The 71,806-nt window shown below is 38.0% G+C and overlaps 4 protein-coding genes and 1 non-coding gene across 6 annotated transcripts; 1 reads left to right on the forward strand and 4 right to left on the reverse strand.

The window, feature by feature from the left end:
* Window positions 1-324: 324 nt before the first annotated feature.
* LOC116111876 lies at window positions 325-430 on the reverse strand. The gene has a single exon (XR_004125136.1). It is a non-coding gene; the product is annotated as a small nucleolar RNA R71 (small nucleolar RNA).
* A 22,388-nt stretch (window positions 431-22,818) lies between these two features.
* LOC116111869 (protein HYPER-SENSITIVITY-RELATED 4-like) lies at window positions 22,819-23,748 on the reverse strand. Its single transcript, XM_031398030.1, has 2 exons — window positions 23,268-23,748; window positions 22,819-22,934 (listed from the first exon to the last, which is right to left on the reverse strand). The coding sequence occupies exons 1-2, from the start codon at window positions 23,746-23,748 to the stop codon at window positions 22,819-22,821; spliced, it is 597 nt and encodes a 198-aa protein (XP_031253890.1).
* A 3,905-nt stretch (window positions 23,749-27,653) lies between these two features.
* On the forward strand, window positions 27,654-31,165 carry LOC116111865 (abscisic acid 8'-hydroxylase 3-like). Of its 2 annotated transcripts, none has more exons than XM_031398026.1 (9): window positions 27,654-27,920; window positions 28,844-29,168; window positions 29,322-29,471; window positions 29,548-29,799; window positions 30,032-30,121; window positions 30,261-30,339; window positions 30,465-30,571; window positions 30,647-30,765; window positions 30,846-31,165. In XM_031398026.1, the coding sequence occupies exons 1-9, from the start codon at window positions 27,673-27,675 to the stop codon at window positions 30,943-30,945; spliced, it is 1,470 nt and encodes a 489-aa protein (XP_031253886.1). In that variant the 5' UTR covers window positions 27,654-27,672; the 3' UTR covers window positions 30,946-31,165. The 2 variants fall into 2 exon arrangements, with proteins under 2 accessions (XP_031253886.1, XP_031253887.1); XM_031398027.1 differs by having other exon boundaries at window positions 30,656-30,765.
* Window positions 31,166-31,236: 71 nt separating this feature from the next.
* On the reverse strand, window positions 31,237-36,784 carry LOC116111864 (UPF0261 protein y4oU). The gene is made up of 9 exons (XM_031398025.1): window positions 36,567-36,784; window positions 35,843-36,499; window positions 34,710-34,916; window positions 34,300-34,515; window positions 33,946-34,168; window positions 33,330-33,577; window positions 32,703-32,881; window positions 32,351-32,604; window positions 31,237-31,877 (listed from the first exon to the last, which is right to left on the reverse strand). The coding sequence occupies exons 1-9, from the start codon at window positions 36,690-36,692 to the stop codon at window positions 31,726-31,728; spliced, it is 2,262 nt and encodes a 753-aa protein (XP_031253885.1). The 5' UTR covers window positions 36,693-36,784; the 3' UTR covers window positions 31,237-31,725.
* Window positions 36,785-41,565: 4,781 nt separating this feature from the next.
* Window positions 41,566-42,178, reverse strand: LOC116111866 (heavy metal-associated isoprenylated plant protein 43-like). The gene is made up of 2 exons (XM_031398028.1): window positions 42,045-42,178; window positions 41,566-41,867 (listed from the first exon to the last, which is right to left on the reverse strand). Exons 1-2 carry the CDS (start codon window positions 42,127-42,129, stop codon window positions 41,584-41,586), a joined length of 369 nt encoding a protein of 122 aa, XP_031253888.1. The 5' UTR covers window positions 42,130-42,178; the 3' UTR covers window positions 41,566-41,583.
* Between the last annotated feature and the right edge of the window lie 29,628 nt (window positions 42,179-71,806).

The raw sequence follows: 71,806 nt of genomic DNA on the forward strand, positions 1-71,806 counted from the left end.
TATTCTAGCATTAGGAGACCACCAATTCAAGTGAATAATTTTGAGATCAAGCCATCAATTATTCAAATGATTCAGCAGTCGGTCCAATTCGCTGGGTTACCTAATGATGATCCCAACCTGTATATCGCCAACTTTCTGGAGTTATGCGACACATTCAGGCATAATGGAGTATCCGATGACGCGATTAGGCTAAGGCTTTTCCCATTTTCTCTTCGGGATAAAGCTAAGGCTTGGTTGATTTCTCTGCCACCTGGGAGTATCACAACATGGAGTGAGTTAGCTCAAACATTCCTCACTAAATATTTTCCACCTGCCAAGTCTGCCAAGCTGAGGAGTGAGATTACCAACTTTTACCAACAAGATTTGGAGTCACTGTATGAAGCATGGGAAATGTATAAGGATCTTTTACGGAGTGCCCTCACCATGGTTTACCAGTCTGGTCACAAGTGCAAACATTCTACCAAGGGCTGCTGCCAACTATTCAAGCCATGATTGATGCTGCGAGTGGAGGAGCCTTGAACAATAAAACACAGAGGAAGCATACAATCTAATTAAGGTGATGGCGAACAATAACTATATGAGGACTTCAGAGAGAACTTCAATAAGGAAATCAGTGGGAGTGCACAAAGTTGACAGTTACACTGCATTGGCTACTCAACTTTCAAACATCCAGAAGCAATTAGGTAATGTGTTAAAAATAAATGCAATTGAATCCTCTTCTCTAACATGTGACCTTTGTGCAGGAAATTGTCAAGAAGGGAACCTGTTTGCTCAGCCTGAACAAGTTGTAACGCCCCACTTGAGGTACGTAGTTATTGTTTCTTCTTTTGCTCTTATTTGGGTTGGTTTCTTGGTAATATTGTTTAATTGACCTTTGATTGAGTGTTGTGTTGAATACTTGCCCTGAAATTGGTTAAAAATAAAAGAAGTTCAGTGTGCCAAGCTTCGTCGGGATGAAGAAGAATCTTCGCCGCGGTGAAGAGGTGTTGAAGCCGCGGGGAAACATTTTGGATAGTTTCGCCGCGGCGACAGAAGCTTCCTCGCCGCGGCGACAGGCCGACCAAAATGTTTGTTAAGTTTTAGATATTTTCTTCCCTAAGGGCAATTTGACCATTCTACCCCTAATTAGCAGAAAAAGTGGGGAGTAAAATGTAAGGATTTTTCATGGAGAATATGTTGATATGGGGGTGTGTTTATGATGAATCAAAGGATATAGATAGAATTCCCAAAGAAGAGTAAAGGCAAAATGGGAATGCTTGTGTATAAATTTCATTAAAAGGAATTAGGACATTGCAAACCCCTCATTCTTCTTCTCCAACGCCACTTTCCTCTCTTGCTTCCTCTCAATTTCTCTTTCTTTTGATCAAGGAGTTTTAAAGGGCTTTTGGAGTGATTTGGGGTCAAAAATCAACCTAAGGCATCCTAAGGTAAGGATTCTTGCTTTGGTTGTGAAGTCTTGTGAGTTTTTGTGTATATATTGAATATTGAGGGTTTTTGTTCTTTTGTTTAAGAGTAGAGAAAAAGTCAAGCAAACCAAGTGAAAGGAAGAGTTAGTGAAGTCTCTTCATAACAAGGTAAGTAAACCCCAACCCAAGTTGAGATTTGGGAATTTTCTTGATTAGGGTTTTGATGGCACTTATGTATGTGTGTTATATACATGTTATATGCCATGTTATTGAGGCTTAAATAGAGATTTCTAGTGCTTTGTGATTGTTTATGCCTTTCAAATATAAGAAGTGAGTTGTGGGTTGGAAAGGTAGTTTGAGATGGAATTTAAAGGGTATTGTGGAACCCTTTTTGGAAGTGTCTTTCTTTGGCAGGTTATGTGGCTATGTGAGGGGGTTTCTCCCCATTTTGGATGGTTAGAGAAAGATTTAGAATCATTGTTATAGTAGAGTTTTATAATGCACTTGAGTTGTTTGATGAAATGCCTAATAGAGGTTTGAGTATGAGTAGTGAACCTTAATTCTTGCAACATTGCATGTTGGCATTTCATAAGTGCATTGGTGGAGATGAACCATCCATAGGCACTAATTGTGCATTGAAAAGTGACCTAAGAAAGTGTAGGAAACTTGTGTATGCAATTACCCTATGAGTAGAGAGCTTGGTGGATGCAACTACTCTAAGGGTAGAGAGAATGAAAAATGCTAGAATAGAGTGAATTAGAAGAGTAGTATAGATGGGTTGATGCTTTGTGATCATCACCCGACAGTTATGGGAATCGGGTTGATGCTTTGTGATCACCACCCGAATAGCCCTTAGAGATGGGTCGATGCTTTGTGATCGTCACCCGATGAGTAGTAGAAATGGGTAGATGCTTTGTGACCACTACCCGGTTAGTTGTTAGATAAGTGGGTTGATGCTTTGTGATCATCATCCGACATTTAGTAGAAGTGGGTTGATGCTTTGTGATCATCACCCGACAGTGACTAGAGACGGGTTAATGCTTGGTGATCGTTACCCAAAAGTCATGAGAAACGGGTAGGTGCTAGGTGGTCTCCACCCGATAGTTACGAAAACCGGGTAGGTGCTTCGTGATCCCCACTCGGTAGTCACTAAGAACGGGTTGGTACTGTGTGAATTCCACCCGATAGTCATGGAGAGTGAGATGGTGCTGTGTGAACGCCATCCGGCCGTACCTCCGGTAAGATGAGGCCATGACGTTTAGTAGAAACAGAAATAGAAACAGAAATAGTGTAAGGAAAGAATTAAGAGTAATACATACGGGGACAGACAGATAGAGGGTTTTACTTACTGAGCATTATTTTGTGCTCACCCCGTTATTTTTCCTTTATGGATGCAGGATCTAGGTGATGATGCAGTCGGAGGGCATCGGCAAGCGAGGAGCAATAGTTACACTGTTTCCCCTGTTTTGTCTTTTAAAATGACTTTTTGTAAACAATACTCTTTGTGTATAAAAGACATATGACTTATAATGAAAAGAAAGTTTTTGGGCCCAATTTTCTATTGTTATTATGCATGCATTGTATTAGCTTACAGCAGTCGTTACACAAGCTAATTACGTCAATAATTTTCTAAGGGGGCAAAGGAATCCATATTCCAACACATACAATCCAGCATTGAGGAAACCCCCAAACTTTTCATGGAGCAACAACAATGCGCAAAAACAACCTCTTGTTTTTCAAACTCAAGAGCCAAAATCTAACTTAGAGAACCAATTTCATTGAAAAGACAAGCAAGAGGTTTAAGAAGGCTGACATCCTTGTCCAAAATCAATCAGCCTCTATTAGGAACCTTGAGACTCAAATTGGGCAAATTCATAACATATTAGCGGGAAGAATTCAAGGAGTTTTGCCGAGCGATACAAAGAAGAATCCGAAGGAACAAGCGCATGCAATCACCTTGAGGAGTGGACGAATGTTGGAGAATTCAGAGGGTGGAAAGCAAAAGCAAGAATGAGAGAAAGATTTGAAGGAAGAGTAGAAGAACGATCATCGTGGGGATGACATTTATCGCCGCAACGATCGTGAAAATTTGGATAAGCTTGTCAACAAGAAGGACGATCACCGCGGCGATGATACTGGTGGCCGCGATGAGCATGAATTTGCTCCCAATTTGTCAGAGTTTTCAACGCATCACCACGATGATGAATTTGGTAGCTGCGGCGAGCGTGCATGTAACAACTACTGTAAACTAGTACAATGCATGCATAATAACAATAGAAAATTGGGCCCGAAAACTTTCTTTTCATTATAAGTCATATGTCTTTTATACACAATGAATACTGTTTACAAAAAGTCATTTTTAAAAGACAAAATAGGGGAAACAGTGTAGCTATTGCTCCTCGCTTGCCGACGCCCCTCCGACTGCATCAACACCTAGATCCTGCATCCACAAAGGAAAATAACGGGGTGAGCACAAAATAATGCTCAGTAAGTAAAACCCTCTATCTGTCTGTCCCCGCATGTATAACTCTTAATTCTTTCCTTATACTATTTCTGATTCTATTTCTGTTTCTACTAAATGTCTTGGCCTCATCTTACTGGAGGCACGGCCGGATGGCGTTCACATGGCACCATCTCACTCTCCATGACTATCGGGTGGAATTCACACAGTACCAACCCGTCATTAGTGACTACCGAGTGGGGATCACAAAGCAGCTACTCGGTTTTCATAACTTCGGGTGGAGACCACCTAGCACCTACCCATTTCTCATGACTTTTGGGTAATGATCACCAAGCATTAACCCGTCTCTATTTACTGTCGGGTGATGATCACAAAGCATCCACCCTTTCTCTAATGACTAACCGGGTGGGGATCACAAAGCATCCACCCGTTTCTACTACTTATCGGGTGACGATCACAAAGCATCGACCCTTCTCTAAGGGCTATTCGGGTGGCGATCACAAAGCATCAACCCGATTCCCATAACTGTTGGGTGATGATCACAAAGCATCAACCCATCTATACTACTTTTCTAATTTACTCTATTCTAGCATTTTTCATCCTCTCTATCCTTAGAGTAGTTGCATCCACCAAGCTCTCTACTCATAGGGTAATTGCATACACAAGTTTCCTACACTTTCTTAGGTCACTTTTCAATGCACAATTAGTGCCTATGGATGGTTCATCTCCACCAATGCACTTATGAAATGCCAACATGCAATGTTGCAAGAATTAAGGTTCAATACTCATACTTAAACCTCTATTAGGCATTTCATCAAACAACTCAAGTGCATCATAAAACTCTACTATAGCAATGATTCTAAATCTTTCTCTAACCATCCAAAATGGGGAGAAACCCCCTCACATAGCCACAAAACCTGCCAAAGAAAGACACTTCCAAAAAGGATTCCTCAATATCCTTCAATTCCATCTCAAACTACCTTTCCAACCCACATCTCATTTCTTATATTTGAAAGGTATAAACAATCACAAAGCACTAGAAATCTCTATTTAAGCCTCAATAACATGGCATATAACATGTATATAACATACATACATAAGTGCTATCAAAACCCTAATCAAGAAAATTCCCAAATCTCAACTTGGGTTGGGGTTTACTTACCTTGTTATGGAGAGATTTCACTAACTCTTCCTTTCACTTGGTTTGCTTGACTTTTTCTCTACTCTTAAACAAAAGAACAAAAACCCTCAATATTCAATATATACAAAAACTCACAAAGCTTCACAACCAAAGCAAGAATCCTTACCTTAGGATGCCTTAGGTTGATTTTCTACCCCAAATCACTCCAAAAGCCCTTTAAAACTCCTTGATCAAAAGAAAGAGAAATTGAGAGGAAGCAAGAGAGGAGAGTGGCGTTGGAGAAGAAGAATGAGGGGTTTGCAATGTCTTAATTCCTTTTAATGAAATTTATACACAAGCATTCCCATTTTGCCCTTACTCTTCTTTGGGAATTCTATCTATATCCTTTGATTCATTACAAACACACCCCCATAGCAACATATTCTCCATGAAAAATCCTTACATTTTACTCCCCACTTTTCCTGCTAATTAGGGGTAAAATGGTCAAATTGCCCTTAGGGAAGAAAATATCTAAAACTTAACAAACATTTTGGTCAGCCTGTCGCCGCGGCGAAGAAGCTTCTGTCGCCGCGGTGAAACTGTCCAGAGAGTTTCCCGTGGTTTCAACACATCTTCACCGCGGCGAAGATTCTTCTTCGCCCCGGCGAAGCTTGGCACACTGAACTTCTTCTATTTTCAACCAATTTCAGGGCAAGCATTTAACACACACTTAATCAAACAATACTACCAAGAAACCAACTCAAATAAGAGCAAAAGAAGAAACAACAACTACGTACCTCAAGTGGGGCGTTACAGTGCATCTGAGTAGAAACTTTCTTCGAGCCAAGCAAACCTTCCAGACCCACAACAGTTGAAGAATCAGAAGCTTGATAAGCAATTCGGTAAGTTTATTGACATGTTTCGAAGTTTACATATTAATATCCTTTTTGTTGATATGTTAGAACAGATGTTGAAGTATGCGAAGTTTTTTAAGGAGATCCTCACGCATAAGAGAAAATTCGAGGAACACAAGAAAGTTATGTTAACGGAGGAATGCAGCGTGCTGATTCAAAAGAAACTACCACCTAAACTACGAGATCCAAGGAGTTTTACTACCCCTTGTACTATTGGTAGTTGTTATTTTAATAAAGTTTTATGTGATTTAGGGGCAAGTATAAATTTAATGTCGTTTTCCATTTATAGGAAACTTGGATTAGGAGAAGTGAGGCCAACCACCGTGTCTCTCCAATTAGCTGATCGATCAATAACATATCCTAGGGGGGTGGTAGAAGACGTCTTGATTAAGGTAGACAAACTGATTTTCCTAGTAGATTTCATAGTGTTAGACATGGAGGAAGATAAGGACATACCTTTAATTTTAGGACGACATTTTCTAGCCATGGGTAGAACATTGATAGATGTCCACCAAGGGAAATTAATCTTAAGGGTAGAAGATGAGTAAGTAGAATTTGATGTTTTTGAATCTATGAAGCGTCCATTTGAATTAGACACATGTTTTAAGATTAATGTTCTCGACACCATAGTGGAGCAGAATTTTGAAGAAAGTTACCCCATTTCCCCCTTAGAGAATTGTTTGATGAATTTGAGACATCATGAGGATGAAATTCATAGTGAAGATATAAGAGAGTGTTTAAGGTACTTAAATGCTCTACAAGCCTTGGTTCATCCTGAAGCTAAATCGATCAGAGAAATTGGAGCCGTGGTGTCTCAGTCCACTTCACCAATCACGAAGCCACCTACACTTGAGCTCAAGCAACTACCATCTCATTTAAGGTATGCATTTTTAAAAGAGAGTAAATTTTTCCAGTCATTATTAATGCTTCTTTGAATGTTGTAGAGGAAGAAAAGCTGTTGTGCATATTGAGGAAATACAAGAAGGCTATTAGATGGACAATTGCGGATATAAAAGGTATCAGTCCTTCAATTTGCGCACACAAGATCCTAATGGAGGAGAGCTATAAGCCTATTATCTAACCACATAGAAGATTGAATCCATCAATGCAAGAAGTGGTCAAGAAGGAGGTATTGAAGCTCTTAGATGCAGGAATTATATATCCAATTTCGGATAGTGCATGGGTAAGTCCAGTCCAAGTGGTGCCAAAGAAGGGAGGAATGACAGCGGCCCGTAACGATAACAACGAGCTGATTCCAACACGAACAGTCACTAGGTGGAGAGTATGTATTGACTATCGTAAACTAAATTCTGTGACTCGTAAGGACCATTTTCCATTGCCATTCATCGATCAAATGTTAGAGAGGTTAGCTGGCCATGAGTTCTATTGTTTCCTAGACTGATATTCAGGCTGTAATCAAATTGCTATAGCGCCAGAAGATCAAGAGAAAACGACTTTCACATGCCCATATGGAACATTCGCATATCGAAGAATGCCTTTTGGCTTGTGCAACGCTCCTACAACTTTTCAATGTTGCATGATCTCAATATTCTCTGACATGGTTGAGAAGTCCATTGAAGTTTTCATGGACGATTTTTTTGTTTTTGGTAATTCTTTTGATGATTGTTTAACTAACCTATCTAATGTTTTACAGAGAGGTGTTGACACTAACCTGGTGTTAAATTGGGAAAAATGTCATTTCATGGTATTAGGTGATCAGATATCTGCAAATGGAATTGAGGTGGATCGAGCAAAATTGAAGTCATTGAGAAACTACCACCTCCCAATTCAGTGAAGGTTATCAGAAGTTTCCTTGGGCATGCAGGTTTTTATCGGAGATTCATATAGGATTTCTCTAAAATCTCTAAACCTCTCTGTGATTTATTAGCTAAGGATGTTCCCTTTAACTTTAGTCAAGAGTGTTTAAATGCATTTAAGTGTTTAAAAGAAAAATTAATCTCTACTCCTATTATTGTTGCACCCAATTGGGAACTACCTTTTGAACTCATGTGTGATGCAAGTGATTACGCTTTAGGGGCTGTTTTAGGACAACGAAAAGGTAAGGTTTTGCATGTGATTTATTATGCCAGCAAGACTTTAACGGGACCACAGTTAAATTATGCCACTACTGAAAAAGAATTTTTAGCAGTGGTATTCTCTATTGATAAATTTCATTCTTATTTGCTAGGTACCAAGGTTATTGTGTACACTGACCATGCTGCATTGAAGTACCTCCTAGCAAAACGGGATTCCAAGCCAAGATTATTGCGATTGGTATTGCTCCTATAGGAATTTAACTTGGAAATTAAGGACAAGAAAGGAACGAAAAATCAAGTTGCTGATCATTTATCCCGATTAGAGTCCAATGAAGAAGTTCGAGAGGAAGAAAAGCCAATCAATGAATATTTCTGAGATGAGCAATTGTTTGCTATTCAAGAAGGGTCATGGTTTGCAGATATTGTGAACTATTTGGCGCGGAAGGTTATGCCCCCTGGAATGAACTCCCAAAGACGAAAGAAATTTTTTGCAGATTTAAAGTACTACTTTTAGGAGGATCCATTTTTGTACAAGCATTGCGCCGATCCAATGATAAGAAGATGTGTGCCAAAGGAAGAGATGATGAATATTCTTTGTCATTGTCATTCAATGGAAGTTGGTGGTTATTTTGGTTCGACAAAGATCGCCGCTAAAGTTCTTCAATCAGGATTTTTCTGGTCATCTATTTTTAAAGATACTTTTCGTTTTGTTATAAGTTGTGATGAGTGTCAACAGGTTAGGAACATATCTAGGAGAAATGCCATGCCTTTAACTAATATCCTAGAAGTAGAATTGTTTGACGTGTGGGGAATCGATTTTAAGGGACCTTTTCCTTCCTCATTTTCTAACCGTTTTATTTTGGTTGCTGTAGATAGAGGTGGAAAAAATGGGCCAGGTTAGGCGGGTCAACCCTAACCCAGCTCGCATTAAAGAGGGTTCAACCTGGATTGCCTAACAGGCGAACTGGGTTGAACCCAACCCGTATGCAACCCCCCGGGCGGGCCGGGTTGATATATGGCAACCCGATGGGTTGTTGTTTTATTTTTTTTGAAAGAACCCGCCAACTCAACCCGGCGGGTTGGCCGTTGCAAACCAACGGCCAACCCTCAACCTGTTGCAAACCAACGGCCAACCCGCAGGTCGAAAAAAAAAAACAAAAAAAAATTAATTTTTTTTTTCAAATGTCCCTTTTACCCTTGAAATATAGCCGTTTTATAGCAGATGGAGGGGTCTTTTTCTTCATTTTCTTTTCCCTTTTTTTTTCTATAAATTGGCCCCTAAACTCTGATATTTTCTCACATCCCAAGTTCTCTCATTCTCTTATTTTCTCTAATCTCTAATCTCTATTAAAATCTCTCAATTATTCTCTTTGTTGTCAATTTGCTCTCATTTTAATTTTAATTTTTATTAGTTTTTGCAATTTTCAATTCATATTTCCATATTTCAATTCTCCTTCTTTAATTTTTTATTTCTTCTATATCAATTTTTTTTTTAACTACAATGGATAGATATTTCTCTCCCATCAATTTCGATGATGAAGGAAACTACTATCCTAGTCTTGCTGAATTTACTAACATTAATGCAGCAGATTCAAATAGTCCCGCTTTCCTAGTCTCAGAATCCAATACACCTCAAAATATGCCCTCGATTCCTCCCCATGCTGCTACAGCTCTCGGTGGTTCTAAAAGTCGTCCTCAATCGTCGTCCTCGTCCAACTTCATCTCAAGCAGAAGCGGGTTCATCAACTGCTGTCGAAACCAACGACAAACACACATCAGACGTTTGGGTGCATTTTGATAAGTTTTACGAGACAAAAAATGGAGTTCAAGTGAAGAAAGAAGATGCAAGTATTGTGGAAATATTTATAAAACTAATTCAAGTAATGGTACTAGTACTTTAAAAAGGCATGCTAATAAACTTATTGCTCAACATGGAAATAGAGAAACCAATCAAACTCAAATAACTAATATGGGTACTACTTGGCATTATAATTCTGATGTATATAGGGAACAATTAGCTTTATAGATTGCTGCAACTGATCAACCTATTAATAGGCTGAAGATAAATATTTTGAAAGATTTATTAAAAAATCATTTTTTCCAGGATTTAAAAGTTATTCTAAAACTGTAACTAGAAATGATTTAATAAAATTGTTTAGGAAAATGAAATTAGAATTAAAAAATAAAATATATAGTTGTCATGTTAGTGTGGCTATAACTGTCAATATTTGAAGTGGTAGAGCTAAACAAGATTATATTTGCGTGACTAGTCATTATTTTGATAACGAATGTAAATTAAATAAATCTTTATTAGGATTTAGATTAATGGATGTGGATCATAGTGGTCAACAAATTTATAATAAAATTGTTGAAGTTTTAGAAGATTATGATGTTATTAATAAAGTGATAAGTTTAACTTTAGATAATGCAAGTGCTAATAATACAACTATAGATTTTTTTAAAATTAATTATTCTTTTTATAACAATTTGAAGTTTTTTCACCAACGTTGTGCATGTCACATTATTAATTTAATTGTGAAAAGTGGTATGAAAACAATTAGAGATAATATTGATAGAATTAAGGATTCTTAGCTTGGATTACTAGCAGTAATGAAAGAAATGTTGAATTTCAAGATGCTTGTATAAAATCAAATATGTCTCCTAGAACTTTTGCATTAGACATGCCTGTTAGATGGAATAGTACTTATTTAATGCTTGATTCATGTTTACCTTATGCAAATTTAATTAGTTATTTTGTAGCAAATAATAGAGGTCCTCATTATTTGGTAGAAAATGATTAGCATATAGTTAAAATATTTCATTCTTTTCTTAAAATTTTTTACCAATCCACTTTACAATTTTCTGGTGTGTATTATCCTACTAGTCCATTGGTAATACATACAATTATAAAAATTTCAGAGTTATTTAGAAAAAACAAAAATAATGAAATTTTAAGGGAACCAATAAAGGCAATGGAAATTTTTTTTTTTAAAATATTGGAAACCCATTCATTTTCTTTATTGTTTAAGTGCTATATTTGATCATAGAATTAAAGTAGCAGGTTTAGAAAATGGTTTAGACACATTAACTGAAAATTTACAAAACGAAGCATAAGCCAATCAACTAGGAGAGGTAAGAGACTGTTTTGCAGAGGTATATTTCCAATATGAAAACAAGTATGCGAACCCGCAAAGATGCGAAATACCCAGGGAAGTTGCATTAGAAGAAACAAATGAAGATTTCTACTCCTAGAGTGCATTTAATAGGCCGAAGAGGACCCAAACCCGAAGCACAGCCTCCTCTTCAGAGGCACCAACAACGAATATACTGTCCTCCATGCAGTCACAGAGTAACGAGCTTTAACAATAGTTGGGAACCCCCGAAATGCTACCAGCAGATCCACAACAAAGAGCCAACTTTGATGTCTTATAATATTGGAAAACCAGAAAATGTATTTTTCCGATATTATCAAGACTTGCCTTGGATGTTTTCGATGTTCTTGTCTCAACCATCTCATCCGAACAAACATTTAGTGCAAGTGGAAGAATTTTAAATAAAAGGAGGACTAAACTTTCACAAAAAATGATTGAAGTCCTCACATGTCTTCGAGATTGGGAACGGTCGCGCCATCAAGAGCAATAAGAGGTTGTCGACAATACTTTAATAGAATCATTTCAATTTTGTAATATAGATGATACGGATGAGGGAGGTCCTAGTCAACCCCCAAATTAGTTGTTTTGTAAATTGTAACTTGTAAATTAATTGTCAATTATTGCACTCTTTTTTCTTTACCAAGTTTTTGTCCCATTGGGTTTTTCTTGGTAAGGTTTTTAACGAGGCAATAATTGTTGTAATTTCTTTTTTTTTTTTTTTTTTTTTGATAAATGAATAAATCTATTTTTTCTTATATTACAATTTTATGTATTAAAATGAATTAATATTTGAAATGTTAACAAAAAAATAATTTAATTGAATTATTGATATTTGAAAAGTTAACTAAAAACAATTACACAAAACAAAACAAAAAAAAAACAAAACAAAACAAAAGAAAAAATTAAATAAAAAAGGGGGGTTGGGGGGGGGGGGGGGGGGGGGGCGCTAACCCGGCCCGGCCCGCAGCATAACCCGTCACGCAGCATAACCCGTCAAGTTAGGGTTGGCGGGTCGGGTTAGGCCCGACCCACCAAAAACACTAACCCACCGTAGGTCGGGCGGGTTACTTTTCCAATTCTAACATTAGATGTAGATTATGTTTCGAAGTGGGTGGAAGTTGTAGCATTGCCAGCAAACGATGCTCGCGTAGTTGTCAAGTTCGTGAAGAATAATATCTTTTCAAGGTTTGGCATGCCAAGGGCCATTATCAGTGATGGTGGTTCTCACTTTTGCAATCGCCAATTCGCAACATTGCTAAGCAAGTATGGGGTTACACATCGTGTTGCTACCCCATATCACCCTCAAACCAGTGGCCGAGTAGAAGTGTCCAATAGGGAGCTAAAACAAATCTTGGAAAAGACAGTAAGCACCTCTCGAAAGGATTGGGCAACCAAGCTTGATGATGAATTTTGGGCATATAGGACGGCATTCAAAACACTAATAGGAATGTCACCCTATAGGATGGTTTATGGAAAAGCTTGTCACTTGCCAGTAGAGTTAGAACACAGGTCATATTGGGCAATGAAGTTTCTAAACTTTGATCTACAAGCCGCAAGAGCAAAATGATTACTGCAACTCAATGAGATGGAAGAGTTCCACAATATGCATATGAGAATGCCGGAATCTACAAAGAAAAGACTAAGCAGTGGCACGACAAACATATCGTGAACAAGGAATTCAAGGAGGGCAACAAAGTGATGTTGTTTAACTCAAGAATACGACTTTTCCCTGGAAAATTGCGCTCAAGATGGTCTGGCCCGTTCATAATTCATCGTGTGTTTTCGCATGGGGCGATAGAGGCTCACCACCCGACAAAGGGAACATTCAAAGTCAACGGCCAAAGATTGAAACCTTATATTGAGAATGGGAATGAAGACGAGAGGGTTTCAATTTTTTTTCAAAATCCTAATTGATGACAGAAAGGAGTCGAGCTTAAGACTTTAAACAAGCGCTCTTTGGGAGGCAACCCAAGATTTTGATTACGTTTTAGTTTTTATTTTTATTTGTATTTGTATTTGTATTTCTTTCTTCTTTTTAGTATTGTTTTTTTATGTTTTTGTGTTATTCTTAGTTCATTAATTCAGATGTTTTGATTATTTTTTTTCAGGTCTTTGGCAAAACACATTCAGGGAACAATCAGCCACTTCACCATCACGCTCGCTACGGCGATACATAACCATCGCTGCAGCGAGCGTCATTTTTGTGCACGAACAGAAGAATAATCACGCTCGTTGTAGCAACACACATCATCGCTGTAGCAAGCGTTACTCTCACGCACAGCCACAATGAAATGCACAATCGCTACAGCGACAGATTCCATCGCCGCAATGATCGCACATGTCCAACGTGATATCGCGTTTATATCAAATCTTTTCCCTTCCACCCACATTCATCACATTCCTCTTTATCTTTCTATAGTTTTTTCCTTACCATTTTCTCTTCCTCTCTATACAAAACTCTAACCATCATTTCCTTCAACCCATTTTCATTTTTTTTCCCCCTCAATTGCTCACTAACACACTCAATTTCACATCACATTTCGCAGATTAAGGAGGCAGGTTGGGATTCGCAAAAAAAATCAACGTTAGGGTTCAAAAAAGAAATTTGGGGGTTTTCAAAAATTGAGCTAATCCATACCAATTCAAGGCACATTTGCATAGAATCAGGTTCAGGTAAGTGTTTCTCACCCATTTTACATAGTAATTTTGGTTGTTGAAGATTGGGAGCATTTGCTTGAATTTCGTGGGAGTTGTGGTGATTTTCGTTGGTTGTTGAAGTTTGGGTTTTTTGCTATGATTTGGTTGCTTTAATTGAATAAAAGGAGCTGTAATTGAAGTAGGGAGTTTGTAGTGATTTTCGTTGGTGTTGAAATTAGGTTTAATTTCTTGTATTGGTTGAGTGGGAAAGAGTTATAATGGCACCCAAAAGAAAGCCAGAAAGTGATAGGAGACAAAAAGGAAAAGGGCAGACCTCCAAGGATGTCTGGTTTGTTAGTTAGGCTGCCCAGGAGAGATATGAAAATTTTGCAAAGAAACCGGGTGGATTTATTGAAGAAAGAGGGCTGGTGTTTACAGAAAATTTTGGGGGAATCACTAATGTAATTCAAGCTCTAGGTTGGCAGATATTTTGCAAAGAACCCCCAGCTCCTGTTGTTGCCTCTATAGTAAAAGAGTTTTATGCCAACGTTCTTGATAGCGTTGACGGAAGGACAATGGTAAAAGGCAAGGAAGTGGTATTTACTGCAGCCGCTATTAATCAGTTTTATGGGCTACCGCAAGTTGAGATAGATGAGGATGCCTATGCCGCATACAAATGAGAAGTGGATTATGATGCAGTGATTAATTTTCTTACTGAAGGGAAAGCTACATGGTTTATTGCTGCTGGGGAACACATTCTTTTTGAAAGTAAGTTCTTGGACTCAATTTCGCGCATGTGATTATATTTTGTTTGCTCTAGATTGATGCCCTCAAAGCACATGAGCACTGTTAGCAAAGCTAAGGCGATTTTGATGTTTGATATCCACCACAAGATGAGGATGAATGTGGGTGAGATTATTTTTCATGAGATTATCCATTCGGCAAAGCATAACAAGACTGGTTTTTACTTCCCTCAACTGATTACTGAATTATGTAAGCAAGCTCAAGTGCCTTTGAATTCTGAAGAAGTTTTAATCCCGCAAGGAGTATGTCTTACAATGCAATTTATGCAAAATCTCACCTGTGGGGGCAGAGTGGAAGTATCCAAGACCAAAGCCTCTTCATCGAAGAAGCTATCCCAAAGAGATCAATTGATGAAGTTGAATGAAGACATTGATAAGTTGAGAAAGCAACAGAATCGCCAAAAAGCCTGGATGACGTGGATGAGTGGGCAAATAAAGGTGCAATCTGAGATGCAAAGATTGCAACTTGCTCATGCTGGAGTAGCAGCGCCAGGGTGTGAATGGACTAATTTTGTGTACCCATCGGATGAGGAGCGTGGCGATGCTCCTGATGATGATTCTGAGGAGAGTATGGAGGAGTAGGGAGTGTGCCACTGTTGGAGCCCTGAAATTTTCAGTTGTGTTTTTGTTTGCTATTGTCCGTGTAGTTTAATTTTTTTGTTATTATGTACTTGCATTTTATTACTGTTTGTTCATTAAGTCATTGTGAACTATTATTTCATCTTTATTGTTGATGCTCTTTATATCCATTAATTTTTTTTTTCTGCATAACAATGATGGCCGACAAGGTCCGTTTAGTGTGTGTGTGTGTTTTTTTTTTTTATATAGAACAAATTCGGCGCATACGAACGGGACAGCCTTATTACATTAAGGAATGCGGTAACATTTTCTTTCCTTTTTCCTACTCTTAACATTGAGGACAATGTCGACTTTACGGTTAAGGGTAGGAATTTCATTTGAGCAGAATTTATTTTTATGGATATGGATTTAGAAAGCAGTTTTTTTTGTTTTTATTTTGTGAGTTTTTTTCTCTTGGATGAATTCATATGTCTATGATAGGAATGTGATTGCAATAACATGTAACTAATGGAGGACATTGATTTTTGCCTTTAATTACGGATGTTTGTAAATGTTAATGACATTTAGTTTGAGACCTTAGTGATTTGTGGATTGGAAGTGGTTCAGTTTACCTACTTAGAGACGTTTTATGTGTGAATTTTCCATGAACATTGTTGCGATCTAAACAAACTCTAGAACTCATTTGACAACCACTCAAGGTGAAATCCTAGAGTTCACATCACTTAGGAAATGATTTAGGCTGTTTTTGGACCGATTGAGCCTTTCAAGCTGACCCTTTTTATTGTCACCGCTAGTTAACCATTTGAGCCTTTTAAACACAATTTAGCCTTGTTTTTCTTTCTTTGAACTTAATTTTTACCCTACCCTAATTATGAGCCTATAACACAATCTTACCCATTCTATCCTTAAGAGACTTAATTGTTATTCAAGCTTAGTACGAGTATTGGTGAAGAAGTGTAGTTTTGCCACAACCCAAGTTTATGCGAAGAAATTGGTTGGGCGTTGTGCAGTGCTTGTAAGATCAGTGAGGCTGTGTGTGTGTTTTTTATTTTCTTCTTATTATTTATGTTAAAAATAATAGAAACAAAAAAAAAAAAAAAAAAAAAAAAAAAAAAAAAAAAAAAAAAGAGAAAGAAAAGAAAAGTGGGCATTGAAAAGATTTGGAATTATGCAAATGGGTTTATTTTACTGTCGAAAAGAAAGAGCTCGATAAACGTTGGGAAGTTACTGAGTGAAAAAGGGAAGTGTTTTTGTATGATAGCAATAAGAATGAATGAAAAATTAAGTCTCTCAATTTGATTTTTGCTAATGTCCCTTTTTGTTCCTTTATGAACTCATATCCTAGCCTAACGTTACAACCTTTACAAAGACCTATTGATCCAAGGTAATGTGAAATTCTACATTAGTGGAGAGTGGTTTGAAAAGTGAGTCTATGGAGTTTGATTCCATGATTCACATATAAGTCATAACCTGAATACTGAGATCAAAATTTCGTTCATGAATGTTATGCATAAAATCATCCGAGTTCGTAGACTAATGGTTTGTGGTTGTATGGGTGTTCTAGGGTCGATAACAAAAATGGAATTGATGTTTGCATTGTCTGTGAGTTAGGTGATTTTTAATTATTCTATTTGTTTTGTGTATATGCTATTTTTGAGACACCTTTATGAATTGATCCAAGAATTTTTGCTAGTTTTCGTTCTTTTTATGTGTATTTTTATTTTTGGAGTTTAGGTTAAGTTTAGTGTGGATGTTTGTGGGTATCATCGCTAGAAACCCTCACGAGACTACAACTCGTCCAACTAGGGTCGCCTAGGGGTTTAAAGACTTGTTGCATACGCTAAATGCAATCGTGTCAATCTACGAAAATGATTTAGGATAGTTTAGATATAGGTTTTCATTGGTTGTTTTATTTTCAAGCTTAGAGACTTATTTTATTGCTTAGTTTGCTAGAGACTAGCAAAAAGCTGGTTGGGGGTTGTGATAAGAGCTTGAAAGTACATATTTTGTTAGTGATTTAATTGGATTATTTGTGGAAAAATGTGTTTAAATTGTGGAATTTGAATTAATTATTTCATAATTACTTTTTACGGGATCATGGGTGTATTTTGAGTATTTTCAGGTTCAAACCGATATGTGAAGGAAAAATAATGATGTCGATGGAATTCATGACGAGTAGGAACAAACAGTGCACGAATCGGAGTTCAAACGAGAAAGTTGTGACGCGTCGAAGATACAACGTAAAATCTGGAAATCCTTCAAGATGAGCATGTTCGATGTTTCGATCATAACTTGAGCTGTAGAAATCAGAATTTGACGATTCTTGTGGCATTGGAAAGCTTATTCAGAGAGCTAAAAATTTTGTGTTGATAAATTTACCAAATTCTGAATATCACAGACTCATTGGACAGAAAGAACGATCACCACAGAGACCATTTATTATCGCCGCAGCGATGGGTCACTGGCTTGTTTGGGTTATTGCATTCTCCTAGTCCGAATCTGAATGGGTTAAGCATTTAATTCTTTCCTAATAACCTCCAAACCATAGCACTATAAATAAGGGTCTTTAAGTAGTTTTTAGGGAGATTAGAGAAGGAGAAAGGACGACTACTATTTTGGAGATCATAATTCTTGCAGTTCTCGTTCACCAATTAGAGAAGTTTTTATATTTTTCTTTATCGAACTCATGTTATTGAATACAATGGTTGTTTTTATTATTACAATTATGAACTAAATCTCTTTTCTAGGGCTAAAGATGTAGCCCAATTTATGAATATGTGTTGACGTTATTGTTGTTGATTTTTAATTGAGCATTAATTCTAAGTTTTATTATTGTATGTAATGCTTTCAATTCTTAAGGATCCAAGGGTTGAATGATATCATGGGTTGGGTTGAGATCGAGAGATAAAACCTGATTTGTCTAAGGTAATAAAACCATAGATTGAGCGAACGCTAGAGATAGGTTACCGCGATCTATGAGGCTCTGGTAAATTCTACAGAACCTAATGATCTCTTAACTCCTAAATCCAACTTAGAGATATTTTGGGTTGTTGCTTAAGGGTTAATTCGCTAATTGTTCGAGAGAAAGTTAGTGGAATATCAGGGAATTTGGCCTTTAGAATAAGCTCAGTTAGGTTAGCAATAATTGTTAATGCATAGGATTAAATTGGTGTGAAATTTGTGCCCTAGGTTTAGTCAGATTGATCTTTATACCAAAGTATTTATAAAATTCTACTTTTATTTAGTTTTTAGTTTGTTATCTTTTTCATAAAATTCATTCTTAAAATTTTGTTTCATCAAATAGTAACAAAATTGACTAGTTTGGTACTTGGTAGGTAGTTCTCTTGGGATTCGACACTCATTTACTCGAGCTTTATTACTTGCGCGATTTCGTACACTTGCGAATAGCCTATCAAGTTTTTGTAAACCATTAAACCATTACTGGTAAACCATTAAAGTCGTGCTAAGCTCGCTTCAGAGACGAAGTTCTGCTTAACGTTTACTACAAAACGAATGAAGTATGGGGTTAGTTCGCTTGCCAAACAAGAAAAGCTTCCTTGTTCGCACAAAGGTTGGAGTTCTTAGTAGCTTTGGAGGCAAAGTGTCGATCTGCTCAGCCTTGTAGAAGAAATATTAGGAGTCCCAATTCGTAATCTTCTTCGGGACTCTAACCAAACTGTTCAAATGTACTTTCTTTGCATTAGAGAGATAGTACATTTGGTCTTTACTCTTTTTTAACCTATACATATGGATAAGCTCGTCCACCGATAGCTCGCCTAATTTGGCTATCTGATACGCTATGTACATACTTACAATAATTATGTACGAATTCCCTCTCAATTGGAGGGGAACAATGTCGAACCTATCCAGTACGTTGACAATAAAATAATGGGGGGGAGGCTGGGGAATGGACATCCCACACCTCAAAAGGGTATCTGAAATTGCCACCCAACCAGCGAGGGGATTTTTCTGGGAAATATTTCCTGGAGCCCTCAACGGAAGCCAAGTCGCATAAATATCTTTCAAGCACTCAAGGTCATCGGCCCTGATCGAGGAACTTGGTTCCTTCCTAAGCTGGGGAAATAGTGATCTCCTTCTCGGGGGAGTCTCAGCAGAAGCGTGGTCCGAGGAGCTCGCAGCGTCACTGTCCAAGCACCTTACAACGAAGTCCTGGGAGACTTCTGGGACTTCTTCCTCGCGAACAATCAAAGTTGTCGGGGAATCAAAGAGTCGATCTATGCTTTGGTTGCTGGATGAAGACATGGTGGAAGCGCACCTTTAGATACCTGAAACAAAAGCGACCAAACGTCAAAGCTCAAATTTCGGCGACTTATCCACACTTTGCTTTCAGTTCAGGCATCCAGGATAGGTCGCATCGATCAAAAGATATAAGCGAGCTATCAGGATTCCGACGGTCACCTCCTTATACCTTTCTAAAACGCAAACCAATGCGACTACTCAAGAAAACCTAAAAAAACTAATGTGGCCACGACAATGGCCACCCTCAATAGCGAAGAAAACTTGAAATAAAGAAAGGTGAAGATAAGAGTCTTACCAAAGTGTAAAACGCGGTAGGGTTCACTGGAAAGTTGCCGTAAGTTCGAGAGAGCAATGACGAAGTAAAGAAATATTGCAAGTGTGAATTCTGGTGAAGGATGCCCACTTTTATAATGGTGAGCATGGGAGACGAAGGGGCAATATTAAACCCCGACCATTGATCTGTGATGAATCTCAGCCCTCCATTGGTCGAGCAATCTTGACCGCTCGACGTGGCCACGTGTCGATCATCCACAAAGGGTGATCAACCGTCAGAATTCTGCAATCATAACCGTTGTCACAGGTCACCTCAACTTCGCATGTGGACAGTTGTAGTCGCCCACGCGCGACGAAAAGTAACTACAAAAACCAACTGCATTTAATGTGACACAACTGTGTGGAAACTACTCGCATGCCCCTCTTTTCAAATTCCAGTTTTAGCGTGAATATCACAGCCAAAAAAAAGGCTTAAGTCTTGTTCACGTCGACTAAAGTAATTTCGACTCATAAAGCTCAGCCAAATCTGCATTCAACATACAACCTGTGAAGTTCGAGCTTAATATCAAATCGAGCAATTAGTCTTTGAAGCTCGAAACGAGCACCTCTAGGGGTCAGATTTTGTGTGTGATTTTTCCATTAAGCTTGGAGAAGTTAGATTTCTGCGAGGTTATAGCTCGACCTAGAATCAGTTCAACTCAAGACTTGTCCAACCTAGCATAAGCTAGTCGTGACCAATCCTGACAGTTGTTCGACAACTTACAGATAAGCTCAAATCCCATATATTTCAGAAGAGATCAGATCAACAGCAATGATAGCGCGATCTTAGAGCTCAATTGCAAGAATATCGAAGTTGCACTTTCATCTTGATTGTAATTCCTTTAATTTCGCTCTTACCTTTGTAAAAAACCTGTATATAAACCTTTTTCAATGATGGAAGAGAGGTTAGCAAATTGTTCTAAGCATTATTATCATTTCTTGTAAGCTCTCTAAGCAATACGAGATACAGTGGATGTAGGCTTAAGATTAAACTTGCTGAACCACTTTAAAATCGATTATGTTCTTTACTTTTTCTGCATTTACATTAATTACTTTGCTGATTATCTTTAATCACGCGCACATCCGTTCCGATTCCACCAAGGTCAATCGGATAACTCTAATGGGTGTAATTCTTGCATCAATAAAGGGTAACAAATTTATTTCACAAAAGATAGGAGTCAAAATGTAATGTTCAAAACCTTTCCTGTTGTAGTCGGATGACAAACTTTTTAGTTACTAGGGTTAGTTACATCCAAAGGGTCTAGTGTTCAAGTCGTAGGAGAGGTACATATTACATTTATGTAATTATCTTGGTTCATTAGACTTGTAAGGTGTCTCGTGACTCTGAGGAGTAGACAAACTTTAATACGAGCTTGAATACCTCAATTACCTTAAAAAAAACAAAAAAAATTGTAATGTCAGAAGGGTTTAATTATTTATCTGAATTTTGGGGTTATCATTGTACGATGATATAATAATAAATTATAATCGCAACAACCAAAACGAAAAACACATAGGAGAAAGCGAGAAATGAGTCAAGTGAGAAATGAGAGGAAAGATAGGGACCCAAGCCCACATACTTAATAAAGTAATAATATGTATGTGTTGTCTACAAAATATAGAAAACCAAATAGCGAAAGTGATGAGTATGCTGTCATCACACTGTTGTGGATACACTATGTTACATAACCCCCATTACGTCATTAAATCCATGTGCGTTTGCATTTGAAAGTCCTTAAATAGAATTATCCAATTAAATTTCTAATTATTTCATTTTTTTTTTTTTATGACCGGAGTGTCCAGCCAGCTTCCATGCATCTCTCGACTAATCTTCGTGGCCCATTAAATACTTTATAAACCTAATGTTCTAATTCAATATTTTAAAATAATTCACAAATGTGATAGGTAATCTCAAAGTGATTTAATCCCAAGAAGTCAATGATGGAGCAAATTTTGTTAACAGCCAAGCCCACCCGATGGGGTTATTTCTAATTATTTCTCTCTCCATTATTACTAGATTATTCTTACATGATGATGAATATAGCTTAACAGTCCAATTGTTGTAAAATTGAGCTCCATGTCCTCATGTTGGTAAATTATTGTCTATCGATAGAGATAGAGCACTGTACGTATGTCTAGGATATGAGAAGCGAGAAATATTGACCACAATTTTCAGCTTTAGGGTATAATTCAATAGAAAAATAATGTCTTCATAAAGACCCATACAAAGAGGGTTATAAAGTAACATCATCCAGAAAAAAAAAACAAAGAAAAGATAGAGAGAGAGAGAGAGAAATTATAAAAATTAAGGGTGAAGATTGTCTTTATATACCCTTTTTATGTCTTTATAAAACTAGTATGGCTCATTTCAATCATTCATATTGAACAGCCGGAAAATGTACATCTTTTTGCCCATTTACACAGCTGACGCTCAGTACATGATATGACATAACTCCACACCTACATTATTCTACTACTACTGAATCCTGTCAGCCTCAATTGCTCTTTATCTTTTTCATGTGCTAATATATTATCACACATGATTAACCAAAACTTTTGTTTTTCTGTACACAAATCAGTTTCATTACGTACACAAATTATTAACCATTAAATACTCGTGGTCAGTTCACTCGGTTCCAATTCTTTCAATCCCTTTGACGTACACATGCATACTTCTAATTACACACCATTATGCGGCTGAGTTCATAGAACTTAACCTCTGCATAGATCAAAAATCTAGTTGAGCCGAACAGACTAATAGATAAGATAAACTGATTACAGTCTAAGACCTCAACTCAATTTCGATTGGATCTACACTTAAATTCGTCGTATGAATTATCCTCTCTATGAGTTAGATTATCTTACAAATTAAACTAAACTGGGTTTAACGCAACAGTCTAACCTCACCTCTTTGTGACCGATTTTGCAAGTGAATTGTACAATCTCTGTCCTCCACCACGATCATGGATCGATTCCCAATTGAAAGAAGCAATGTTTTAAGCTCCGCGTTGCACCTCAACGTACCCAACTCTAAATCATAAACATCAAAGTTAAGAAAATTGGCCATTGCTGCGATCAAGCTGGATTTGCCTGTACCCGGTGGTCCATGTAACAAATACCCTCTTTTCCTAACTTTACCTACTTTCTATAGTAATCTTTCCTCTCCACAAACCTTTGAAGATCCTTCAACATGTTGTCCTTCTCCACTGGGTCCATGGCAATTGTATCAAATGTTGCAGGATGATCGAGGTTCACTGACACCCATGCATCAGCCCAGTACCCATAAAGATTTTTGTGATCAACAGTAAAGATCTTTAGTTTCTTTGTCTCTTGTAGTCAGTGGTGGATCCAGAAAATTTTTTTAGGATGAACCAAAATAAAAACTAATTACATATTAATATTTTTATCAATTAATATTTTTGTTAAAGTGAGTTAAAATCTAAAAATTATATATATTAATATTTAAAAAAAAAATTTAAAGGTGGGCCAAAAGTGGGTTGGATCCGCCCCTGCTTGTGGGATTCTCTCTGCTTCTCTCTCAATATAAGGCAAGTATGAGTCAAAGACGACGTCTTTGTCTTTCTTACGGAAAGTAAGCTCCAAAGCCCTTGCCTCTGATCGAGTACCGAGGGTCATATCACGAGAGTTATTCAACCTCCAGGGTTCAAATTCTTTACAAACTAAAACCCTCTTCAGTTTAACTCCATTAAACATATCGACCATTTCTTCATGGCTTTCCGTGGTCAGTTTAATATTGTGTTCTTTCTCAGGCTTGCTCAGTTTGAGTCTGCTAGCTGAAGGAGCGAGTTTGGAGCCCAAGTATATACTGGCAGCCTCGTAGATTTGGTTTTTAGCTAACCCATCCAGTTCGTCAATGACTATGGTGATATGGGAGAAGCGAGTGTTGAACATTTTGCAAAAGCGGGAAAATAAGTAGTGTTGGATATCATTGGGCAAGAAATCTTGGAACAGTGATCGAGCTAGCATGACTGTACCAGCAACAGAAGCTGCAGTAGTTAAGATTGTCTTCGCTGTGGCCAGTTTATTTTCAAATGAAGGTGTCGCCATTTTTGGTGTTGGGTTTTGTGTTTGAGAACTTGAGATATTTGATAATTGATAATTGATAGTGTTCCAAGAATGCTTTTTGTTTTTCTCTCTTTGTGAAGAAAGATGTAAATCATGAATGTTTTTTCGCAAAAGGGTACTCGTGATACTTAACACAAATTGGACAAGAAGAATTACTAAAAACCATTATGGGTTTCCAAAAAAATGAACTGCTGTTGGTAGCAATTAAACTGTGTAAAGGTTTTTTTGGTCATTCTGTAGATGATAAAGGAATCCTACTCCGAACAAAAGAAACCTAGGTCAAACTCGAGTCAGCATCATCTACCATTAGCATCCGAGTCCACAGAGCATCACCAATTACAAAACGAAACCAAACGAATAAAAAATAAAAAAATAAAAAGGCAAAAAAAACGAGGGAGACGTGGATACTCAGATCAACCTTAATTTTAGGGTTTAGGCATGAAGTGGACCAAAAGCAAAAGGGTATATTCATCTACTTCTCACCACACAAGTTCATTGCAATTGGATCCATTTTTTTCCCTATTTGGTTCTTAAAAAATAAAAGAGATTGCATAGACCTTGAAAATTGGTTCACGAATATGTGTTTGTCTTGTAAATTTCCTATTAAAAGAGCCTCCTTTTGGGACTATAGCATATGGTCCCAAACATGTGAAAGAGTAAAGTCTAAAAGGAAAAATAATAATAAAATACACTACAATGAACAGTAAGTCCATGGTCTTTTATCCCTTAAGCCCTTCTTTTATTGATATGTAGAAAAATAAACAGGATCAAGAGGAGTAATAGAAAGGTGCAGGGGCAACCGTTAACGTCAAATTTGGCTTCTTTAAGTTAGGCTCTGGATTGTGAAATATGGTAGCTTCTCCAGAATATTTCTAGATTATTACAGTTTTGAATATTTTTATCCAAAGACATAACTCCTAATCTTCTATTAATGAAGCACTTGGCAGAAATCGTTCAGTAAACTCATGTACCTGTGTGCCATGGCCTCAGACGGGACTGGATCCACACCTCTTTATGGACAACTCATCAGGCCCGCAAAACACCCAGCTCAAACAAAAACTTGTAACTTCATAGGCCCTTAAAGATGAAACTGTTATAATCTCAGAAACCCTTCCACATTTTCTCGGTTCAAAGCAATGCAATATCATGTAAAATCTTTGATGTTAGTAGGTTGACAACGGAGGCGTCATGTCGCATTAAGCCAGAACAGTTTGGTTGAAACTTTTTGGGTTCACTGCAGCCAAATGTTGTGAACTTTAACTGTGATGTTAGTAACTCTGCATGACTGCCCAGTAACAATCTCAATGGTGATTAATTAGTACTCTCATAGACAAACTTCATATTTCATCGATTTCCTCTCATGGAAAGCCCTCAGTTTGTGTTCTTTCCCATCGCTTTAATTTGCAACTAGGCATGTGAAAATATCACACAATGACCCAAGCATGAAACATAATGAGCCGTAACTGTTTGACCTCACTATGAATCACCTAAATATCTCATTCTGCAACAAAACACATGCATTGCATAAGAAACGGGCCTCCTTTTCGCAATAATGCACAGTTTGAGCACAGCATGCATCTGCAATAATCATGACTGGCCAGACCACCCCAACATATATGCCTTTTTAGCCTTCATTTACACTAAAATGAATCATCTTGAGTTCGGTGAGCTCTCCTGTAACTAAATACTATTTCAACAGCTAGTGTATATCTTAATTGATCACTCAATTCTTTTCCAATGATGGAAATACAACATAGACCACATTATCTCAATTACCTTTTACTTTTAAAGTGGGTTCTTCCTTCCACATGCATGCGTTTAGAAACAAAGCATTTAGACAACTTGTTCTCAAATTCACAAATCGAGGCATCCAGCTTGGCCAATATATTTTTGAATATCTAGTCGACCTGCATCACCATTATTGTTATTAAGATTGAAACATCATATCAGATTATATCTCACTATTTCAATAATGCTAGTCCACGACCTAATCTCATAATTCTAACATGACAGTTTGTCTTTAGTCAGCTCGCAAATAGACAGATGGAACTCATACAAGCAGACAGGACCCATTTTATGAATTGACTAATGACGAACTACTACATCCAAGGACGTAGCTAGGATTCTGAGTCAGTGGGTTCAAAATATCAAAGTTGATAAATTTAAAATAAAATATATACTAAAGTAATAAGTATAAAAAATGTACTTTTAAAAGTTATATATACCAAATTATCAATTCTACAATTGTCCTCGATGATTTTTCATATTTTGAAAACGTTGCATAATTACTTGATTGACAATTCCATCAAATATCTCTCTCTCAATATATGTAATAAGACAATCATTTAACAATTGATCTCCCATTCGATTCCGTAGTCGATTCTTCACAATCTTCATCGCAAAAAATGTTCTTTTAACACTTGCCGTTGCAACATATAATATCAATGCTAATTTCATATCTAAAAAGATAATAACACAAACAAAAACACCCTCATTTTCTACACTATACTCCAACCCATTTGCATATTCTCTAAACCAAATGGGATTAAAACGATGCATTAAATTCTCAATTGCTCGCTTTTTAAAATTATGATTGTGTTGTTGACAAGGTCCTTTTTTGCAAATATGTCTTTCTCACTTTGTCTCTATCATTAGGATGATATTTTAAAATTTTAATCATCAATCCAAGATCTGCAGGAAGACTACTCAAGTTAAGCTTAACATATGTTTGTTTTGAACTAGATTTCATAGGCTTATTGTGAACATTATCGTGACGCTTTATGTTTTGTTCAATTGATGGTTTCTCATAAGAAAATTTTCTTTTGATCAAAAACTTGTCCATAACTAAAAAAAAAAAAAAAAAAAATTGTTATTATGAGAAATATAATTTATTTGCAATTACAATTCAAAAACAACACAAATTTATCAAAATTCAACTCATAACTTAGGTTTTTCAAACAATTTCTACTAACCCAATAAAATTCAACTCATAAACATATAAAAACTCATCAAATCTAACTCTAAATATCAAGCAAATAACCAATATATCAAAAATAAACCAAATCTTCAAATCTCTACAACTTAGAGTTTCGTCAATTCTTTAAACCATATTCAAAATTAACTCAATAACTAACCACAATTTATCAAACTCAACTTAAAACAGCAGTTAATTAACTCATACTTTAACATAAACAAGATTAAATCAAAACTCACATCAAAATCTATGAATTATTTCAAACTCATTTATTAAACTCATAACTCATGATCTTTCATCAATTAAGAAAGTTAAAAGAAAATAATTAATTTTAAATAAAAAAATAAAAATAAAATTAGTATCCTCTTACCTTGTAATCCAAAGGAGTAGTCTTTCTTGATTATCCAAAAAAAAATATATATATATATATAATATGAGAGCAAAAGAGAGGAAATAAAGAAATGAGAAAATTTTAAAAAGTATTAATTAATAATTTATTTTGTAGGGTCAACGGAAGTTAAGTGGGATTAAAATTGTAAAATCTATATACTATTAATACTTTTTTGAAATTTTTGAAAAGTTTAGTAGGTTTAATTGAAACCACAAGCCATTATATGGCTACATATCTGACCATATTAAAAATTGTGAGGGAAAATTATGAGATTGGATTGTATACCTATCATTACTCTATCAAATTTTGAAACAATGCACCACATTAAAGATTAACTTAATAGGTTGTCTTTTACTGCAAGGGATCTTTGTTTATATAAGCCTAGGCATTCGCCAAAAAGATGCTCCCTATTTAATTATCAATGTTCCATAAGAAGAATTTTGTCTCATTCAAAGCTCGTCTTCTACCTATATTATAAAGATGTACCAACTTAACCATAATCTCACCCTTCAGGTAGTGGATAGTTTGAAGAAACTTAAAGATGATGAATCTATCAATGGAAGAACTGCTCTTCCTCGTACATAACTATTATGATGTTATCATAGTTGCAGTGTTTTCTATAACTATAACACTTTGTTTGTCAATAGCTTGGAGAAGGGTCACAAGGACTGAGAACAGTTACATCCCTGGACGCCTGGGTTTGCCTTTTATTGGCGAAACGTTTTCTTTTTTCTCAGCTACCAACAGCTCAAAAGGATGTTACGACTTTGTCAGACTTAGACGACTAAGGTTAGTGATTCTCTTTACTTGTATCACATTAACTTACAGTATCTATCATAAAAAAATTTCAACTATGCTTCCTTGATGATTTATGTTTCAATACCTTCCTTCTTGAAACAGCATATCGGAGTTCATGAAAAACTGTCAAATTTGTGCCTGTTTCTTCCATGGGTTAGCAGGGCATGCACCTGTGCACCATGAGAAAGATTGATTTGTAGTTTATTAATTCACTATCGAAACAATAACTCAACTAAAATCCCCTGTTCTTTTTTTATCATATTCAACTTACTTCCATTATTTGACTTCCATTATTTTGACTGAAACATGATGTATGTGTTAGAATCTCACATGGGGACCTCACACCCTTAAAGTTTTGTACTTAAGCTTAAGGTTTCTCCCACTTATTTTGCTAGCCTTTTGGGTTGGGCTCTCTTTTAGATGTGAGTTCTAATATTGGTGCTCTCGTTGAAAGTTAGATTATAGAAATGTCAATTTATAGGTTAGATTAAGATGCAGTGTCCTCTCCTTGGGAGGGGGTGCTGTATCGAATAACTAATAGGTGAGTGAAACTGATCAAAGGGGGAAAGGGCTACTATTAGGTTAGTGTCGATAGAGTGAAAGCTTGTCGGCTCTTGAAGGGGGGTGCAATCTTAGCATCCCACATCGGGATGTCACACCCTCCAAGTGTGGTACTTAAGCTTAGGGGCTCTCTCACCTATCAAACAGGTCTTTTGGGTTGAGCTCTCCCTTGGACTTGAGTTCTAACAGTATGACACAACAATCATTAGACTATATGACTGATGTTCATCTCATCACATGAATTTGGATACAATCATATATATTTTTTTTAATAGTATTTATGGATAATATAAATTAGTTTGGCATTCATCTAATATAAGAAGATTACAAATTGATGATTGTGATGAAATCAGGCATGGTAACTGGTTCAAGACAAGATTGCTGGGCAAGATTCATGTGTTTGCTCCTAGTACAGAGGGGGCAAGAACTATTTTTGCAAATGATTTTGTGAAATTCAACAAGGGATACGTGAAGTCAATGGCGGATGCTGTTGGAGAGAAGAGTTTGCTATGTGTAACGCATGAAAGCCACAAGAGAATCAGGCGTCTACTATCTGATCCTTTCTCCATGAATTCTTTATCCAAATTTGTTAAGAATTTCGACAAAATGCTCTCTGAGAGATTAAAGACATTAGAAAAATCCGGGAAAAGCTTTTCCGTACTTAAATTTGGCATGAAGGTTAACACAATTCTCACTTGAGAATTTGTCGTTTTTTTTTTTGGTTTAGGATCGATGATAATACCATATATTTGCCACAATGTACGAGCACAGTCCAGGAAATAAGATGCACATAACAATGACTAATCTCTTTGAAAATGTGGTGACATGCAGATAACCTTTGATGCAATGTGCAACATGTTGATGAGCGTGACCGATGAGTCTTTGCTTCAACAAATTGAAAAAGATTGCACTGCAGTTTCCGATGCCATGCTATCATTTCCCATCATGATCCCTGGCACCCGGTACTACAGGGGCCTAAAGGTAAGGCTGAATAGTTTTATTTTTATTTTACTTTTGTGTGTCTTTCATATACTTAAGTGAATAATGGTTAAAACAGGCACGAAAAAGGCTCATGAAAACCTTTACAGAGATGATTGGCAGAAGACGGAAAGGAGTGGAGTGTCCTCAGGATTTTCTACAGAAAATGTTGGAGAGAGAATCTTATCCATCAGATGAAAAGTTGAGCGACCAAGAAATCCTGGATAACTTATTAACATTGATAATTGCTGGGCAGACCACCACTGCAGCTGCTATGATGTGGAGTGTCAAATATCTCGACGATAACAGAGAAGTCCAGGACAGGCTAAGGGTGAGATTTCTCCCACAATAGTTCACAGTTAAGGGACGTTGCTTCTTCCATCTTATAGGAAACTCGACAAAAGCTTTTCGATTATTAATATAGAGGAAATAATAGTTAACGTAAATTCTTAATTTTAACACAGTAAAATGATAAAACCAAATTAGTTGCTTATTTGGTAAATATCTTAGTAGAAGAAAGTACTGCTTAGTCAATTATTCATTTGAATAATATGAACTTACAGGAAGAACAACTGTCAATAAGCAAAAGCAAGTCAGATGGAGCCTCCCTCACCATTGAAGATGTTAATAGCAGCATGTCATACGGCTTGAAGGTAAATCTAAAGTCTAAACTGACTAGTTTTTATGTAAGAATAATCTTTCAATTTTACTTGCTCAAAGACAAATTAATATATAAATGTATGCTTATTTTGAATGAGATTATAATATATTCTCACCTTCTGCAATGTCCAGGTTGTCAAAGAAACTCTAAGAATGTCAAATGTCTTGTTGTGGTTTCCTCGTGTTGCACTTAATGACTGCACTATTGAAGGCAAGTCTCTCTAATTGAAATTCTTCCTCTCTTCAAGATAACCTAAACATGATAAAGCACTGTGTAATTTTCTTCTAACGCAAAGGCCTATTGTTTGTTCTGTTCTGCTTATGTGGTAATTACAGGTTTCAACATAAGGAAGGGATGGCATGTTAACATTGACGCAACTTGTATACATTATGACCCAACTTTGTACAAGGACCCTATGCAATTCAACCCCTCAAGATTTGAAGTAACTAGCTTACTAACTCACTCTGTTTGTTTCTCTGTGGTATTCATATTATCCATTCACGATTATTGTTTCCAGGAAATTCAGAAGCCCTACAGCTTTATACCATTTGGGTCAGGAGCTAGGACGTGCTTGGGAATGAATATGGCCAAAGTAACAATGTTGGTGTTTTTACATCGGCTGACTAGTGGATATACGTGAGTAACTTCCTACTAAACCAAAATTCATCCTAAATCTATGATGGTATCTCAATTGCTTCAATCCCCTGTATCTGTAGGTGGACCGTTGATGATCCAGATCTTCGTCTAGAGAAGAAGGCACATATACCTCGACTCAGGAGCGGCTGTCCCATTACCTTAAAGCCCTGGAACAGTTAAACAATATAAAATAAGAAGGGATGGTTAAGATCTCTGTGTAGTGCTGCTGTTGGCCGGGGACATTTGTAATGGCTTTTTTAACAACTGAAGAAAAGAAAATCGAAATGAAGATACAATCAGGTCCCCACTGTAGTAATTCTATCATGGGTTCAGATGTATGCTTGAGAGTACTTAATTTTGGAATGACAATGAAGAGATTTGGTGTAAATTGTTGAAAGTACAAGGTGTTACTCTTGTGAGTAGCAATGTTTGCTTATTACTTTCTACAATTTCAAGAAAAATAAATTAAGCACAAAGAGTTGCATCCATGGGCATACATGTCCTTGAGCTGACATACAAGGATGCTCGACTCATATATGGTGTCGTGATACGAATTAAATTGCTGATGAGACCCGAACTCATATTTACAAAAAGAATATAAGGGCTAAGTAGTCTGGGATTGCGGTGAGTTCATCATTCTGTTTGGGTGTGTCAGTTGAAAGTGCCCAGGTTCCTATCAATTGCCAAACAAGAAAGAAGGGAGAACCCTGTCAAAATCAACCAGAATCATTCACAAATAAACTGTGCCAAACGTAGTTACTTATCAAGCACATAAACTGATGCCATAAAATTCTCAGTATCAAATTTACACAAAGGTGCAGCAATGGTATCCTCAAACATCATAACCGTAAAATTTATTAGTTTCTTCACTTTAAAGGTTGTAAAGAACAAGCAATGAAATTAGAAATGATGATAAGCATATGCAAATCAACCCGCTTCATGAAGTACTGGCATGAAAATTCACTTCATAGAAATTGATTTATAATGCCGCATTGTGTTTGTTATAGCCTGCTCAACTGGTAGCCTCTCCATACTTGACGCACCATAAAAACCATGAACTCCCTTGGTTCTCTTCAATACGTATTCTGCTTCCCCAGGACCTGATATAGGACCTGTAGTTTGCTCCAGAAAATTTTGTATTAATAATACTCTTCAATCTCAAAAATTCTACTTAATTTGAATGTTGTGGTAATCAGAGTACAAAAAAGTAGAAGAAAATATAATAAAATTATAAAGAAAATAACAGGAAACTACAATCGAAACTGCCCACAAGAATGTCACAGGAGATGAAAGGCAGGTTGAAATTTTTAGTAGATTATAGATAAAATGCAAGTCAAAAAATAAGAGCACCTAAGAGAGAATTTCGAAGTTAAGAAACGAACAGTTTATATTTCTCTAATCTATACTGATGTATCAGCCAACTATGGATTGGTCCACTGAATGATAAAATATATGGATTTAGGAGATTAAGTTTTCATAAAGTCATAAACCAACGTTCAATGAATCGTATTACTAAATTCAGAAATCAGAAATAAGGACAATCACAGAATGTAATTACAGCAGACAGAAAGCTTTGAACATGTACCTCCATGGCAGAGAACAATAACATCGTGATTAATATTGAGTGCAGCATCAGCAATAGCTTGAACACAGGTTACACTTTCCTCCAATGAGACAGCTGTTTTTGCACCTATAGACCCAGATGTGGTGAGCCCCATATGAGCCACTATGATATCGGCACCAGCTTTTGCCATCTTCACAGCTTCATCACAGTTAAAAGCATATGGGGTAGTCAGGAGACCCATTTTATGTGCTTTTGCAATCATGTCAACCTCTAAGCTGATCATCAAGGGAGGTAAAATAACATCTATAAGAGGCATGATTAACTAAATTATAACAACAATGGGAAAAATGTATATATTTTATATACAACATACTCATATCCCATTCCTGTCTCTTCCAGATTTTGTCTAAAATTGCCATCAAAGAGCCCAACAGTTGGAAAATTTTGCACCCCAAAGAACCCAATTGACTCCAACTGCTTTAAGAAGTAATCCATTCGGCGAAAAGGATCAGTTCCACATACTCCAGCAAGAACCGGTGCCTCCTTTACCACCTAAAAATTGTTGTAACTCGTACATTAATCAGAAATGTTCGACAAGGAAATATAAATTGAACCTGAACTTGCATCTCTTGTGTTAAAAATTACTAAAAGAAAAGAAAAATCAAAATAGACAAGTTGAAGAAAGTATGAAATGGAAGGCAGGAAGAGCTTTAAAGATAAAACAACAGTTATGAAATCATTCCATTTTTAACTTAACTAAGTTTAGATTTAGTACTGGATGCTAGTCATTCAGTATATATCTTCATCATCAAACAGTACTACAGCAAGCTTGACTAGGTTTTGAAATCTAAAAAGAGCACATCATCACCTCAGACAATCAGAAAAAGAAAAAATGGAAAACTGCTGGAGCATAAACACTATAATTCTTCAAAGTATTCAATATTCAAATCTGTATGTGCATGTGAACAGAAGCACAGTTTTCTGAGCACTGGAAACTTACAGGCAAAACTTCATTGGCCATTTCAAGTACCACTGCATTTGCATCAGCAAAAGGCAACAGGCCTGCTAAGGAACCCCTTCCTGCCATGCGAAAGCGCCCCGAGTTATACAGCACTATTAGATCAACTCCACCAGCTTCCTCAAACTTTGCTGATATTCCAGTCCCAGCACCAGCCCCGATTATGGGAAATCCTTTATCTATTTGATCTCTCAGTTTTAGCAATATTGCCTGAGTTCTTTGTAAAGTTTCTGTTACATATACAGTTCATTACTGGTTAGGAATTTGTCCACTGTGATATCCACCATCTGATTCCATAATTGAAAAGAATTTATGTTGTTTCTATTCTTTCTTTTTTATCTCAGGACCAACATATATTTGAATCATATTAAACTATAATGATCTGAAAAAACCTTGAGCATTAAATTATTATAAATGCATCCCTCAAATGTTCTGAATATGATCCTAAAATTTTTAAGAGCTACTAATGAACAAATATATATTTGAGAAGAAACATACCAGTTTCACATTAAGTGTAAGATTGTATACTTTCCTATATAACAATAAATTCTACAAGGGAAGCAATATCACTATAATAGAAAAGAGTACAAACTACAACCTGGCCTTGCATCAGGGAAGTTGCTTGGGCTGTAGCTTATCATCCCATGGCTTAATATATTTATGTTAGATACAGAATTCTCATGAAGGCCTTGACTTGGTTCACAAAGAATATTTTGAAGAGAATTGGAATCCATAGGATTCTTCCCACTAATCTCTAAAAATGCATCAACCAAAGCCTCCGCAAACTCAGGGTCATTGATATGATAAGGATACACCTTAACCTACTCATACACACAACGTTAAATTTACAAAGGCCATGGAAATGGAAAAAGACAAAATCATGAAAAACCTAAAACGTACTACAATAAAGAAGGTTGGAATTGTGCCACAATATTAGATAAGCAATGGGTACCTGGCGATCTTCATTTGCCTCAATAAGCTTCTGTAGCTCACTTATTAGTGTACCAGTTGCCTCTGCATCATAAAAGGGCTGCCCTATTGCATCCAAAGCTGAGATACCATTTTGGGGCAAGCAAAGACGGATCTTTGAAGATGATTTGTTCAATTTATTTGCAATAAAGGCAGCAAATTTCTTGTTCTCATCCATTGTGGTCCGCATAATTGAAACCTGCAAATGACAAGCATTACATGAACAATACATTTGGCAGACTACCTGATCTATCTGTAAGATTGTCCACCACAGAAAAACAAAAATCGGAAATCAATCCAGCTGACCATTTCAATCAGAGAAAACCAAAAACATACACAACGAATACCATACCAATGACAAGAAGAGACATAACAGGATTAAGGACTTATTACCTGTTCATTATGTACATGAATCTTCCTTTCTTGAAAGTTTGAAGGTATGGTATCTTTAGCTCCAAAGTTCACCATATCCAAGGCACCCACACTCAGAACTAAAGGAATCTTCTTCTCTATGATGGCATCAAATCGGGAACTGTCACAAGCCATGACACCTCCAACTACATAATCTGCAACCTCTGTTGTTGTAACGTCCAGTACTCCCTTTGTGAATCAAATCCAGATTATTCAGAAACAGTGAAATCAAATTAACCGGCACACCAGCTTGACTCAGACCAAACCTCAGGAGAAGTTTTAGGCCAGAGATCTCACATACCAAATAATCGTGAGTATATGAAAGGTTTTTCTAAGTGGGTAAGCAATATAATAAGACAGGGAATTAAACATGAACAAACAAATTAACCGTGATATCTTTTAACCCAAAAGGTTGTTACCAGTCAGAAGTCTCCAGAGTCCATATTCCTAGTACTTCTCACAATATTTTAAATTCCTTCTATCTCTGCCGCTGGTGTATATTTTTCTTCACTAATTTTAGTTTGTCAGGGTGCTGTATGTATCTGTATGCCTTTTGTGTTTGGGATGGTCCCCCTTCTAGATATTTATCAATGCATTTTTTACTCATCCAAAAGTAAATACTAGATAGCCAAACTTGTTTCATGATAGGCGTTAGAAAGATACAAGAGTTTTCAATACTAAATACTTAATTAAATATCAAGGTTCCTAGAATATAAAAGTAAAGATGAAATTCAAACATAAGTTATTTTTAGATTTAATTAGCTTGAAGGAGCTATATCGGGAAAAATTATAAGGAAAATTGCAGCATACATCTTTACCTGATATTATCAGATTTTCCTCTGGTCACCCTACTCTAGTAACTATTTGTCAACTTAAGTTGTTTCTGAGAAGGACAAGAACAATTCAAAAGGGTCATATAAATCATATTCGTTTGATCCAGCATCTAATTTAAATTTGAAATTGCAGCTTTACAATCATATTAAGAAAGTCAAAGCAACATAAGAGCTGTTCTTGTGCAAGTTTGCTTAAATTAACCAGATACTAAAACAACAGCTCCATGACTTAATACAAAACATGTATTCTGATCAAAATGAAAAATTTGTAGCTTAAAATACCTGTATGAATCCCTCTTTAACTAAAAACTCCATAGCACTGCCCCCTACTCCAGTGGCATGGAAAACCAAGGTCTCATAACCTTCTTTTTCCAATCTTTCTTTCACAGCATTTACACATGGAGTTGTCACCCCAAACATGGTCATACCAACAGTACATTTTTGCTTACTAGTTTTGAGATCTCTTGACTGCGCCAAGCTCCCAACCACCATTCCAGAAAAAGCAGCTCCAGCATTTGAAAACACAACCCTACTAACACTATTAATCCCACAAACATCCACCACTGATGGTATCAATATCAAGTCTGAGGTTCCAATATAAGGTTGAGTTTGACCACTAGAAACAGTAGATACAATGACTTTTGGTATCCCAATAGGAAGAGATCTAAAAGCAGACGATATAAGAGAAGTACCTCCACTGCCTCCAAGGCCAATGACTCCAACAAGAACTTGATCGTCCACAGCCTTTGTAAGAAAATGTTGAAGGGATTTACTCATAAAGCCAATAGCTTTGCCTCTATCATCATCAAGCCCAATCGGGATTTTTACAGCGGATTCAGAATAGAAAGAAAGAACTTCATTTCTTTTTACAAACTTAAAATCTTGCAAGCTCTGTGTCTCCTTTTGACCAACCGAAACATCAACCACCACAACTTCTACCTGATTAAGAGTTATGCGTTATTAAATTGTAAATATCAAAATCCTTAAATTGAGAAGAAAAATATACCTGGGAAGAGGAGAAGGAGGTGAGATTGAAGCGAACGGATTCAGACAGAAACTGTAGCTCCTCCAACTTAGTATCGGCCGTTCCAACACAAAAAACTCTGGGTATTTTATCTTGATCATTGGCCATTACTTATCCGACTTGATTATATTTCAACTTTATTTTGTTGAAGAGAAGAGATGAAAGAAGGGCATATAATCATCGCCCAGAACCGCTTGTAGTTTGCTTGACACGACAACACTAGTTAGTTTAATGATCGTTGGGTTAAAAGCGACGTTTGACATTTTTTTTTTTTTTTTTTTTTAAGATTGAATTATAGTGTAAAAGATATTTCTTTCAAACTACGGAAACTTTACCAGATTAATATGCAGTTCCTTCTTAACCATCTCCCGACAGAGTATTAATTCTTTCTTTACAATATACACCATGTTTTAAGGGTGGTGAGTTGTTTCTTTTTCTTACTGAAGAAAAGATTTTCTTGCGAGACGAATAAGATAAAAGTCGGGAAAATTTTGGACCAAATAAAGAGCAAACGACTTTTTCCCACCCAAGGGACATTTTTTCTACCAAAAAAATAATTCAAAATACCACTTTTTCATTCAAACTTTATATTCCGATCAATCGTCAATCAATTCCGACATCTTTGATATCTCATACTACCATCATTCTCTTTATCAATCATCACTCCTCAAATATTGCTTTTACTAACCTTGTTAATTGCCGATAAATGCGTGATTTGTGAAACGCGTAATTATCCCTCCCAAGTCAGATTCTTACCAATCATGACTACCAAAATCTAATATTTTACAGTCAAAAGATTCACCATCCGTATCTCCTTTTCAAAAACCTCAAAAACTTGGACCAAATTTACTTTCTATTGACCGTTGAATCAGAAATTGTATTTTAGATAATAAACAAAATATAAATTTTGGGTGAAACAAAATAGTATTTTGTAACTTTTCAGAAGGGAAAATCCGTTTACTCCCAAATAAATGTTAAAAGTAAAAGAAAGTGTATTTTTCTAACTCATCGGGAATACCAAATTTTGAACGTTGACATCTAAAGGTAGCACTCTCCTTCATCTGTAATCGAGGGTTTCAACTTTCAAGCCTTGTTTTATCTCAAATTTCATGAAGAAACGTAAGAACTCAACTTTACAAACGGTTTCTGAAACCCATGAGACATGATAACAAACATTTTTACTTGGAAGGTTTATTATGAGGTTGGAACATCAAATCAACTGGTTAGTGGGTAGTGGTGGGTTATTCGTTTTGGCAGTAAATTTAATTTAAGGACTTTTTCCCACCCAAATAGTAGTTTAATGATATTTTTCATTTACAAACTTTTAAAATATCATTTTATTATCCAATTTTATATTCCGACAGCAAACAAAGAATAAACTCAATCCAGACTGTTAAGGTTTTCGAAGAGGGGAGACCGACAAGTCTTTTGATAGTAGAAAATTAGATTTTAGTGGTTGGGATTAATTAAAATTTGACTTGGAAGGGACAGTTGCGTAAACCCTAATCATTAGATTTTTGGCGATTGACAGAATCGGTGGGAATAGGGTTTGAGAGGTTTTTGTGAGTGATGGTTGGAGAAGATAATGATAGTGATGTGGGGTAGCAATAATGTCAAAATCGAAAATGGAAAATAAATTTAGATAATAAAATAGTATTTTAAAAATTTATGGCTGCGTTTGTTTCAGTTTTGGGAATACTACTTTTAGTATTCCCAAAAAAGTTAAACAGTAAAATACCCAAAAACTCAGATTTTTGGGAATACTACTCCCAATATTATTCAACTTTTTTTAAACCCCTTAAATTTGATAATTTAATTAAATACCCCTAAATATTTTTTTAAAATTACAAAAACACCCCAATAATCCACATTTGCCAGATTCCGGCCACCACCACCGGAAAATGGCCGGAATCTGGTAGGATGGNATTGCCGTTACTCTTTAATTAACAAATTATTTTCATTCTTTAATATTATTTCAGTTAAAGTGTTGACTTTTAGCTTCATTATTTTATCCTTTTAAATATAGTTTATATGTAAAGTACTGAGCATACTGATTTTCGATGATCTGTTTTGGATTTATTTATTTTTCTGATTTTTGAAGATCAGTTTTTTTATTATATTTTAGATTAATATCTGTTCTGGTTTATGATGATATCTGATACCAACAATGCTATAGACACAGGATTTTTACACTAAAATTTTATACCGATCTACGTGTCTATTGACTCATATTTAATGTTATTAATTTTTTTTTTAAATATAAAAATTTAAAAAAAAATTTAGAATGGACGAGCGTCCATTTCAAATGGATGTCCGTCGATTGTGTAAGGACGGCCGTCCATTACATATTAGTTTTTTTTAATAAAATTAAAAAGCAATTGGAGAGAGTGGAGAGAAGTTTTACTACTAATAGGTATCAAGATTATCATCACGAAGAGAGGAGACACTATTGCGTGGCTTACAAGAGCTAACACTCCAAGCAGCTTTCTTGCCTATTTCTCTGAGGTCATCATCTACTAATAAGTGTTGATTTCCTCCTGTGATTTTTCCTTCTTCTTCTTATTCTTCTTCTCCATTAACTGTTAAAAAGCCATGGAAGGCCATGAAAGAAAGGAAGCGGCGTCAAAAAAGCATATGGGTTGTGGGAAAGCGTAAAAGACATTTTTTTTTTTTTTTTATATTTTCTGTTGTTTGGTTTTAGCATTTTTGGCTTCCTGTCAAAGAAAAGGAGCTCCACCTATTTCGGTGCAATTTTTTCTATGGATATAGCATTTTTGTATCTGATACATATATAGTCTACATATATAGTCTCAAGATTATTGTTTGCTAATTAAGGGCCTGTGTGTTGTGTTGTGAAGTGAAAACTTGACTGGCCCGTGTGGTTGTCTGAATCGTGAAATCTGGGCGATGGGTCCTGTGGTTTTGTGTTTTAACATTCAACTTTTGGTAAAGTGTTATGTAGATTAGATCTTGTTTATTTGTTCATTGCCTAATAAAAATAAAAAATGAGTTCGATTCGGTTAACCTTCCGCTATGGATGGACGAAGAAATGAATTTCTAGAACCTCTAACCCAGATTCAAATTAATATTCACAAGGGAGGTGCTTAAGTTTCAATCCCACCTTTATTAACTGCCTTTCCATTCTTCTTCTATTTAATTCCAAAGGGTTGAGTTTGCAACTTCACTTGTAGAATAACTTTCAATATATATCAATTAAAATTTGGAAGGAAAAAATTTAAGCTTTTCAATTATAAATTAACCTAACTTGAATTTTTCTCTAAAATTTTGTTTATTTTAATATAAATTAATGCATTACTGTGGTCGAAGAGAAGTAAATTAAGATATAAACTTAATACCATAAAAATAGTTAGACAAATGGAGCTACAAGGCTCAAACCTTGAGGACTCCATACCCAAAATATTAAGCTGATCGCTACTAGGTCCATTGCATGAGTTATTTCACTCCTCCTAAAACATTGTTAGTCTCAAACATTCTAATGATTTTAAAACTATTTGAAGAGTTTCTTTATTATATATATATATTGCAATAATGTTATATATACAAATTGAAACATCATTTTTTTTGTCCCAAATAACATGGTTGATGATACGTTCGTATCACATTAATTATAGGTTGATTAAACAAATAAAAAAATTATTTCCTTATAATTAATGCTAAGACGTCATAAGTTATATAAACTCAATGAGTCATCATACTCTTAATTTAATGATAACAAACTAATATGTCCCTAAGCATTATTACTAATGACTTGTGCTCAAGTGTAGATTTATATGACAAGGAACTTCACAAAGCATTCAAATAAATATTAGAGAGGTAAAAGATAGAGCTAGGATGAAGAATTTGGAAGAATTCAAGAAAGCTAAGTCTAGATAGTTTGCTTGTTATCATCTTCAATTGTATTAAACATGAGTCTTTGGTTAGAAAAGTCATGTGCATCTGAAAGCTCTCAAAAGCTTGTTTTTGGATTTGAGTCAAAATTTTACTTTTCAAACTTAGGGGTTAATTATATATGCCAAATTTTCATATTTTGCAGTTGAACCCAAGTTGGTTAAACGGATTATGCATCAGGTTTTTGGGTATCATTAAGACGCTTAAATATCATATTTAAAGTTTTAGAGGTAAATGATATTTGACAAGGTTTGAAAACAAACACTTTTTTACGCCTATCTGATCGACCATGTTGTCTTTTGGATTTGAATTCGAGCAAACCCCATTTTGCCCAGCTGGTATGGTCGACCGGATGTGGCTTAGCTGTTTCTAATGGCTAATGCCACGTGTGCACCATACAAGTGCCAACCGCGCCACATCAGACTTGGTCAATTGAATTGGAAACAATCAACTGGTTCCTGTGACTTTATTTTGTACTCCTCTATATAAATCCAACTAAACCCATTCTGAAACATTTTTTGCACACTCCAAAATTTTCATATTAACCAAAACAAAAACATTCAATCAAAGTTTTTTGAGCTTTCACTTGCAAATTTCATATTCTAACACATACCCTTGCTACGAATTTCATTTGTAATCTTGTAGATTGGGTTATTTTGGGCTATACACTTGTTCATCTTACTATTTGGGAGAAATTTTCACTGTTTTATCATACGTAAATATAGCTGTTTAGCAATGAAAACATATATTTTCCTAACAATTGTTACATAATTTGGTATTATGATATTATTCAAATAATTGTGATATTGTATCATTTTTTTTTTTTTTTTTTTTGTAGTAGAAAAGATACTGAAGTTTATGTCATATGGAAATATAACTATTTGATTATAGCTATATAGTATTTGTTAAGTCAATCAACCACTCTCAAGTGCAGTATAAATTAAACATTTTCATGCATAAGTATCATTTCAAATTTGGAACATGGTATTGCACAATTTTTAGTTCATCACAGTCCCAAAAACAATAAAATTGGCATAACCAATATAATAGGAAACAATTTACAGGCTAATAAAGGGTAATAACATAGAAGTCACAAAATAGAACATCCGGTGGTGGGATCCTGGCAGCGATCTACATGGACAACAGTCATTCGGTCACATAAAGGGCAGCTGTAGGGGTAGTAGAGATGGATGGGGGCCTTTTGTTCGGGCTTCTTTGGCCCATCTTGTTTAGGTGGAGGTGGAGGAGGCCCAATACTCACTACCTCTACAAATTTTCCGGTTTTTCTTGTACGGACTATAATTTCATATGGATCTGCATTACCTGTTACAGTGAGTGTCCCCTTAGCTGCATCAGCTTCAATTTTATCTACACCTGATTTTGGAATGAGTTCAAGATGATCAAAACAATTCCCACCTTTGGTTATTAATTGACCTACCTTTTATCTCGTTTATTACAAAAATTAAAATCAGCAGATTAGATTGATTTTGAAATTTGAGAATTGTTTAAGATGATGAAACCAGAAAACGAAAAAGATGAAACCGAGTTTACCTTGGAGTGCAGAAACTGCTTTGAGGAGCTGCTTCTTGCATTTTTTACATGAAAGATCAACCTTGAGTACGGTCCTTTGTACCATGGAAGAAACCACTCTTCACTGATGGAAAACAAACGTATTTAAACTAACTAATTGGTTGAGTGGTCGCTATATTTATTTAATTTCAAGGAGAAATGGCTCAACAGATGTTCCTGTTTTTCAACCCCCTAGGTTGATAATTTATATCATTCTCTCTTATGTCATCCTCTTGATTTTTTTTATCATCAGTTAACTAAGATTTTGTCAAATGCAATGTTTAATATGTATCTGGTTCTAGATGCAGCTGACGACCCGTCCAATATTAGGTATAATCTGATGCAATTACATTTAACAATTAAACTAAACCAAGTCTGGGCAAAGACAGCCATGGTGGCCTTACTGGCCTAGGATCTTTCGCCTGCGATTAACCATTCCTTGTGTTTTTACCTTTTGGATTTTAGATGTATATATTTTCTATTATTTATTTCATGGTTTTATATCTAGGATAATATACTACAAATTGGAAGCTTGAATTGACAAAATTTATTATGTAATTAACGAGCATTATTTATTTAAAAAAAAAAAAAGAGGAAAATTACTTTTCAAAATGCACATTGAATATATAAACATCTTTTTATGAGTGTGCTTCTTGCTTAAATTGTAAAACATCATATGATATATATTAATTTTTAATTTTCTTTTTATTATTGAAGGTGTTAGAATCAACTTGTGAGTACTTCAACTAATTCTTGAGGTCCGAAAACTGTCGGTCGAGTAAGAACCTATGTGACAATCCCTATAAGTGCTTGAGAGGACTTGAATTCAAAAACTCATGAAACTTCTTTTGCTCTTTTACCATCATATGAGATTCTATTTGGATCTATTTTCTCCATTTTCTTTTGATGGGTAAACTCTATTGAACATTTGACTTTCACGAAAATATGGTTAGGATAACCACATCCTATTAAAACCTCCGTGAATCCATCAAATTACTATAAATATATCTGATAGAGGAGATTATCAACTAAATAGACTATATTTATTATTTATGTTTTAGACAAATCCGAAGCAGAGAGGTCAGTGACACTAACCATTTACTTTGGAAAAGAAAAAAAAAAAGCTGTATATGGTTGAGTTGATTATGGGTTTAGAGGTTGAATTAGTCAAAATGATGTAATCCACCTAATAGCAAAGAGGTGATAGGTGAATTAAGAGTTTTAAATTTGTGGTTCTATCGCATGATACATACATACAGTAAGGCCGGCTTCATAGAAAACGAAAAAGTAAAATTAACACTTATATACATATATATATATAGAGAGAGAGAGAGAGATCTTTTTGTTGCGACTGAAAGTTTAGCAAAAAGCCCATCGTTATTTGGGTTATGTAGATACACTGGATCACTATTTTGATTCCAAAGGCCATGAAAACAAAAAGTAGAGGCCAAATCTCATTTCCCGTGTGAGAAATCAATGCAAAGACCAATGGAAAATCCGACAGTTGCTATTGCGTTGAGGTTTTTGGTCATTGATGAATTGGAAATATTAAAATGATGAAGGGAAAAACTTAAAGACAAATTTGTTTCTGTAGTTAACAGTTTCATAATTTGGAGATTGTTAATTTCCTGGAAAGGATGAAAATATGAAAATGAATCTTAAGAATCTCTCATTGCTGAAATGCGATATGGTTGAAGTAATTAAAGGGACGATTTTTTAGCCCATTACTTTGGAAAAGAAAAAAAAAAAGCGGTCTACTGTTGGTGTAAGTTGAGAATTTGAAAGATGAAAGATTAGTGGATTAATGGAGGAGACTTTAAGAATTGGAAAGTGAAAAGGTGGAAAAAAATGGTGAAATTCAATGTTTTGTCTTACCTTAAGTAGTATAAAAAGGCGTTCTTGCTCTCATTTCAAAGACACCAAAATTTCAATCTCTTATTTTCTCTCTAGTTTTTAAGATTTTCCTTTGTTGGAGTTAAAGCTTAATTCAGTTTGTTAGAATAGAAGAGTGGTGTTTCTCTTGCTATTCATCTGTCGTTGTATCCTGAGAAACAAACGCTGCTCAAATCCTTGTGCACCCAAGTGAAAAAGACAAATCTGTTTTAAGAAAACTGTGTGTTACACAGGCCTCGACATTTATCCTAAGGTTGTATTCTTTATCGGATCTCTTCCTGTCATTCTGAAGGATCTCCTACACATGATCACGTTGTTGGTATTATTAATTTTATTATATTGTCATTTTATTTTATTGACATTTAATTCTATTGTTTTTATATTAAATAGATTTATTATTTGCGGTTACTAATAAAATAGTTGATTATATTATAACAATCTTAAAACAGATTTGATTTTATTAGTAACTGTATTTTATTGTAATTTGTTGAAAATATTGGATTTTGATATTCCCTAAGGTTGCCGTCCTTGTGCAGTAAAAGTGTGGTGGTGAAATTTGAACAGTACGAGTTCGAGAAATTTTGTCTAAGGAGACTGGATTTTAAGAGGGACCGTTTGTGACCCCTCTAGTGTTTCCGGGGAATTATTTATTGACTACTATTAAAAAATTCACATAATAATTTTTTGGTTTGGATTTTTCAAAAAATGACATTCGAATCAAACCCCGGTGATGTATCAACTCAAGTTGTGGCTACCACACCAACTCATGTGGCACTGGTTTCTATTCCTATGAACCATGTGAAAAAACCAAAAAATTCAGTGGAATACATTTCAAGAGGTGGCAACAAAAGATGTTTTTCTATCTGACCACCTTGAATTTTGCGAGATTCTTGAATAAGGATGCTCTCACGCTCAAAGAAGATGACCACGATGTTCAAGTTATCAGTGCTATTGATGCTTGGAAACATTCTGAATTTTCGTACCAAAATTATGTCATGAATTGTCTGACGGATTCATTGTACATTGTGTATGCTTCGAAGGAAACGGCCAAAGAATTATAGGAGTCTTTAGACCGTAAATATAAAATTGAAGATGTTGGGTCCAAAAAGTTTGTGGTGGGATGATTCCTTGATTATAAAATGGTGGACTTAAGAGTTGTTATCAATCAAATGTAAGAGATCCAATTGATTTTGCATGAAATTCATTATGAAGGGATGGTGCTAAGTGAAACTTTCCAAGTAGCTGTTATTATTGAGAAGCTTCCTCCCGCATGGAAAGATTTCAAGAACTATCTTAAGCACAAGCGAAAGGAGATGAACCTTGAAGAACTCATTGTTAGACTTTGGATTGAAAAAGACAACAAAAGTTCTAAAAAAACAGGGTTTATTCCTGCAGCAGCAAAAGCAAATATTCTGGAGCATGGTCAAAGTTCTAACTTTAAGAACATTAGGGAAAAGGCCAAGCTGGGGCCAAAAAGAGGCAACTCTAACAAGCCAAAAAAGTTCCAAGGCAAGTGTTTTAATTGTGACAAGATGGGTCACAAAGCTTTTGATTGTAGATTGCCAAGGAGAAGCCGAATCAAAGAGGCAAATGTTATGGAGAATATTACTCATGATGTCTCTGACATAAGTCTCTCTACAATGATTGTTGGAGTTGTCGACTACTTCAGCATTAATGGGTAACGGAGACGCACTCAGGGGTCCCGTTGCTCGATCAGCGGGCGGGTGCCCCGCTCCCTGGTGAGCAGGAGGGCGGGCGGGGGTTGCAGGGGTAGCGCCCCCGAGCCCGTAGGCGGTTTTGGGCTTTTCCATGTATAACTGCTGTAGGATTTCTTTTAAGTTACTAATTCCTTATTGGGTTGGACTTAGGAATAGGAATCCTTGTAAAACTAGGTTTAATCTCTTAAACCTAGTATATAAACATACTTTTCTCTTGTTATGTGTGTGAGAGCAATTCATTCATTGTAAACGAGAGAGGTGAGGCATATTGCAATAATATTGACTCAGCTGGACGTAGCCCACATTGGGTGAACCAGGGTAAATCGCGTGTATTATTTTCTTTGTTTACTATTTGATTTGTTTTACTATTTTATTTTGTTCCTGTTGTTGTCTCTATTTCATTCAATGATTTCATAAGTGAATCCGGTTGGGTCTAACCCAAGAGAATGGTGGCTTGACACTGGAGCCACTCGACATGTTTGCTCAGACAAAGGACTATTTAATTCCTTTGAACCAAATGAGAATGGGGAAAAGTTGTACATAGGAAACTCAGCTACTTCTGAGATTGAAGGCCAAGGAAGGGTGGTGTTAAAGATGACATTTGGGAAAGAGCTAACTTTGAACAACATTTTGTATGTGCCTGAAATTCGTAAGAACTTAGTGTCTGGTTTTTTTGTTGAAAAAGCATGGTTTTCATATTGTTCTTGAGTCGGACAAAGTAGTTTTGTCAAATAATGGAATGTATGTCGAAAAAGGGTTACGTGAGTGATGCGCTGTTTAAGCTCAATGTTTGTGATGTAAAACCTAAAAGTATTAATAAGAGAATTTCTTCTGCTTATTTGCTTGAGTCTTCCTATGTGTGGTATGTGCGGCATGGTAGACTAAGACATGTTAATTATAATACTTTGCGTAAATTAATTAACTTAAATCATACACCGATTTTCCAAATCGATTCCAAACATAAGTGTGAAACTTGTGTTGAGGCAAAATTAACAAGGTCATCATTTAATAGTATTGAAAGAATCACAAATCCTCTTGATTTAGTTCACAGTGGTATTTGTGACCTAAATTTTGTACAAACAAGGGGTGGCAATAAGTATTTTATTACTTTTGTTGATGATAGCACAAGATATTGTTATGTGTATTTGCTAAAAAGTAAGGACGAAGCTATTGATAAGTTTATTCTTTATAAGAATGAAGTTGAGAATCAACTCAATAAAAAGATAAAAGTGTTACAAAGTGACCAAGGTGGTGAGTATGAATCACCGTTTTGTGATTTCTATGCACAACACAAAATTATACATGAAACCACAGCACCTTATTTGCCTTAGTCAAATGGAATTGTTGAGTGAAAGAATCGTACTTTGAAAGAAATGATGAATGCAATGCTAATAAGTTCTAGGTTGTCTAAGAACATGTAGGGGAAAGTTGTGTTGTCGGCCAATTATCTTTTAAATAAGGTACCCTGGAAAAAGGAAGACAAAACCCCTTATGAATTATGGAAAGGAAGGAAACCTTCCTATAAATACTTGCGAGTGTGGCGTTGTCTTGCCAAAGTAGCAGTACCGACACCAAAGAAGGTGAAAATAGGTCCAAAAAAGTTGATTGCATCTTCATTGTCTATGCACATAATAGTAGTGCTTATCGATTTCTTATGCATGAGTCCAAAATCTCAGACATACACAAGAACACAATAATGGAATCTAGATATGCATCTTTTTTGGAACATGTATTTCCATGTAGATCCAAAGAAGGATCAAGTTCGTTTAAACGAACATATGAGACTATGGTTGAAAATAGTCAAGAGGTTGAAAATGGACCTAGACATAGCCAAAGAGCAAGGACAATAAAATCTTTTGGTCCAGATTTTTTAACTTATCTATCAGAAGATGAACCTCGAACATTTGAAGAAGCTATGAGATCTTCAAAAGGACATTTTTGGAAAGAGACTATTAAGAATGAAGTTGACTCCATCCTACAAAATCATATATGGGAACTAGTGGATCTTCCTTTGGGATGTAAACCTCTAGGATCCAAATGGATTTTCAAGAGGAAAAGGAAAGTAGATGGTTCAATTGACAAGTATAAGGCTAGACTTGTAATTAAGGGATACAAGCAAAAAGAAGGCCTAGATTACTTTGATACATATTCTCCTGTGATGAGAATAAATTCCATTAGGATGATACTCGCGATTGCATCTTTGCGAAATCTAGAAGTACATCAAATGGATATAAGAACAACTTTTCTTAGTGGAGATTTGGAAGAAGAAATCTACATGGAACAACTAGAGGGCTTTTATGCCCTAGGACAAGAAAAGAAAGTTTGTAAACTGGTCAAGTCTTTATATGGATTAAAGCAAGCACCAAAACAATGAAATATAAAATTTGATAGTGCTATGATGGTTGGTGGCTTCAAAATCAATGAATGTGACAAATGAGTCTATGTTAGAAAAATGAATGATGGTTATGTCATTTTATGTCTTTATGTTGATGATATGCTCATTGTTGGTAGTAATGATAAGATGATCAAATCTACCAAAGATATGTTGAATTCAAGATTTGACATGAAAGATATGGGTTTGGCTGATGCAATATTGGGAATTAAAATTTCAAGAACTTCGGATGGACTTATTTTAAGTCAATCGAATTATATGGATAAAATTCTTGAAAATTTTAATAAAGATGATTCTAGCTTGGCTAGAACACCTTTAGATCCCAGCCAAATCTATTGAAGAATAAAGGAGAGAGTATTTCTCAAGTAGAGTACTCAAGAATTATAGGAAGTCTGGTGTACTTAATGAGTTGTACTAGACCAGACATAGCTTACACAGTCAATAAATTGAGTAAATACACGAGTAATCCTGGAGATGATCATTGGAAAACAATAATAAGAATATTGAGGTATTTACGATATACTCGTAGTTATAGGTGATAAGAGCTTGAAAATACACATTTAGTTAGTGGTTTATGGGGATTTTTTGTGAGAATTAGACTTAATTTGGTAAAGTTGCTTAATATTTTCATTGTTGTCTTTTATGGGATCATGGGTGTGTTTGAGTGTTTTCAGCTTTTTAGTGCTAAATTTTATGCTCGGATGAAGAATCATTTCGGCAATGGAATGAATGACGAGTAGAAACAAACGAATCGAGAATTGAAATTGAATTGAAGAAGTTATGGAGCTTTGATGTAAAGAGGAGATTATAGATTACGTTCTAGTTTGAGCATACCTTGGTATTTTAACAATATCTCGAGATATAGACCTCGGATTAGAACGATTCTTGACTGTTGGAAAGCTGATTCAAAGGGCTACATTTCATATGTTTACCACTTCTCCAAATTCCATAGTTATCATGCTCAAAAATCACTATCTCTGGAGTGTTGAGGAATGAGGCGAGATTTGAACTAAAGAAGAAGAAATTATCATTGTGCCGCAGCACACTTTGTCCAGAATCGACCATGCTGCAGTACAGTGCCAGGACACAATCACAAAAATTAGGAAATTTTCTTCCCTTTTTTTATTAGGAAAATAGGGTTAAGAGTCCTAAACAAAATAGAATTAAGGAAAATGAAACCCTAAACCTTGTGGGATATAAATAGAAGTCTTTTAGCATTATTTTGGGGGATTCTTTGGGGAGAATAAGAGAAGAAAAACCTGTAGAGAAGAAAAGTGTCAGAATTTCTAGAGCTTTGATTCACAATATAGGAAAGTTCTCCTTATTTCTTTCTTATAAACTTATGTTGATTATTTTAATAAAGTTTGTTTCTTTCATATTTATTATGAACTAACTTTATTTTCCTAGGGTTAAGATGTAGCCCAATCTCTTAATTATGTGTTGATTTATGAATGCTGATTTTTATTAAGATTTCTTCCTAAGTTTTATTATTATGCCTAATGCTTTTGATTCTTAAGGGCCCAAGAATTGAATAAACTAATGGACTAGGTTGAGATCGAGAGATGATACTTACTTGATGTACGGTAGTAAAGCCATAGGTTGAGCGAACACTAGAGATAGATTACCGCGACTTGTGAGGTTTTGGTAAACTCCATAGAGCGTAATGATCTCCAATTGCTTAAATCTGATTAGAGATAATTCGGGTTAGTAATTAGAGGTTAATTTGATAATTGTTCGAGAGAAAGTTATTGGAAATTTAAGGAGTTTGACCTAATTAGCATAAGTGATCAATACATATGAATAAGAGTTGGTGTGAAATCTATGCCCTAGGTCTAGTCATCTTGCTTTAAACCCATAGATTTACTTTAGTCAGTTTTCTTTTAATTTCAATTGTTTGTTTTTATTTAGGTTTTCCTTGATACAATTTGGATTAATCAAATAGTAATAAGATAGTTTAATTGGTAATTGATAATGATAGTTTAATTGGTAATTGATAATAGCAATTCCCTTGGGTTCGATATCTATATTTATACACTTTATTACTTGCACGATTTTGTACACTTGCGAAAACCAACAACAATAGGCTACACTATACTAGATATCCAGATGTGCTAGAAGGATACAGTGATGCAAACTGGATATCTGATATAAAAGACTCAAAATCTACTAATGGATATGTGTTCACACTAGGAGGTGCAACTGTATCATGGAAATCCTCTATACAAACTGTTATAGCTAGATCCACTATAGAATCTGAATTTGTTACTCTGGATAAGTGTGGTGAAGAGGCTGAATGGTTACGCCAATTCTTAGAGGATATTCCAAAGTGGTCAAAACTTGTGCCAATAATCTGCATTCATTGTGATAATCAATCTGCAATCGGAAGGGCACAGAGCAATATGTGTAATGGTAAGTCTAGACATATACATCATCAACATAATATCATTAGACAACTAATCTTAACTGGAATAATCTCTATTGATTATGTGAAGTCAAAAGATAATTTTGCGAATCTGCTAACCAAAGGGTTAAATAGAGAGGTTGTTGAAAAATCATTGAGAGGAGTGGGACTAAAGCCCATGAAATAATAAGTTGATATAATGGAAACTCAACCTAATTGACTGGAGATCCCAATATTTAGTTTTAAAGAGACAACTTAATTATAAAGACTGTGATAGATCACTGTGAGAGTTACTCTCAGTCTGTTCCTATGATTAAATGAAATAGTGATGCCCCTAAGGAATAAGGTTAAGAAAAAGCTTTTAATGATTCTTATGCATAAGGTTTCTGAGCAGAGTAATGCGACACTTAAAAAGATCACGTATGTGAGAAATAAGTCAGGTCACTTCTAAAGGGAATTGTATAGGGCTCAATTCTCAAGAAATTCTCGCAGAACCAATGGTATGTTCATGGCCAAAATGGAAATTATAATGAGAACTGAATAATGTCAGGGAGGATTCATTGTGTGAAGTATGTCATCATTTACAGTAATCACAAATTAGTTCAAGGACATCATGTCTTCTAATCAATCAGTAAAGTAAACATACTTTCACAAGGGAAGATTCAAAGGGTAACACCTACCTATCCTATGCAAGTCCAACTGTTCAAACTCCATCAGTGCGTCTTGTGTCTAGATTTGTCTATTTCATTCATGTGGGGGATTGTTGGAATTTATTATTAAATCGAATGAAATGAGATGTGGTGGTGTAAGTTGAGAATTTGAAAGATGAAAGGTTAGTGGATTAATGAAGGAGGTTTTAACAATTGGAAATTGAAAAGGTGGAAAATAATGGTGGAATTCAATGTTTTGTCCCACCTTGAGTAGTATAAAAAGGTGTTCTTCCTCTCATTTCAAAGACACCAAAATTTCAATCTCTCATTTTCTCTCTAGTTTTTAAGATTTTCCTTTATTGGAGTTAAAGCTTAATTTAGTTCACTAGAATAGAAGAGTGGTGTTTCTCTTGCTATTCATCTGTCGTTGTATCCTAGGAAACAAACGTTGCTCAAATCCTTGTGCACCCGAGTGAAGGAGGCAAATCTGTTTTAAGGAAACCGTGTGTTACACAGGCCTCGGCATTCATCATAAGGTTGTATTCTTTACCAGATCTCTTCCTGTCATTCTGAAGGATCTCCTACACGTGATCACGTTATTGGTATTGTTAATTTTATTGTATTGTCATTTTATTGACATTTAATTCTATTATTTTTATATTCAATAGATTTATTATTTGTGGTTACTAATATAATGGTTGATTATTTTATAACATCTACAACAACTGCTACAGCTCGTTTGAATTACAGAGATATTTATGATAGCTAAGTGACTATTAAGGTATGAGTGCTTATATATATATATATTAAGAAAATTAGAATTGACGTAATATGGTGGTTTTGAAGATGTTAAGCCTAACGTTCGTCAATGCAGTGAACAAATATAAGCCTAGTTTTTATGTAGAACATCCAGCAGATGAATTCATAGAGAGGGTCGAGCTTCAGAAGTCCAAATGCAGGCATACCAACTTAAAATAGCCATAACTGTTAATCCGAGAGAAATTACGGGGCCCATAATATATAAATAGAAAGCTCGTTTTGAGCCCAATGAGGTGATGACTGGATATTTCGGTTGAGGGTCATTTTTGGGCCCAAAATCCATTGTTTCGGCGTGTTTTTGTTGGGATTGTGCCATGAATCCTATATTGCTTGGGAATGGGAGTTGCAAGGGGACTTTCCCCTTTAAATATACTAGTAGATTGAACTTTGAAAGTATCTCAAAAAGTGTAAAATAGACACCAAAAGAATAGTCATTATGGGCTATTATTAAGGGTGTAATTGGGCTTTTTGGGATAGTGTAAGGAGTTTGCAATTTTTTCTCTTCTAAAAATTTCATAGTTGTAAGCTTTTGGTTAGTGGATTGTTTGAGTTATAGGAATCCTTTTTCAACAAGTGGTATCAAAGCCCACAGTTCATGATTTGGGAGAAGGCAAGCTCAAGAGGAGGTTGGATTTAAGAGTAGATCAGCGAATGTCAAGCATCTCAAATTTTCTAGAGGTATATCTGAGTTTGAGGTTCCTTTATTTGATGGTAAAATTAATTTTATGTTAAGGAAAGTACGATACAAGACCTTTTGGTACAACAAGGTCTTGATCAGGCATTAGAAGAGAGTAAGCCAGAGAATATGTCTAATAGAGAATGGAATAGAATTCACAGGAGAGTTGTTAGTACAATCAGATTGGCTTTAGCTCCAAAGATAAAGTACAACATGCTGACTGAGTCTACACCAAAGGGCTTGTAGGAAAAATTAAAGGGTATTTATGCATCGAAATCATTGACTAACAGATTGTGTTTGAAGATGGGTCTATATTCTCTGAAGATGGATGAAGGTACGAGTCTCCATGATCATTTAAATGAATTTAATGGGCTAGTATCTCAATTGTTGGCTATTTCTGATGAGTTAAAGGATGAAGAAAAGGCATTGATATTGTTGTCATCTTTGCCTAAATATTGTAGACCTTTAGTTTAAACTTTGTTGGTAGGTAGATCTACTTTAAATTAGATGATGTGACTGCCTTGTTGCATAAGAATAAAAAGGTTTATGGGATCAGATAACAATCACTTAGAGGAGATCTACTAGTTGTAAAAGTGATAAGAGCTTGAAAATACATGTTTTATTAGTGATTCAATTGGATTATTTGTGGGAAAGTTTGTTTAAACTGCAAAATTTGAGTTAATTACTTCATAAATAGCTTTTATGGGATCACGGGTGTATTTTGAGTATTTTCAGATTGTAATTAATGTTTGAATGAAAAAGGATGATGTCGATGGAATTTGTGACGAGTAGGAACAAACAGATGAAGAATCGGAGTTGAAATGAGGAAGTTATGATGCAATGAAGATGAGACTTAAAAGTGGGAAATTCTTCAAGATAAGCATACTTCAATGTTTTGATCATAACTTGAGCTGTAGAAATTGGAATTCGATGATTCTTGTGGCGCTGGAAAGTGTATGGGCAAAAAATCGTCTTGGGCCTGATGAGACCCAATAATGAAATAAACATGTCATGGCCCAACGCCTTAGCCCAATTCCAGTTAGGCCTACGCTCAAAGCCACCTTGTGAACTGCCCACTCTATGATTTGGGCTATCCTACAAATTAAGCTAAACTGAGTTCTTACCTATTAGCCTACAACAGTCCATAAATAGGAAATCAGAATCATATTTTATTTTCCTCTTCTGTTGAGATTCTGAATCTTACTCAAACTAGTAAACTTAATTTGATAAAGGTAAGAAATCTTATTTGTTTCCTGATGGGGATTATCTCCCAAAATAGGGCTTAGTGTCCTACTAGGATTCCAGCCCCTTGGGTTCACTATAAAAACATAGGCATGCCCTCTCATTATTCAATCAATCTCCACTATTAAAATTACCTATTTGCTCCTAAGTTCTTGCTTCTGAGAACTTGATGCCTTTGTCGTAATCCTAGTTTCCAACAAAACTCCTGGTAATCCTTCTTTCCCTTAATTCTTATTAAATCTCTTCTTTCAGCCTTGCTAACTTGAGTGTCAAAGTGCTTACGGCAAACACCATCTTGATGCTTTCTGTAAGCTTTATGCTTGTCTTTTTGTGTGTGCAGGTCTAGCGAATTGTCAGTGGCCTCAACATCACGGGATCAGACCTTATTTTCGTAACCGTAGATTTTTTGCATCTACAAAAAGCTTATTTAGAGGGCTACAAAGTTCATGTTGATGACTTCACCAAATTCTGAATATTCCAAACTTGTGGGACAGAAAGAACTATCTCCACAATGACTGTTTTAGTCGCTGCAGCGATGGAATGCGGGCCAGATTTATTTCCTAGTTCGAATCTAACTTGTCTAAGGCATTTAATTCTTTCCTAATTAACCTCCAAACCCTAGCACTATATATAAGGATCTTTAATTAGTTTTTAGGTAGATAGAGAAGGAGAAAGAGCAGCTACTATTTTGGAGATCAGAATTCTTGTAGTTTTCATTCACCAATTAGAGAAGTTTTTTTCCATTTTCTTTCTTGAACTCATGTTATTGAATACAATGGTCATTTCTAGTATGGCAATTATGAACTAAATTTGTTTTCTAGGGTAAAGATGTAACCCAATTTATGAATATGTGTGTGACGTTATTGTTGTTAATTTTAATTGAGCATTAATTCTAAGTTTTATTATTGTGTGTAATGCTTTCAATTCTTATAGATCTGAGAGTTGAATGATTTTATAGGTTAGGTTGAGATCGAGAGATGAAACCTAATTAATTCAAGGTAATGAAACCATAGATTTAGTGAACGCTAGAGATAGGTTACTGTGATCTGTGAGGCTTTGGTAAATTCCATAGAACTTAATGATCTTTTAACTTCTAAATCCAACTTAGAGATATTTTGGGTTGTTGCTTAAGAGTTAATTTGCTAACTGTTCGAGAGAAAGTTAGTGAAATATTAGGGAATTTGGCTTTTAGAATAATCTTATTAGGTTAGTAATGATTGTCAATGCATGGGATTAGATTGGTGTGAAATCTATGCCCTAGATTTAGTCATATTGATCTTTTTACCAAAGTATTAATACGATTCTACTCTTGTTTTAGTTTTTAGTTTGTTTTATTTTTCATTAAATCATTCTTAAAATTCTGTTTTATCAAATAGTAATAAAATAGATTAGTTTGATACTTGGTAAGTAGTTCTCTTAGGATTTGACACTTGTTTACTCGAGCTTTATTACTTGTGCGATTTCATACACTTGCAAATAGCCTGTCAAGAAGGTTCTAATCGAGGGAGGACTCAAGAGAAAAATGATAAATTAAAAGTCAGAGATTATAGTAATAAGGAATGTTATTATTGTGGAGGGAAGGGACATATCCAATCACACTACAGGAAATTAAGGGAGGATATGCTTGCTTTCAAGAAGGCTCAACAAATGAAGGATTCGAAGGATGATGCCCGAGTTGCTAATAATGAAGATGAATTTTTAGTAACATGTCAAGATGAAACTCAAACGTCAAAGGGTGAAAAAGTTTGGGCTTTAGATTTGCATCTATGCATGTTTGTAATGATAAAGATTGTTTTGTTGAATTGAAAGAAGATAAAAATTATGGAAATATTGTTGTTGGTAATAACGAGAAAGTGAAGATTGAAAGCGTTGGTAGTATTCGTCTCAAGCTTCACAATGGTGTTGTCAAGAAGCTTTGTCATGTGAGGTATGTACCGAGTTGTAGTCACAATTTGATTTCTTAGGGTGAGTTGGCTTCTCGTGGATATACCTACATTGGTCAAAGATATGGATGCAAAGTGTATAAAGATGATTTTTTGATTTCGCAAGGCAAAAGGAATGAAAAACAACTATATTTGCTTGATGAATGTGTGTGTCTTAAGAAATCAAGAGATAAAGTTGTTCAAGTTCCTGTTGTGAAAGAAAAGAAGACTGTCAATCGAGTAAGATTTTCAGATGTTATTATGATGTTTGGGGATTCAAGTCAAGGGAGGAATTGTTGGGATTGTGCCTTGAATCCCATATTGCTTGGGAATGGGAGTTGCAAGGGGACTCTCCCCTTTAAATAGACTACTAGATTGAACTTTAAAGTATCTCAAAAAGTGTAAAATAAACACCAAAAGAATAGTCATTGTGGGCTGTTATTAAGGGTGTAATTGGGCTTTTTGGGATAGTGTAAGGAGTTTGCAATTTTTTCTCTTCTAAAAATTGCAAAGTTGTGAGCTTTTGCTTAGTAGATTATTTGAGTGGATAATGGACGTAGGATAAATTGATTGGGCCGAACCACTTTAAAATTTGTGTGTTTGCTTTTCTATATTTTTAGTTGTTTGCTTTAATTTTACGTTTGAGTTGTGGGAATCCTTTTTTAACAGTTTCGGGGCTGTTTAAATTTTCTGTGCTTTTTCTGTGCTTTTTTCCTATTTTTATTTAGGATTTCTTTTTTTATTATTATTATTATTAATTTGAATTTTATTTTCTTGTTTATTGGGAGTCTATTTAGGGTTGGTCGTCACTAGTGGCGGATCCAGGATTTTTGTCGAGGGGGGCCTCTGTGGCTTTGCCATTGTTTGTCAAATAATTAGTGAAAACTTTAAAAAATATCAAACCTTAAGCAAAAAAATAATAATAGAATATCAAGAACCTAAGAGAAAAAAATGCAGTAACACAATAATTTCTTACTTGAATAAATCTATGAAAAGCAAAATTTTGATTAAATGTGTTGAGTAAACCTTGAGCAAAACCTTTTTTTTTTTTTTTTTNTCTATGGCTCGAATCTTTAGTATTCTCTTATTTATTACCTGTATCTACTATTTAGGCAGAATACCGTCACCCATTTTTACTAAGAAACTGAAAGTGAAAGAAACCTTTGAAAGGCAAAAAAGGGAGGAAAGTGCGGAAGTAACAGATGGAGAAATAGAAACGACTTTCAAAACGAGGGGGACTAAACAGGAACAAGAGGTATCCACGGAAGAAGATCCTTCTCCTTCCCTTTTTTCGGAAGAAAAGGAGGATCCGGACAAAATCGAGGAAACAGAAGAGATCCGAGTGAATGGAAAGGAAAAAAAAAAAAACAAAGCAAAAATTTGACTTTCACATTAAAAAAAAAAAAAAAAAAGATGATTCAACCATAAAATAAACTAGATTGAAATGAGCAATAAACATACCTAAAACTAATAAAACAGAAAACGAAACTAATTATGACACCCTGAGTAGTGAAAGCTTCAACAATTTTAGTCTTCAAAAGTTTTAAGAGCGAATAGCATGAAAAAGAGAATCAGAGAGTAAAGAAGTTTGGGGATGAAATCATAAAAAGCAGGTGGAGCCGTGGAGAAAAAGAGTAGAGAAAGTTTCAAATTTTTAATATGATGTGAGCTTGGAATGTATATATTAATTACAAGTTTTTTAAGACCTAGATATATGTATAATAGTTCTCATTTTTTTAAAAATCCCCCAATCGTCACTACCCTATATAAACATATGATTTGTTTTTAGACATTATTCAATAATTATTCAGATTTTACTTCAAACTTTAAGACTTAAGTTTCTGTGATTGAGACTTGTTATCAATTTTAAAAGTATAGTCAAGTGTTAACCTTGTTGTTATGCTCAATGTTCAGAAAATCGGACCAGACCGTCCGATCGGACCGATTCAACCGGGAGCGGGCGACATTTTTGGTCCGGTATCTCATAAAAACTGGTATTTACCATTAAATCGGACTGAGCCGCGATTGGACCGCTGGAATACTGCCGAGTCGCGGTCTAATCACAACTCAATCTAGTCGGATACTGGCATTGTTCGACGGAGAAAACACCACCATTCCACGTGACGGCATCTCCACGACCAAACCCATCCATTTTCAATGGCCGTCGTCCAGCCTTTGTCGCTTGCCGTCCACCTAAAGTTAACGCGACCGTCGAATTTCTTTTGTTGATTCCGACGAGTTCCGATGCCGATGGAACTCCCTAGCACCACCATCAGATTCGTTGACACTTATACATTAAAAGCCCTATGATTCCAACTTCAATTGGCCATTGATCATCGCTGCCGCTAGCACTTACCAGTCTCTTCGTGCGACAGGGGTGTTTTAGAAATATTTCAAACCTTAAGGGAGTATTATAGGGGTATTTTTGATGAATTTCAAACCTTTATGGACTAAAAAAATTTTATAGAATACGGTCCAACCGACCGGTCAAATAAAAAACCGGGCCCTTGAACGGGTCATAGTTCGGTCCAGTTTTCGAAACATTGGTTATGCTAACTCGGCGGGTCAAGTTTTGCCTTGTTTGCTTGAGTTTGCACTAGGGTCATGTGTGCTCAATGCATGGTCTTTCCACTCTGAATAACTTATATCTCCCGCTTGCTCCATGTAAGGCTCTCAATATGTTATGTCTAGAAAAGTAGATCTGACGCAAAACCCTGTCAGCACAAGTGGTCAGATCTTAGGTAAGTCCAGGTGCAGCCACGTCGCGCTCTGACGCAAGAGGTGTGCTCCTACCAATCTAGTAGGTGCTCGTCAGGCTGGTGAAAGGCTGGAGGTAATCCACGTGTCCAATCCCTGTGAGAATCAAGTAAATTACTCGGGCAGGTGAATAACGGGGCACAAGGAAGGATTTGAACAGAAATCTGACCCGCACTTCCTGATTTAGTAATCATTACCCCAATCCATCCCACTATAAATAGAGCGCTCCTCTCCCATTCATGGGATTAGCTAATTTTCTCTCTGTAATAGCTTACTTATTTTCTCTTTCTAATCACTTGTAAGTCAGCTCGCTGAACGCGACCTGATCTCAATATATTAATACAATATCAGTGGACGTAGGAGTCGCTTGTTTAAGCATCCGAACCACTTTAAACATTGTTCTCCATCTTTTATCCATTCTCATACCCCCATTCGCATATGTTCTCTGGGTCAGCTTAGCATTTCACACGTGTGTTTAGTTGGTGTCAAAATCACGCATCAACAGTTTGGCGCCAAAAGGAATGTCTGATTTAGTATTCGTCCTTCATCAAGAGAATCTTTAACTAATCAGTCCTACAACAGCAAATGGCTCGAAATCTGAGCGAACCAACCATGGTAATGAGGAGATCCCTTAGGTACAAGAGGACACTTCTTCCGAAGTGCCCCCAGTCCCACAAGATCTCGTGGGGCATATTCCTTTAAGCTCACGGCTTGACCTAGCTGTCATGAGCTACCTGGAGAGATTCAACAATACTCTCCAAACGGTCAACCAAAGGTTGGACCGTTTGGATCGGGTTGCACCACCCGAATCAAATGAGGCAGTACCATTGCCTAAAATGCCTATAGGTCGCATGAACGCATGGAAAAGGGCGACAGCCTGTGCCGCGCGTCAAAGGAATGGAAAACAGGTGGCGAACAACCGGCCTAAGGGACCTGAGGGACCAGTAAACACCGACCGCACCCCGGGTAGAATACTCGTAGCGCAAAGACTCGATGACAAGTCATATCCCAAGCTGTCCCATGCCACATCGTGTGAGCACTTCCACAAAAATGCGAGGCGGGGCGATTCCCATCACCGCCAGAATGACGACCTTGATCGTCATCGCGTGGGAAGTTCCTATCATCCCGCGGGTCAGTTCGTACCATCGTGGAGGTCGGGAAGGTTCCCCAGACCATTCATCGCCATCACACGACTCTAGCCAGTGTGTGTCAAGAACTGTCGGAACTGCCAGTCGAGGCGAGGAGGAATCTGACCTTCGGACTTTCCTCAATCGCAATTGCGAGGGTCGAACCTGCATGGGGGAAAGCAATCCCCAGATGGCTCCGCTGCCTTAGATCGAGGAGCTACAGCGAGCTCTGGGACAGCTAAAAGCTCAATAAAATGAGCAAAGATAGGTCGCAGAAGCGTCTCCCTTTTCTCCTGCTGTGTTAGCCGCCCCTCTCCCGTCCAGATTCAAAATGCCCGATATGCGGGTGTTCGATGGAAATTCTAATCCGTAGGATCATTTATACGAATTCAACGACCGGATAAAACTTCATCAAGTTTTTGATTTGGCAAAATGCTGATGCTTGGCAGTGACTCTTATGTCTCATGCCAAGCGATGGTTCAGGTCGTTCCCGATGGGATCAATCAGCTCATGGAATCAGATGAGCTCGACATTCTTAAGCCACTTCCAAGCAAATAGGAAGTTCTCAATGTCTTTGCGCTACCTCAGCAACATAAGACAAGAGAGGGATGGATCCCTCAAATCTTACATCGATAGGTTTCACAGAAAGCTCCATAAAGTAGCTCACGCTCCCAAAGAGTCCGTTCGGACTCTCATCATAGCGGGAGTTCGTCCACACACAGACCTGTGGAAGGAGCTGCAATCAAAGGATGATGTTTCCCTCACTCGCTTTTACAACGTTACAGAGAAATACCTCTGTATTGAGAGCTCCGTGGCAGCGCTCCACCACCACGACCCCGACAATTCTGGCAATGCACCAGGTCGAGGGGAAAATAGGAGAGTTGATCACAGATGGGCTAATGATGATCAACGAAAAGGAAAGAAACCTCGGTTCGAGCCCAAGAAGTCTTATGCTCTAGTTCCTCGTCATGATCGCGACAGGACTTAGTATACCTTTTTGAATGTATTTGTTTCGGCCATTCTTGATAAATCAGAAGAGGTCGGTCTGCTCTGAGAGCCTGAGCCCATGAAAGGTACCTCCTCATTTAGAAACAGTAAAAAATACTATCGTTATCATAGGGACAATGGGCATCACACCGATGAGTGCTGAGCTCTGAAGCAGGCAATCGAAAATCTTATCAAGCAAGGGCATTTCAAAGAGTATGTTGATGACTCTGCTCCCATAAGGGAGAAAAATCAAGAGGAACCGAGTAAGAAGCGCCATGATCGCAAGGGTGTCTGTAGCATGGGGATAATCTTTGGGGGATCGCACCTCGAAGGAAACTCACAAGGTGCCCAAAAAAGATATGCTCATGCAGCCCATCACGACCCCATCAATGTGATGAACACGACGTAGCGACCACCAAAGGTTCGCAGGGAGGAGGAAATCACCTTCTCTGAAAGGACACAATCCAATTGTATCAACCCCATGATGATGCTCTCGTCATCACGCCTCAAATAGGGCTCTTTGACGTCCACAGATTGTTGGTGGACAACAAAAGTGCTGTGGACATCCTGTTCTAGCCAGCTTTTGAGAGAATGAAATTGGATGAGGCCGACCTGAAGCCCACCCCGATCCCCCTATATGGTTTTATAGGGGATCATCTGATCCCCAAAGGAACGATCTCACTTCCAGTCATGTTGGGTGACTCTGACGAGGTGACCAAAATAACTGAATTCTTAGTAGTGGATTGCCCATCCGCTTTCAATGGCATTTTAGGGCGACCTCTACTGATGAACTTCAAAGCAGTCATTTCGATCTACCATCTCAAGATGAAGTTCCCCACCCTAACGGTGATAGGGGAAGTAAGCAGATCTCAGCGCATATCTCGCGACTACTATATGAAGGTAGTGCAGATGACGTGCAAAGGGAAAGGCATCTCACATGGCATTCCCAAACAGGCAATGGCGATTAGTCAGATCGAACCACAGCCTGGCTTAACCGAGGAAATATGGATCCTCATACCCAGGAATGCCCTACCAATGGGCCAGTTAAGGATCTAACATAAGTTTCAAACGACTAGAGCGAGCCGAGCAGAGTGTTGAGCATTGGGAGCAATCTCAACCCCCAGCTCGCTAACGACTTGATTTGCTTCCTCAAAGAAAGTATTGATGTGTTCGCATGGACGCATGCCAATATGGTCAGGATCAGCTCAGACATCATTTGCCATGCTTTGAACATCGATAGTGAGGCCAAACCGGTTTGCCAAAAAAGAAGGGTGATGGATCCAGAGCAGTATGCTATCTTGAAAATCGAGGTAGATAACCTCCTTCAGAATTGGTCCATCCGAGAAGCGCTTTACCCGAGCTGAGTTGCCAACCCAGTTCTAGTAAAGAAGCCTAATGGCAAGTGGTGGATCTGTGTTGACTTCACCGACCTCAACAAAGCCTGACCAAAAGACAACTTTCCTTTATCCAAGATCGACCAACTCGTTGATGCCACCTCTGGGCATGAGCTGCTGAGTTTTATGGATGCATACTCAGGATACAATCAAATTCCAATGTATGTGCCGGACGAAGAGCATACCTCCTTTGTAATAGATCGGGGGTTGTATTGCTATAGGGTTATGCCCTTCGGCCTAAAGAATGCTGGTGCAACTTACCAGCAGCTGGTTAACCGAATATTTTTCGAGCAAATCGGGAAGTCGATGGAAGTCTATGTTGATGACATGCTAGTCAAGTCACATGTGGCTTCAAATCACATAGCACATTTCGCTGAGATGTTCGACATCCTCTGGGAATACAGAATGAAACTCAATCCTTTCAAATGCTCATTCGGAGTATCCTCAGGAAAATTCCTAGGGTACATGATTAACTAGCGAGGAATAGAGATCAACCTCGAGAAAATTCAAGCTCTTCTCGACATGAAAAGCCCGACCAACCGAAAATAGGTTCAAAGCCTTAATGGGCAAATAACGGCTCTTAGTTGGTTCATATCGAGAACAACAGATCGTAGCTTGCCATTCTTCAACATTCTTAGGGCCAATAAGAAGTTTGAGTGGACTCCCGAGTGCGAACAGGCATTTCAGAGCATTAAAGAGCACCTCGGAAAACCACTTCTTCTATCCAAGCCTCTCCCGCAAGAAATCCTGCTCCTGTATTTGTACGTCTCTTAGTACATGGTCAGTGCAACATTATTTCGGGAGGAGAGCAAAGTTCAATGGCTAGTGTATTACGTGAGCAAGCGTCTGCTGGATGCCGAGATGCAATATCCAGAAATGAAGCGATTAGCTTATGCCCTGTTGATCGCTTCCTGAAAGTTGCGACCTTACTTCCACGCCCATATAATCCATGTAATGACAAGTTACCTGCTCAGACAGGTCCTCCAGAAACCAGAGGCATCGGGTAAATTGCTCAAATGGGCCATGGAACTAAGTCAGTTCGATCTGCAATATAGACCGAAAGCAACTGTCAAATGATAGGCTATTGTTGATTTCATTTCAGAATTCTCATATCATCCGACTAAGGAATTCGAGCAACAAGCCAGCGAAGTCAGCTAGGAAACTATTCAGAATATGTCAACCTGGAGCTTATACGTCGATGGATCATCGAACAGGAAGAGGGTCGGGGTAGGTCTTCTCCTCTTAAGTCCCTAAGGGACTCGTATTCAAGGCATCCTCCGGTTTGGGTTTAAAGCGACCAATAATGAGGCTGAGGATGAAGCTTTGCTTGCTAGGTTGCGGTTGGCCAGAGAAATGGGATCAACCACGATCAACATCCACAGAGACTCCATGCTAGTTGTCAACCAGATTTTGGGGGAATATTAGGCCAAGGAAGAAAATATGATTAGCTATTTGAAGAAAGCTAAGGCCGCACTCGAGCCGTTCAAGCACTTCACGATCACACAGATTCCTAGATATAACAATTCTGTGGTAGATGCCTTGGCAAAGATAGCCTCATCGCTAGACTCAGATGCACCAAAAAGTATTCCTGTTTGGTTCATAGAGGCTCCCAGTGTCAGCTCGATCGAACAGGCCATGAATACAGCATAATCAGTTTCCTAGATGACCCTTATCATTTAGTATCTCCGAGATGGGATCTTGCCCAACGACAAGGTCGAAGCAAGGACCCTGCGAACAAGAGCTGCTTGTTACACACTAATAAGAGGCCAGCTATACAGGTGAGGGTTTAGCGCCCCTTTCTCCAATGTGTAACCGGCGAAGAAGCAGACTACACCATGCGAGAGATACATGAAGGGATGTACGATAATCACATGGCCGCACGATCTCTCGCCAACAAAGTTGTTCATCAAGTATATTACTGGCCCTTGATCTAGGAAGACACCTACAACTTTGTCAAAAAGTGTGACAAATGCCAATGGTTCGCGAATGTAGACGTAAAAATCTACCTATACGGAAGGGGGGTTTGATCTCATGAGGATGAGGCCACTAGTGATCTGCTGTACCTGCACACATAGAGAAACACACGTGTGAAGCGAATGGGAAACACTGGGGTAGTGTTTGTTGTAGGCACTCTGACGCTCAAGTCAGCAAGGCTGAAAGGCTAATATATTGAGGGCTAGGGAGTAAAAGGTTACCGGAAGTCTAGTCAGGGACTGTGACTACGGTGGTGAAGTGAAGCTCTCAAGTAGGAGCTTCGGGTGTGAAGTTGTAATGTAGTATCCTTTGTGAGAGGGCTGGCCTCTGCTTATATAGTGACTGTCTGGTCTCCCAATCCTGGTAGAAGTAGGAGTCCTAGTATGACTCTACTGCAAACCCTAGAAGAATTAGGGTCGTGGTAAGCTATCTTACCAGTGTCCAAATAGGAAGGTGATTTTGATTAAGAAAGTAACTTCGAGCAGGAAAGTGATCAGGAATAGGAAGGTGATCTTGAACGGGAGATTGATCAGGAGTAGGAAAGTATTCTGAGGGGGCCGTGGGATCTGGATTCGCCCATGGACTTTAGGAAATGGACTGGGATTAGGAGGCTCATGCCCACGTGGGTTGGACCGGCTATATCTTGTACCGAATGGGCCTAATCCGGCTGGGTGATATCGGGATTGGGCCTGGCTTTTTCTTCAGTGTCGGGTCCGTTTTCCTATTTGGACCAAGGATGATTTTTGGCCCTAATAGTTTGCCGCCGACTCTCTGAGTTAAGAGTTTCTTAAGTCAGAGAGTAGGAAGCGATTGATGGGCGCCTGGTCATCCTTCTGGGAGGACCAATTGTTGGTGTAGCTGATCCTGCAGGTGATTTTTGTCTCGGGGTCGTTGGGTATCTATTGCCGATCCAGACTATGCCATAATTTGAGTGCTCTGCTCGATCAGTGTGAAGGGCCGAAAGAACAGACAACGAGACTTTGGAGGCTCATAAGCTCGTTCGATACGTCCTGCCGATTGGAGAGGTGAGGTGTTTCTATTGCCGAGGTATCCGCTCGGCGGGCTGGGTCGAATGAACATGAGTGTTAAACTGGTGCTTGCTCGGTCGGGGTGTTCGAGCGATCGAATGAAAGAAATACACGAGCTTTAACAATTGGCTATCGGTTCGTCTGCTCCAGAAGTACGAAGGGGTTGTGCCGATACCTTTTTACCCACAGAGATTGGGTCAGGCTGTTCCTAGGCTGTTCGACTGGTCTGGAGGTTTGTCTGGACACGTGAATCTTGGGCTCCTATTAGGTACTAATCTGGCGGTTGCGAGCCGGCTCGGTCGGGGAGGTAGGGCGATTGGAACTGATCGTGTAGATTCCTAGGTGCCGTGGATGCTTGCCACGTGTTCGGCAAATATCAAATCCTGGTTTTCGAGGCGGGAAAACGAAAAAGCGTTCTGACTCATAGCCAATCGAGGGCTACCATGTGTTTTAGCCTCTCAGTTTTTCTTTTAAAAAGGAGTGAACAAGCCGTTCATCTCCCATTTGCAGTTTCCTCCGTTTTTCTTCAGAAAATTTTTTTTCTTCTTCATCTTCGATTTTATTTTCGCGTCGACAGCTTCTCTCTGTAGACTTCGGCTTTTTCACGGTAAACATTCTTCTTTCATGGCGTCTTTTTGTTTCTTCTTTGCGTTTGTTTTGGAAGAATAGGGTGAAGTTTTTAAGTTTTGGATATTTTTGACATGTTCTGAGGAGTTTGGAGTATAGATTTTTAGAATAGGCGTGAATTTTGGTATTCCTGGTGGTTTTCCGGCAAGCTGGATGGTTTTTTTGGTGTTTTTCTGGGTGTTTTGGATGGAATTTGGGAAGGCAAAGTCTAATTAAGTGTGAGTTCGTTCGGTCGGTCTGCCTGACCGAACAGGGTGCCGTCTTTGAGTTGTAGGGGAGTTAGGTCGTCCAGTCCATCCAACCGAGTGGAGAGGGGTGTGCGGAGTGGAGTGAAGAGGAGGTCGATCGTCCAGACCAAGCGGGTGATTGAGTTGCTTGATCGGTGAGCAAGGGCGATTAGAATTTAAGTTGACTTTGAGCACCAGTCGGTCGCCCAGGGCGAGCGGGGGGATATTTTGATCAGGGATTGGCTAGGTCGGTCACCCAGGGTGAGCCAAGGAAGGCTAGAATCAAGAGCCGGGTCGATCGATCGGAAGGGTCGACCAAGGTTTAGGTTAAACTATTTTCGGGTAGGTAGACCGGTACTGAGGGATGAGTGACAACTCTGTTTCTTATCTTGATCGGTCGGTGTCTCGGGTCGGGTGGTTGACATTTAGCATTTTTGGCAGTTAGGAGCGAGGCTTGGGTCGATCAGTCGGGTTGGGTGATCAAGCCAACATGTCAGATTCTGAATCGGCTAGTTCGAGCGGGATTGGGGCAGACCGAGGGGATGATTATGAGCGTGCCCCGACTATAGTGATGATGCCTGAGGGAGATGTTCCAGTGGGCGTGCCGACTGGAGTTAGTATAGCCGTTCCAAGGTCGAGTGAGGCTGGGCCGAATGGCTTAGGCAGGCATGTGAGAAGTGAGAAAGACTCCGAAAGAGTTGATAGTCAATCTTCTTCCGGAAGTGGCTCTAAGGAAAAGCCGAGCCAACAAGGCAGCGGGATTTTGACTAGAGATTATCCGTCCGTGCTAGCAGGCTGAGGGGTCAGGCTATTTTTGGGGAGAGAGGTCAGGGCAAGGTCCCGATCGGCTGGCGAGCTACTGGTGAGAACTTAGTTGTTTCTTTCGTACTTTTGATTACTAAATCTTGATTGTGTTTTTTGTTTGCAGAGCTTGAGTTCAATCGGGCTGGGCAGAGCAGAGACAGGTTGGACGTAGCGACCCAGAGAGTGTTGGCCATCCCATTAGAGTAGAGGGATTGGCGAGTAGTGCTAGCAGAGTCCAACCTGAGGACCAGCATTCTTTGGGCTGAAGTAGAGGCGACACAGAGAGGTACTCCCTTCCCCTCGCTGAAGCAGACTTGGGATGTGCTTCTAAGTCGATACTGCAACCATATCATTTTTGGTGAGTCCGGGCTGAACCCAGTAACCATTGGAGAGTTTGCACTTGCAGAGTCGCTGATGAAGAAGTTGACCGTCTCGAGCGCGAGCGAATCTATCGCCCGATGCCGCGAGAAGAGGAGGAGGGAGTCTTTAGCTTGGGAAGACAAGGGAGCAGACGATGTGCTAGTGATGCCACCGAGTCAGCAGCCGCATAGTCAGCAGCCTGCAGCTGGAGCCGGGTCGTCCTAGACCGTGGTTGTGGATGAAGAGGCCGAGATGATTACCATCACGCTTCCAGCCAATGCGTCGACTTACTCTGATACGACTACCATGAGTAAGTTGGCCAACTCATTTTTGTTCCCGGTGGACGAGGCGCGTCTTAACCAGATGGGTGCAGTTGCTGCAGCTGATTGGGGGGTAGCCCGCACCGTTCAGGTATTACAATAGTGTTTGATAATTTTTGTTTTTGAGTCTCATTCTGATTGTAATGTTTTGTTGTGCAGGTACTCACTAGTAGTCTTCACTTGAGGAAGTCTGTCGTGGTGCAAGAGAAACGTATACAGGATGTATCCAAGGCCAACTACAGCCTGCGCTAGAAAGAGGTGGCAGCCTGGAAGGCCTAGCAAGAGTTTCAGTAGCGTCTGAGGGATAGTGAGCATGAGGTCGAGAGATTGAGGCGTGAGTTGGCCGAGAGAACAGCAGAGGTCGAATCTCTCAGGGAATAGTGCATCTCCATTGCTGATGATGCTATCATTAAGGCCCGAGGTGAGCTCATGCTGGAGTTCAAGGAAGGACGGACCTCTCATTGGGATTCGGATGAAGACATCCTGCTCATGCAGGAGTTGCTGGAAGAAGGAAGTGGTCATCCTGGTAGGTAGGACGACGAGCAGGTGCCTGACCTCAGCCAGCCGAGGCCATCGGGTGTTGATGATGTAGGCGGCCAGGCTGCTGGGCCGAGCGCTAGCAGTGCAAACATGGTGACCAATTTGGCGATGAAGGATGAGGCTCGTGCTAAGGATACTTAGCGTTTTTCTTTATTTATGTATTTTGGGGCCTGCGATGCCCTTTTGTCTGGCGTGTGTGCCATTTTTGTATTCTGAACTGGGCCGTTTGATGCTATATGTATAACATTTGACCATTTTGACTTCTGGTGTTGTCTCCTTGGATGAATGAAATGTTCGTTGTTTCTTTATTTGTAGGTACACTACGTCGTGTATGTTACTTTAGAGTGGGCCAATGGTTAAGGCATGTAGGCCTTATGTTGGGTTGGGTTGGGTTGGGTTGGTACTTTGTTTGTCAATGGTGTATAGACCATTCATTTGGTCTGGTCGACCGAGTGTGCATTCCCTTGGATGAACAAAGTTAAACTATAGTTCTTGGGTCGGATCAGGCCGACTGGGTGGTGTGAATCATAAGTCATGCTGAGTTTCGTAGACGGAGTGGGGCCAATACTAAGGTGCAACTCGCGAATCGGGTAGGGCCGATTGGAGGATGTCATTGTGAATCGAACAGGATTGATTCAATGGTGCACGTACGTTTATCAGGCAGGGCCGATTTGAAGGCGTTAGTACGTTTATCGACAGGGCCGATCTGAAGGTGTCCTCGTGAATCAAGCACGGTCGATTCGAAGGTGTACGTACGTTTATCGAGTAGGGCCGATTTGAAGGCATTAGTATATTTATTGGCAGGGCCGATCTGAAGGTGTCCTCGTGAATCGAGTATGGTTGATTTGAATGTATACATACGTTTATTGGGCAGGGCCGATTTGAAGGTGTTAGTACGTTTATCAGTAGGGCCGATCTGAAGGGGTCCTCGTGAATCGAGCATGGTCGATTCGAAGGTGTACGTACGTTTATCGGGCAGGGTCGATTTGAAGGCATTAGTAATTCATCGACCGGGGTCGGTTTGGAAGACAAAAATTTATGAATAGTACTCCATTAAATTTCTGGCCATGAGGCCGACTGTCTAAGAGGAGGTGGATAGGCCCACTCATCCTTTTTAAAATGAAAAATAAAGAAAAACAAAGTTCACCTAATAGTAGTAGCGTTTGAGGTGAATGGCATTCTAACTGTTGTTGATGTCTTTGCCTTCGGGGGTCTGGAGTTTGTAGGCGCCCTTCCCTGCTGTTTTGATTATCTTGTAGGGGCTTTCCTAGGTGAGACCGAGTTTGCCAGAGTTGATCTCCTTGGTGTTTTGGAATACCCTGTGGAGGACCTAGTCGCTTATCTTGAAAGTACGGATCCTTACATTGCAGTTATAATGTCGGGCGGCCTGTTGCTGATAAACTGCGTTGCAGATGCTAGCCCGTTCCCGTAGCTCATCCACGATGTCTAGGTTCTGGCAAAGGTTGTGACTGTTTGATTCCTCGTCCGCCCATTGGAGCCTAGTGGACGGAACTGATACTTCAGCTGGGATGGCTGCTTTAGAACCGTATGTGAAGGAGAATGGGGTTTCGCCCATTGATGATCGAGCCGTGGTTCGGTACGACTAGAGGACTCCGGGTAGCTCATCTGCCCATGCGCCTTTGGCTTTTTGTAGTCGATTCTTCAATGTCTGAATGATGGTCTTGTTTGATGACTCGACCTGGCCGTTAGACTAGGGGTTGCAGGTAGTTGAGAAACTTAGTTTGATTCCCCATTTGTCACAATAATCCCTGAAGCCTGAGCTAATGAACTGGGATCCATTATCAGTGACGATCTCCTTCAGTATCCCGAACCTACAGATGACATTCTTCCAGATGAAGGCCTTTACCTCTTGATCTCTGACTTGTGCGAAGGCTTCGGCTTCGATCCACTTGGTAAAGTAGTTTGTTACAGCCAACATGAAGACTCATTGCCCGAGTGCAGTAGGTAGCTTTCCCACGATGTCCATTCCCCACTTCATGAATGGCCAAGGTGTGAAGATGGAATGGAGTCGCTCTGGTGGGAGGTGTGAGACATGGGCAAACCTCTGACAACTGTCGTACTTCTTCACGTAAGGGTCGAATCGGTGCGTATGGTCAGCCAGTAATATCCAGCGGTGATCATCTGGTGTGCAAGACTGCGGCCCCCTGCGTGGTTCCCGCATTCGCCTTCATGGAGTTCGGCTAGAACGCTTTGGGCTTCTTCTGGGCTTACGCATTTGAGATAAGGGCCTGAGAATGACTTTCTGAGGAGTTGGCCCTCATGTATGGTGAATCTGGCGGCTTTTGCTTTCAGTCAGCGTGCTTCATTCTTGTCAGCCGGGAGTTCATCATTTTCCAGGTACCTTACTACCGGAGTCATCCAGCAGTTGGCTTGTTCAATGCTCATGGCTTCTGTGGGAGACTTGTTTGGTGGTTGTTCCTTCCAATTGGCTGGCCACTGCATGAATAAGAGAGGAATGGATGACTGGGAGGAACATGGGAGTGCCAAGCCAAGGTTGGCGAGGGCGTCGGCATGGTAGTTCTCAGCTCCGGGGATCTGTACGATGGAGAACTCTTCAAATTGGGCCTGCAGCTCTTTGACCATGCTTAAATAGGATGTCATCTTTGAGTCGCGTGCTTGATACGTGCCTTGTAGTTGATTGACTACGAGTTGCGGACTTCACTTCTAGTCTCTTGGCTCCAATTTCTCTGGCCAAGGAAAGTACGGCTAGAAAGGCTTTATATTTGGCCTCGTTATTCGTGCACTTGAACCCACACCGGATTGCTCGTTGGACGATGTCTCCCTCTGGTGCGATTAGTATTATTCCGAGTCCACTTCCATTGACATTACTCGATCCATCTACTAGGAGAGACCACTTTGAGGGTGGTGCACCGTTCATGCATATTAACTCTCTTTTAGCCTGAGTGGTGGTGCTCGGTGTGAAGTCAGCAATGAAGTCTGCTAGTGCCTGGGATTTGACGGCGGTGCGGGATTGGTAGGCTATGTCGAACTCACTGAGCTCTACTGTCCATTGCATGAGTCGGCTTGATAGTTCTGGTTTGTACAGTATCTTTTTGAGCGGGAAGGAGGTGATTACAACAATGGAGTGGCACTAAAAGTACGGCTTGAGCTTCCTGGATGCGTGGATGAGGGTGAGGGCCAGTTTCTCTAGTTGACTGTACCGAGTTTCTGCTTCGAGGAGCGACTTGCTCACATAGTCTACCGGTAACTGCTTTGATTCTTCTTCTCGAACTAGCATTGCTGAGATGGCTCTCTCTGAGACTGCTAGGTAAGAGTAGAGCTTCTCCCTATCCACAGGTTTGGAAAGAAGCGGGGGCGTGGTCAGATACCTCTTCAGCTGTTATAGGGCTTCTTCGTAGGAGGGGCTCTAGTCAAACTTCTTGGACTTCTTGAGGGCATGGAAGAATAGGTGGCACTTATCATCCGATCTAGAGATGAAGCGGCTCAGGGCGGCCACTCGTCTTGCAAGGTGCTAGACATCTTTGATGCAAGTCGGGGATGGTATGTTGAGGATCGCTCTGATCTGGTCGGGGTTAGCTTCTATCCCTCGCTGAGTAACCATATAGCCCAAGAATTTACCCAATGAGACGCCGAATGAGCACTTGGCTGGATTCAGCTTCATGTTGTACTTCTGGAGGATGGCGAATGCCTGGCTAAGGTGGTCAAGGTGTTGTTCAGCAATCAGGGACCTGACGAGCATGTCATCGATGTAAACCTCCATAGTCTCTCCTAAGTAGTTGGAGAACATCTTGTTGACTAGCCGTTGGTAGGTGGCCTTGGCGTTCTTCAGTCCGAACGGCATTACTTTGTAGCAGTAGGTTCCCCTTTCTGTGATGAAGGTTGTCTTCTCTTGGTCATCCGGATG

The sequence above is a fragment of the Pistacia vera genome, unplaced genomic scaffold, assembly GCF_008641045.1.
Source record: "Pistacia vera cultivar Batoury unplaced genomic scaffold, PisVer_v2 Contig652, whole genome shotgun sequence".
NCBI lineage: Eukaryota > Viridiplantae > Streptophyta > Magnoliopsida > Sapindales > Anacardiaceae > Pistacia > Pistacia vera.

Coding starts and splice junctions, on each gene's coding strand:
- LOC116111865 (XM_031398026.1), top strand. CDS start 27,673: ATGATGAATCTATCAATGGAAGAACTGCTCTTCCTCGTACATAACTAT. Junction 29,800..30,031: donor AAGTCCAGGACAGGCTAAGG/GTGAGATTTCTC, acceptor ATGAACTTACAG/GAAGAACAACTGTCAATAAG. Junction 30,572..30,646: donor TCAACCCCTCAAGATTTGAA/GTAACTAGCTTA, acceptor TATTGTTTCCAG/GAAATTCAGAAGCCCTACAG.
- LOC116111866 (XM_031398028.1), bottom strand. CDS start 42,129: ATGGTACAAAGGACCGTACTCAAGGTTGATCTTTCATGTAAAAAATGC. Junction 41,868..42,044: donor AGCAGTTTCTGCACTCCAAG/GTAAACTCGGTT, acceptor TTCCAAAATCAG/GTGTAGATAAAATTGAAGCT.
- LOC116111869 (XM_031398030.1), bottom strand. CDS start 23,748: ATGGCGACACCTTCATTTGAAAATAAACTGGCCACAGCGAAGACAATC. Junction 22,935..23,267: donor GGCTTTGGAGCTTACTTTCC/GTAAGAAAGACA, acceptor CATGGGTGTCAG/TGAACCTCGATCATCCTGCA.
- LOC116111864 (XM_031398025.1), bottom strand. CDS start 36,692: ATGGCCAATGATCAAGATAAAATACCCAGAGTTTTTTGTGTTGGAACG. Junction 32,882..33,329: donor TGGCCAATGAAGTTTTGCCT/GTAAGTTTCCAG, acceptor AACAATTTTTAG/GTGGTAAAGGAGGCACCGGT. Junction 32,605..32,702: donor GAGACAGGAATGGGATATGA/GTATGTTGTATA, acceptor CTTGATGATCAG/CTTAGAGGTTGACATGATTG.